The sequence below is a fragment of the Lolium perenne genome, chromosome 1, assembly GCF_019359855.2.
Source record: "Lolium perenne isolate Kyuss_39 chromosome 1, Kyuss_2.0, whole genome shotgun sequence".
NCBI classification, from domain to species: domain Eukaryota; kingdom Viridiplantae; phylum Streptophyta; class Magnoliopsida; order Poales; family Poaceae; genus Lolium; species Lolium perenne.
Genome location: NC_067244.2, coordinates 49,998,420 through 50,070,508, shown reverse-complemented (window position 1 = coordinate 50,070,508; position 72,089 = coordinate 49,998,420). Strand labels below are relative to the sequence as shown.

Genomic DNA, 72,089 nt, shown 5'->3' with positions numbered 1-72,089 from the left:
TATTCATTGTTTTATGATCTTACCTGCAAGTTGTATACACATGTCGCTGTCCGGAACCAATGGCCCCGAAGTGACAAAAATCGGGACAACCGGAGGGGATGGTAGTGATGTGAGGATCACATGTGTTCACGGAGTGTTAATGCTTTGCTCCGGTACTCTATTAAAAGGAGTACCTTAATATCCAGTAGATTCCCTTGAGGCCCGGCTGCCACCGGCTGGTAGGACAAAAGATGTTGTGCAAGTTTCTCATTGCGAGCACGTACGACTATATATGGAACACATGCCTATTGATTGCTTTGTACTTAGACACCGTTTTATTATTATCTGCAAATGCCCTACTATGATTGTTACATGAGTTTCTCTCATCCATGCAACGCCTGTTATCCGTCCCCGTGCCTACATTATTTTAATCCTGCTGTTTACTAAAATCACTACTGCTGTCTTTGTTACCCTGCTGCTGTTATTTCACTACTGCTACTGCTATAAAACTGTTACTACTGATAAACTCTTGCGAGCAAGTCTATTTCCAGGTGCAGCTGAATTGACAACTCCGCTGTTAAGGCTTTCAAGTATTCTTTGTCTCCCCTTGTGTCGAATCAATAAATTGGGTTTTACTACCCGCGAAGACTGCTGCGATCCCCTATGCTTGTGGGTTATCAAGACTGTTTTCTGGCGCCGTTGCCGGGGAGCATAGCTTTATTTGGAAGTTCACTTGGATTGATATTGTTCGCTGCAAATTCTCCATCATGGGTAAAACTCGCGATCCTAAAGTTGCCATATTACCATCCACTACAAGAAAAGGTACAACTCTGAGTACCTCTGCTACTCTTGATTCACCATCTGTGATAAGTCAACTTGTTTCACCGCCGCAAGCTTCACTTGCTGGTACTTCTGCTGAATCTGAAAATTCTCATAATATTGATAACGTTTCTGCTGTGCTTGATGATAGTGGTTCATTGGGATCCTTTCTAGATGCTACAATAGCTAGGTCTAGACAAATTGAAAATGCTGAAACTCCTAATGAAAATGCTACTACACCTGTTAATTCACCTAAACTTGATTATTCTAGTGATGACCTTGATGAAGATTATGTGGAGCTTAATGATGATTTTATTAATAGATGCAATGCTACTGCTGATGCAAGAAAAATTAAAAAGTTTCTCGCACAATATACTGTTAGACATAAGCTATCTCCTGATCCTGAATTTGCCACATCTCCTATATGCATTAAGGATAAAGATTATGATTTTTCTCATGATCTATCTCATATAGCTATTGTAGAGAAAACACCCTTTTGTGGTACTGAAAAAGAAAGTGCTGTTGAACACATGATTGAACTTTCTTCTATGAGTAGCTTGTTTTCTGATGATGTCAAGATGCGTACTTACTTTGTCGCTAAAATTTTTCCTTTCTCATTAAAGGATGATGCCAAAACTTGGTATAATAATTTGCCTCCTGGTTCTATTAAAAGTCCAACTGATTTGCGTGATGTTTTCTTTCGCAAGTACTTTCCTGCTAGTGCTCAACATATTGCTTTACAGAAAATTTATAGATTTGACCAGGGAGATGAAGAGAAATTGCCTGATCGAGGCGTGGGCAAGATTTTGTTCTCTTATCAGAGCTCGACCTAGACATGATTTAGAAAAGAATGATCTACTTGATATATTTTATAGTGGATTAACCATTGAATCTAGAGCATATTTGGATAGTTGTGCTGGTTGTGTTTTCAGGAAAAGAACTCCAGACGAAGCTGAAGAATTATTGGCTAAAATAAGCCGGAATCATGATGATTGGAATACACCTGAACCAACTCCAACGCCAATATTGAAGAAGAGGCGTTTAATTGAATTGAATGATGAAGATATGAGGGAAGCTAAGAAGTCTCTCAAGGAGAAAGGTATTAAATCCGAAGATGTGAAGAATCTACCTCCCATATAAGATATATGTGAGATAATTCTCCCTTCATCCATGACTGAGGTAAACTCCCTTCAACGCTTTACTAGGGAAGATATACCGTATTCGAAACCTCCTGATCAATGCTTAGATGAGTTTGATAATTATATTGTTAAGCAAGAAATTTTTAATATGAGAGTAGAGAATCATCTAATGGAAAATTCTCAAGCTATTAGCAATTTACATGATATTGTGGAGAGAACCTCCAATGATGTTAAGATGCTTGTTAAACATTTTCAAATGGTTCAAACTCAAATTGATCAACTCACTAAAGTTCAAAATGACTTGTTAAAAAATAATTCTAAAGAGAAACATGCTTATGAGGTAACAACTAGAGGTGGTGTCTCTACCCAGGATCCCCTATATCCTGAAGGGCATCCCAAAAGAATTGAACAAGATTCTCAACGCATTGAACCTAGTGCTCCTTCTAAGAAAAAGAAGAAGAAGAAACATAAAAATGTTGTAGAATCCTCTGAACCTGTTAATGATCCTAATAGTATTTCTATTTCCGATGCTGAAACAGAAAGTGGTAATGAACATAACAATGATAATGATAATGATAAGAATGATGCTTCTGATAAAGAAGAGGTTGAAGATGAACCTGGAAAACATGCTAAAAATAAAAAGTATACTAAAGAAGATTTTATTGCTAAGAAACATGGTAATGAAAGAGAACCTTGGGTGCAAAAGCAAATGCCTTTTCCTGCTAAGAAACTAAAATCAAAGGAAGAAGAACACTATAATAAATTTTGCAATTGGATGAAACCTTTATTCTTGCAAATCCCTTTGACTGATGCTATTAAATTGCCTCCTTATTCAAAGTATATGAAAGATATTGTCACTAACAAAAGGAAAATCCCCAATGAGGAAATTTCCACTATGCTTGCTAATTACTCTTTCAATGGCAAAGTTCCAAAGAAGTTGGGAGACCCAGGTATACCTACTATTCCTTGTTCTATTAAGAATAATTATGTTAAAACTGCTCTATGTGACTTGGGAGCCGGTGTTAGTGTTATGCCTTTTTCTCTTTATAAGAGACTTTACTTAGATAAGTTGATACCTACTGATATATCTTTGCAAATGGCTGATAAATCTACTGCTATTCCTGTTGGTATATGTGAGGATGTTCCTGTTCAAGTTACTAATAACTGCTTGATATTAACTGATTTTGTTGTGTTGGAAATGCCTGAAGATGATAATATGTCTATTATTCTTGGGAGACCTTTTCTTAACACTACAGGGGCTGTTATTGATTGCAATAAAGGAAAGGTTACTTTCAATGTTGATGATAAGGAGCATACCGTCTATTTCCCCAAGAGGATTGATAAAGTATGTGGAGTCAATACTATTTCTAACGTGAGAACTATCAAAATTGGAACTATCGATTGTCCTATATATGAGCCTAAAGAAGGATATCAAAGTCTTATGATTGGATCCATATCAATACAATTCAAGGTAACATGATTGATTTGAGGTTTATTTCTTCATATGCCATGTAAAATTTATTTGGTGGCAAGACTTGATCAACCTTGTTAACAAATACTTTTTATATGCATAGAGGAGGTAAACAACATCTCTTTCTTCCTCCACTTGTCTTACTTACTGTAGCACTCTTGATATGCAAAGTTCCTTAGTGAATTAGAGATTTCAAAAATTTTCCTGTCCAGTAATAATAAACTTAATGCCTAGAAATGTGCATTTTTCAAAGTTTTCAAAAATTCACAAAAATTATACCGTTGGTCCTATTTTTCGAAAATGCACCCGGGAGCACCTGGGGATGATCAGTGGGGCACCCCAGGGTGGCACCCCACAGGCCGGCGCGGCCAGCAAGGGGGGCGCGCCACCCTGGTGTGTGGGTCCCCCTTTGCCCCACTTTAGCATCTCTTCCTCCCAGACTCTTCTCTCTCCCGAAAAAATCGACACCAGCTTTCTCTCATTCGCGTTTTTGCTCAAGAGCTCAGGATTTTTCAATCTCTTTGCTCAGCCCAGATTTCTATCTGAAATTTGGCACATTTTCTCTCCGGTATGTGACTCCTCCGATTATCCAAGTAGAATTTTGTTTGGTTGAGTATATCTTGAATATTTTGCTGCTGTAGGTAACATGTTTAGTGAGCTTGCATGCTTGTTCTAAGTTGTATAAACTAGTTTTGATGCATGATTAGTACTCTAGCAAGTTCCTATAGTAGTTCCCCTTGATTATATGTCACCAAATCAAATTTTATAATGTTTGTTGAAAATTTCAGAAAATGGAGTGGAATAGATATCAACTAAACCAGCAAGAATTGGAGGTGCAACAAGTCATGAGAGTGAACCGCGAAGAGGGAGTGTACCCCTCTTACTACCCGTGCACAGATTTCATGAGAAGTGCAGGAATACTGGAAGATGTTCAGAATCTAATTTCTCATGCAGGGTTGAATGATTTTGTTGATGGAGAACCATGCCAATATGCAAAATTGACTATGTCTGTTGTGCAGGATTTTAAGTTCAATTGGTCGCAATCTAACCCCATGGTTCAGTATAAGATTTATAATAAAACTGTCAACTTGCCATTCAATGATTTTTGTACAGCAATTAGAGTACCACAATGGGGATCATGCGAGAAGATAAGGGGATCGCCGCGAGAGCTCTTAATCTTCTTCGAGATGATTTGTCATGGAAGGAGTTTCTCAGAGGATGGTGGTAAAATCACTAGCATTCAACTCCCAGCTATCCGCTACGTTGCTTATTTCATTACTAAATGCGTTCTTGCTAGAAAGAATGGTAGTAAACTATCTATCCAGGATTTAGCTTTTCTAGCTGCTGCACTGCAAGGTAGTAAGACTTATAATTTGGGGGCATTGATAGCTTATAGACTTGCTACCAACCGTGAGAAGGGCGGAATTTGTGGAGGTCTCATCGCCTCTCGTTTACTAGCTTTGCATGGTGTAGAACCTCACCATCTTGATATTCGACTTTCCGTAGAAAGACTTGACATAGTCTCCATGATTAAACATGAATTTGTTTCTGATTCGTCTAACTGGAGTAATGTAGGATAACGTTGCATAGAAAACAAAAATTTTCCTACCGCGAACACGCAATCCAAGCCAAGATGCAATCTAGAAGACGGTAGCAACGAGGGGGTATCGAGTCTCACCCTTGAAGAGATTCCAAAGCCTACAAGATGAGGCTCTTGTTGCTGCGGTAGACGTTCACTTGCCGCTTGCAAAAGCGCGTAGAAGATCTTGATCACGATCGCTCCGGCGCCACGAACGGGCAGCACCTCCGTACTCGGTCACACGTTCGGTTGTTGATGAAGACGACGTCCACCTCCCGTTCCAGCGGGCAGCGGAAGTAGTAGCTCCTCTTGAATCCGACAGCACGACGGCGTGGTGTCGGTGGTGGTGGAGAAATCCGGCGGAGCTTCGCTTAAGCGTGCGGGATGCGGTGGAGGAGAGAGGCCGCTAGGGTTTGGGAGAGGGGGGCGCCGGCCACTAAGGGGTGCGGCCACCTTGGTGGTTCTTGGGTGGCCGGCCCCCTCCCCTTGGCCCCTCATTATATAGGTGGAACCCCAAGTGTTGGTCTCCAAGTCTTCGAATAAGACCTGAACCAAAAACCTTCCATATGGTGGGGAAACCTACCCAAGCTAGGACTCCCACTAGAGGTGGGAGTTCCACCTCCCATATGGGGGGTGGCCGGCCCCCTAAGGGGGAGTCCACTTGGGACTCCACCCCCACTAGGGTTGGCCGGCCATGGAGGTGGAGTCCCTCGTGGACTCCACCTTCCTTGGTGGTTTCTTCCGGACTTTTCTAGAACCTTCCATAGAACCTTCCGCGTCATTTTAATTCACATAAAATGACATCCTATATATGAATCTTATTCTCCGGACCATTCCGGAACTCCTCGTGATGTCCGGGATCTCATCCGGACTCCGAACAAATATTCGAACTCCATTCCAAATTCAAGTTCTACCATTTCAACATCCAACTTTAAGTGTGTCACCCTACGGTTCGTGAACTATGCGGACATGGTTGAGTACTCACTCCGACCAATAACCAATAGCGGGATCTGGAGATCCATAATGGCTCCCACATATTCAACGATGACTTTAGTGATCGAATGAACCATTCACATACGATACCAATTCCCTTTGTCACGCGATATTTTACTTGTCCGAGGTTTGATCTTCGGTATCACTCTATACCTTGTTCAACCTCGTCTCCTGACAAGTACTCTTTACTCGTACCGTGGTATGTGGTCTCTTATGAACTCATTCATATGCTTGCAAGACATTAGATGACATTCCACCGAGAGGGCCCAGAGTATATCTATCCGTCATCGGGATGGACAAATCCCACTGTTGATCCATATGCCTCAACTCATACTTTCCGGATACTTAATCCCACCTTTATAACCACCCATTTACGCAGTGGCGTTTGGTGTAATCAAAGTACCTTTCCGGTATAAGTGATTTACATGATCTCATGGTCATAAGGACTAGGTAACTATGTATCGAAAGCTTATAGCAAATAACTTAATGACGAGATCTTATGCTACGCTTAATTGGGTGTGTCCATTACATCATTCATATAATGATATAACCTTGTTATTAATAACATCCAATGTTCATCATTATGAAACTAACCATCCATTAATCAACAAGCTAATTTAAGAGGCATACTAGGGACTTCTTGTTGTCTACATATCACACATGTACTAATGTTTCGGTTAATACAATTATAGCATGATATATAAACATTTATCATAAACATAAAGATATAAATAATAACCACTTTATTATTGCCTCTAGGGCATATCTCCTTGATCTCCCACTTGCACTAGAGTCAATAATCTAGATTACATTGTAATATACCTAACACCCATGGCATTCTGGTGTTGGTCATGCTTTGCCCTAGGGAGAGCTTTAGTCAACGGATCTGCTACATTCAGATCAGTGTGTACTTTGCAAATCTTTACTTCTCCATCTTTGATGTACTCGCGAATCGAGTGGTAACGCAGCTTTATATGCTTCAGCCTCTTGTGTGACCTTGGCTCTTGTGCATTGGCGATGGCACCCATGTTATCACAGTAAATGATTAATGGGTCCAATGCACTAGGAACCACACCGAGCTCTACAATGAACCTCTTCATCCATACCGCTTCTGATGAAGCCTCTGAAGCCACTATGTACTCTGATTCTGTTGAAGACTTCGCCACCGTGCAATCGTTTCGAGCTTGCCCATCGCAGCACCATTCAATATAAACACGTACCCAGACTGTGACTTAGAGTCATCAGGATCAGTGTTCCAACTTGCATCGGTGTAACCGTTTACAACGAGCTCTTGGTCACCTCCATAACAAAGAAACATATCCTTAGTTCTTTTCAAGTACTTCAGGATATTCTTGACCGCTGTCCAGTGTTCCATTCTGGATCACTTTTGATATCTGCTAGTCAAACTAACAGCATGTGCTATATCCAGTCTAGTACATAGCATGGCATACATGATAGATCCTATCGCCGAGGCATAGGGGATATTACTCATCCTTTCTCTTTCTTCTGCTAGTAGCCGGTCCTTGAGTCTTACTCAAGACCTTGCACTGTAACATAGGTAAAAACCCTTTCTTACTTTCGTCCATTCTAAACTTCTTTAGAATCTTGTCCAGGTATGTACTCTGTGATAGCCCTATTAGGCGTCTTGATCTATCTCTATAAATCTTGATGCCTAATATATACGATGCTTCACCAAGGTCTTTCATTGAAAAACTATTATTCAAATAACCTTTAATACTGCTTAATAGTTCTATATCATTCCCAATCAATAATATGTCATCTACATATAATATCAGGAATGCTACAGAGCTCCCACTCACTTTCTTGTAAATACAGGCCTCTCCATGACACTGTATAAACCCGAAGTCTTTGATCACCTTATCAAAGCGTCGGTTCCAACTTCTCGATGCTTGCTTCAGTCCATAGATTGAACGCTGAAGTTTGCATACTTTGTCAACATTTTTAGGATCGACAAAACCTTTGGGTTGTACCATATACAACTCTTCCTCAATGTCTCCATTAAGGAATGCCGTTTTGACATCCATCTGCCAAATCTCATAATCGAAAAATGCAGCTATTGCTAACAAAATCCTCACAGAGTTTAGCTTCGCTACAGGTGAGAAAGTCTCATCGTAATCAACTCCTTGAATTTGTCGGAAACCCTTTGCGACAAGTCGAGCTTTATAGACAGTAATATTACCATCAGCATCTGTTTTTCTCTTGAAGATCCATTTATTCTCGACAGCCTTTCGGCTATCAGGTAAGTCTACCAAAGTCCATACTTTGTTATCATACATGGATCCCATTTCGGATTTCATGGCTTCTTGCCATTTGTCGGAATCTGGGCTCATCATCGCTGTCACACCCCAACTTTTGGAACCATGTTTAGTTGTCCATAGTGCAAAAATCAGGGGGAACAAAAACTTTTTCTAAAAGCTAGTTTAGATGATTTGCCTTGATCTATTTGTTATAATGAATTGCCTTGATGAATTGTCTTGAAATTGCTGGTTGAGTTTTGTCTTGAGCTACCCCAGAGAACAACACCTCTAGTGGCAAAACAAACAACTCACAAAACACATGTGTGGCCTTGAAAAACTCTTTTCCTTTATTTACCAATGCATAAACCCTATGTACCTCAACACACAATTTCTATTCTACAGAAAATAGTGGAGCTATGGTCACTCTTGTATTACCTTAACCTCCTCTCTTTCAAATAATTGAACCTTTTGACCTAAAACCCAAGGATTTTGTCGAAAACCCTTCTTTTAATTTTGACTATGATTATCTTTGATCAAGGTATCACAAAAGAGTTTCTAAAAGACATAGTTTTATTTGGCACAGAGTATTTACCAAATGGCTTACCCTTACTTAGGTGACTTTGAAAATCTTGTGAAAGCCTTTGTATGTAGTTTTGGTTTCTTAAAGATATAAAATGGACTGATCCATATTTTCTATTTTCTCTATGGATCATTCACTCCCCAAAACCCTCCTTTTTCTTTTCTTCAAATACTTCAAGTAAGGTTCTTATTTTGACTTAAATCTAATAAATGCCATATTAACCACAATAAAATTTGAGGACTATTTGATCTGTGATCAAATACCCATGGCATTGTCTTGCCACTAACACATTTCAAGGATCCCTCCTTTAACCTCACCATCAATGCTTGATCTGGGTAGTTGATCAATTGTCCAACAAATGAATCATCTACCGAAAGCCATCCAACTCTACTCAAGAAAAATCTTTTTGGACCAACACCTTTCTTCAACACCATCCTTTTTCACTTTCCCCTCTCACCTTGTTTTGGAAAAAGAACTCAAATCTTGAATACTTGTTGCAATGCTTGCCATGCTCAAGTGATACTTAATCAACACCACCATGTACCCTCTCTTCTCTCTACCTTTTTGGGTTTTTAAATGTCAAGTAAGACCACCACCTTGCACCATATATATTGTTTTCCTCTATTTCTCCCTTCCCTCCAAAAGTATCCCTCTAACATGCATGTGGTGGCCGGGCCACTTTTCTTGGCAGCAGCCGGTGCACCACCTCCTGGCCTGACCCCAACCCACCAAAACCCTAGCCTGGGCTCTCCCTCCCTCTCCAAAAACGACCAGGCCGCAGGCCCAAAGGAACCCAACGTCCCCAAACCCTAAAACACAATGCACACACGCTCTGGATGCCCTCCCGCTCGACACCTGACTCTCCCGCTCGACCCTTTCTCTCTTCCCGCGCCTGCACCCTCCCAGATGACGTCACCCCCTCTACGTCATAGCTGACGCTCGCCCTCGCCCTCCGGTTGGCTGAAGCCACCGCCCACGCACCACCATCGCTCCTCGCTGGCCTATAAAAGCACCCCCGCCCCAGCCTTCCCCTCTCACTCCCACCACATCTCCTCCTCCACACACTCCTCTCCACCGTCCCAGCTCTCGCACAGAGCATCGTGGAGCTCTGCCCTCGCTGCTGCTCACCGGCGGGCGTGCCATGGCCATGGTCACCGCAAGGTGGCCGGTGAAGTCCGAGCTCACCCGGCCCCGTTTCCCCCTCCTTTTTCCTTCCCCGGCTGCTCACCATGCCCTGCTAGTCCTAACTCACGGCTCTGCGCTGCCTAGGTCCGCCGGAGCCGCCGTCATCATCGTCCGTCCGAGAGGTCTGCGGAGATGAGGCCGTCGGGGGAAGCTGCTGCAGACGAAGGGAGAGCTGCTGGGCGCGCCTTCCTCTGCCTCGACCCGCCAGCACCCGCCGGAGCTCCGCCGTCGGCCACCGTGCCCTGCAGGTAAGCCCGGCCGCCTGCCAGACTTTCCCGTCCGCCCGCGTCCCTGCGTGACTTCGTGGAGGACGAAGACGCGCCCAGGAGGCCGTCTGTGCACGTCCAAGCGCTGCATGGCCGATCGGCCACGTCGGCCCATGCATGCTGGGCCCGACAGTTGGCCCCTTTTTCCTTTTTTCTTTTTTTCCTCCCCCTCCACCTGGAAAACCCACCTGGGCCCCCTTCCTTTGTATTTTTTTCCCTCCCCAAATGGTATCACTACAGGGCCGGCCCACTTTTCAAAAACCGCACAGCCCAGTATTTTCCCGCCCGCGTTTAAAATTCGAATTGCTGAAACATTTTATTAAAACCAGTAGCACTGTTTTGAGTATAACTTGAGATCCACAAACCCAAATCGAGTGAAACAAATTGCATTAGTTCACAAATTCAAATATCTTTCCAATGCCACTAGTCCCATATTTTTAGGATTTTTGTACGATTTTTGGTAAATTAAACTTGTTCTATGTGTACTGCAGACTCTAACAAATTCCTAAAATTGTAGGATTAATATTTTTGGGTGAATCCAATTGGGTTAGTCTTGTTTTAGTACTGGCCATCTAGGAAAAATAATTTTAGTCTATGTTCATGCATATTAGGTACTGTTAGTAATGTGTATGTGTGACATGGATTGTTGAACCAAAACTTTTTGGTTTGTTTTAAAAACTTTAACCACCTCTTTGTATTAAAAAAATTGGTCAACCAATGTTTTATTCTTGCAAAACAAAAATTATGCAACGAAACATTAGTTATATTGTTTTACTTAAGTTTCCAAAATAGTTTGGCATATTGTTTAATTCATATTCTTGTGTAGTGTTTTATAAGCAAAATAAAATAGGAAGAATGATTTTATGTTTTTACAAAAATATTTGCAAATGAAATATAAATATTTTTTATGCCAAACCAATGCACTTGTCTTCTTTGTGATGTTATCTACCAGGGGATAATTAGTTTGTGCCATGGTAATAACAAGAGAGGCAATTGCTAAGTTGTAATGCTCTCATGCCTTCACTAGGTAAATAAATGGGGTTTTCTTAAAATAGAAATTATAAAATTGTTTTGTATTAACTTTAAGCCCTTAGTATGTTAGCCCTTAGTTGCATGTCAAATTCTGATTGTTGAATGTTGTTTTGATTGGTGCAATGTGTTGATTGTGTTTCTTTTATATTTTCCGGCGATAGATGCGAACAATTCCGGAGAAGAAGAAGAAGTGGATTGGACAAGGAGTTTATTTATATTGTTGGTATTCTTATTTGATGGAGTTGAAGAAGTCCAGGGACAAATAAGCCAACCAAGGCAAGCCATCTCTTGATCTCTGAATGTTGAATCACATATTGTGGTTATTTTGTTGTTATTCTTGTCTCTCGATCTATTTTGTGTGGTATCTACTTATGTTGATGGAGCGTGCTCACCATGAGCATGTTGGATTCTCTTTGACACCTCACCTACCATCCCCTTTAGGGAAATGGTGGTCATTATCATGATCTTGGTGTACCCTCTAAGTGTGAGGGGTATGCCCACTTGTCTTGTTTGTGTCGACCTCTTGACACCCTTTTTGCACCCCATAGTGGTATGGTGGTTAGCATCAGGCCCTTGTCGTATCTTACACCCCTTGTTGATGCCATGCATACTTACTCCCAAGTATGTGAACCCCATGTTGCTGTTATACATACTTACTCTCGAGTATGTTGAACCCCTTGTTGATCTTATGCATGCATACCCTGAGCATGTATGCCCCTTTGACCATCTATATTATCATCTTCTTAGCGGTATGATGATTAACATCTTGAACCTTGTTGGATCTTCCAACTTATGTTGTCCCTATACATGCTTATCCTAAGTATGTATGATCCCCTTAACACCTCATTTATCATCCCCTTAGTGGTATGATGGCTAGCATCATGTCATTGTGACTCTTAGTTCCTTCATAAAACTATAGGTGGGAAACCCCCCCTTGGAAAAATACCTTGTTGAAAAGAATTTTTGAAAACCTTGGGTGAGTTGGACTTACCCAAGCGTGTGTTTATGAAAGGAAAGGATCTTGGCAAAGATGGTTGGAAAGAAAATCTTGTTTTCGAAAACTTTGGCGCCTAAGTATTCACCCGTGACAATTAACCCGCGCAACCACATTACCCTGGGGTGGGACGGGGCTTAGCTCGTAGTTTGTTCTTCTTAACATGGGACACCGCACAACTATATAAGGGTAAGGTTACCCCTGAATCCGGATTGTCGTTGGTGGAGACAATAGTATAACGGGAGGCCTTCGGGGCTGACCCGTCCGGAAGACACTATGGGTCTCCTGGCTTGGCGGTGGAGCCACGCTCAAAGTGAGGTGAGCTACCACGGTGCCAGGGAGGTACATACTCCATAGGGTAGGATCCCGTGCTAAGACGAATAGGCGAAAGGCTATGTCCGAGTTTTTGTCATGGCATAGTTGATATGCAGGGATGATGCCCACATGATAAACTCGCGGATCTTGTGGGGAAAGTGTGCAAACTCTGCAGAGTCAAATCTATTCGAATAGCCGTGTCCGCGGTCATGGACGGTTGAAATGGCTGTTGCTTAGCCTGATGAGTTTTGTTTGAGAAAGTGGTTTACCAAAGGAAAAAGGAACTTGTTTTCGGAGTACCGGAAGGGTACTAGAATGGTTTGGTTGACCATATGGAGATGGTCGGAAAGGAAATAAACTGGGTTACTCCCATCCTAGTGTTTTATGTTGTAGAACTCTTTTGAAGTATCTTCTTTAACAAAGATATAGAGATGTCATAGAACCCTCTTAGTGTCCCCTTCAACTGCGATGTTGGGATGTTATATCCACAAGAGAAACCGATTCTCTTTCACATGCTATATCCACAAGAGAAACTATCCTTCCTCTCTTGTCTCTTTTAGTTAGCATTGTTAGCACCTTTCTTGATGGTTTGCGAGTACAATTCCAATGTACTCACGGCTTTGTCCCTGGCTATTTACTTGGCCAGACTTGGAGGAACTCGACAGATGAAGAAGGAGTTGACGACGTCTATGCGAGCTAGGAACGTCTTCCCAGTCAGTTGCCTGTAGGGTTATGGCAGATGACTTGGGTTCTACGCTGATTGAAGTGATTCCGCGACTCTGATGATTAGATTAGGCCCTTTGAGGCTATTATGTAAAGTTTGGTCATGTGACCTTATTGTAATTTTCTTATTCCATTTTGTAAAGGATGATGTAATTTGATATCAGTTCAGTTATGTGTTCACGGCACACTGATCATGGGATCGTGAACTGTATACATAACAGGGTAGTTCGGACAGTTAGTCCGGGGACCCCACAGAGCTGGTATCAGAGCTATCCTGACTGTAGGAGACCTTAGTTAGCATGGAAGTTAGTTAGGAAACAAGTACTTGGGAGAAACTATTTACGAAACAAATTCTTTCCTTAGTCAGAAGCATAGATTCTACTCCTCTTATTTCTTCAAAACTTCTACATTCTTATCTCTCCGCTTTATAAAAAGTTTTGAAAATTCTTACTCTATTGTCTCATCCACTTCAAACCTACATGTTGGATGATGTCCCCAACTCAGACCCGGAGACTCGAAGTCGAAGATGGATCAACCTTTTTGGAAGTCTCATGTATCTCCAACGACAACTATTGAAGATTGGATGCCTACTTATTCGTGCACGTAAAAGGATAATAAGATCATGTCTTTGGTTGTCACCAAAGTCTGTTAGGGAGCTGACCTTGTTCCTCTTTGGACCCGCACTTTTTGCAGTCATCAGGGATCAAGACCTCAGTATCTTGACTAGTAATTTTTAGGCCAGTCGCGAGAAGACCTCGACTTCGGGAGTACCTCAACAGCTACCCCTTCGAAGACCTCGCATCCCTGGGATGTTGAGACCAGAAGATCTACACAGTTTTCGCCTGCACTTCAACATCGACGACTCAACACCAGGCTGCTTCACCACCAACTGCTTCGAGAATCCTTGTTGAAGTCGATGTCAGCCAGATGAAGACATCAACATATGTGACCAGCCCCAAACATATAGGATGGATAGGACAAACTCAATCTCTTTGATTGAGCTACCCCACATATTAGGCATCCGTGGGTACTTAGAGTACCATGTTTGGTGTGATGATTGCTTGTAGTTCCCTAAGAGTGTTGCCTTGAGTGTTTTTATTTGTTTGTTGTGTGTCTTGGCTTTTCGGTCTGAAAAACACTCTTAGTATGATAACCCAGCATAGAAAGCCTCCCTAAGATGTTTTCACCCTCACCTACCTCGCCGATGTTTTGCTAACTGCTAGTTAGTTGGATAGGTTAACAAAAAACTCTAACTCTGAACCCGTCAACAGTGGTTTTTCTACCGTCAGTAAAAACTAACCCAAACCCCTATCTACACTGACCACCTCCAAGATCAGCTGAAGCATCTCTACTACGCCAAGAAAGCAGAAGCCCCTACCTTCAAGAGTAACTGCACCTCTACGAGAAGACATACTAACTTTGTCTAACCTTGGAGTATAATCGCGCTAACCTCGAGGATAACTTTTTGAAACTACCCTCTAACACACTGTCTAACAAGCTGAGGGAGCAATAGTGTCGAAGCCAAGCTGCATCACCTGGTTCATCTGTTCCTCATCAAGTGAAGCTCCTGAAGATACCTCAAGACTTAAGATTAGGTGTACTTTACCCGCTTATCTCTTAGCTGGTATAAGTCAGCACTAACACCCAAGCTGAAGATTGTCTCCGATGACCTTTGATGCTCCTTCTTATGGATACCAACCAGGTGTTTCATCAACTTACTAACTTGCCGCGCGTCCTGTGATTTATAAAACACCATGAGAGCCTATTGAAGCCGTGGTCTACATGTCTTCCCTGAAGATTCTTCAACTGGATACGGAAGATCGATGACTTCTTCAGAAGTCCCAGACAGAACTACAAGGCAGAAGCTCTGAGTTTTTCCGAAAGCTCGATGAAAAGTCTTAAGGGTGGAAGACTTCGTCTTCCACTGAAAATTGGAGCTAACCATAACATTTTCAACCCTTCTAAAACACCGTTGGGAACTCGTTGGGATGCGTTAACTCCCCTTGGAGCTGTGGACTGTACATCGCCCCCCTGAAGGTGTTTCAACTCAAGACAGGAGATCAATAACTTCTTCAAAAAGCGCCCGACAAGACCTGCGGCCGAAGCTTAGTGGTTTCGAACCCCCCCCCCTATGAACAATTTTAAGGGTGGAAGACTTCGTCTTCCACTAAAATTTAAAGTTAACTCTAAAAAGTTTTCAACCCTGCTAAAGCACCGTTGGAGTGCACTAACTCTCCTAGAATCATGAACCCCGCTAGGATCCTTAAGAAAACTACAGATCCAACACCTGCTTGGAGTAGTCAACCTCTTCACGAAGCTTGCTCTCGGCCAGAATCTACCGTGTCTCTCAGAAGCTGAAGTTGCAACCCTCTCAACAGCGGCACATCTACAGAAAAATGGAGTCTAACTTTAGTTAACTTTACAACCCCTCTAGTTCTACGCTTAGTAATCTCGGGACGAGATTATTTTAAGGGTGGAAGATCTGTCACACCCCAACTTTTGGAACCATGTTTAGTTGTCCATAGTGCAAAAATCAGGGGGAACAAAAACTTTTTCTAAAAGCTAGTTTAGATGATTTGCCTTGATCTATTTGTTATAATGAATTGCCTTGATGAATTGTCTTGAAATTGCTGGTTGAGTTTTGTCTTGAGCTACCCCAGAGAACAACACCTCTAGTGGCAAAACAAACAACTCACAAAACACATGTGTGGCCTTGGAAAACTCTTTTCCTTTATTTACCAATGCATAAACCCTATGTACCTCAACACACAATTTCTATTCTACAGAAAATAGTGGAGCTATGGTCACTCTTGTATTACCTTAACCTCCTCTCTTTCAAATAATTGAACCTTTTGACCTAAAACCCAAGGATTTTGTCGAAAACCCTTCTTTTAATTTTGACTATGATTATCTTTGATCATGGTATCACAAAAGAGTTTCTAAAAGACATAGTTTTATTTGGCACAGAGTATTTACCAAATGGCTTACCCTTACTTAGGTGACTTTGAAAATCTTGTGAAAGCCTTTGTATGTAGTTTTGGTTTCTTAAAGATATAAAATGGACTGATCCATATTTTCTATTTTCTCTATGGATCATTCACTCCCCAAAACCCTCCTTTTTCTTTTCTTCAAATACTTCAAGTAAGGTTCTTATTTTGACTTAAATCTAATAAATGCCATATTAACCACAATAAAATTTGAGGACTATTTGATCTGTGATCAAATACCCATGGCATTGTCTTGCCACTAACACATTTCAAGGATCCCTCCTTTAACCTCACCATCAATGCTTGATCTGGGTAGTTGATCAATTGTCCAACAAATGAATCATCTACCGAAAGCCATCCAACTCTACTCAAGAAAAATCTTTTTGGACCAACACCTTTCTTCAACACCATCCTTTTTCACTTTCCCCTCTCACCTTGTTTTGGAAAAAGAACTCAAATCTTGAATACTTGTTGCAATGCTTGCCATGCTCAAGTGATACTTAATCAACACCACCATGTACCCTCTCTTCTCTCTACCTTTTTGGGTTTTTAAATGTCAAGTAAGACCACCACCTTGCACCATATATATTGTTTTCCTCTATTTCTCCCTTCCCTCCAAAAGTATCCCTCTAACATGCATGTGGTGGTCGGGCCACTTTTCTTGGCAGCAGCCGGTGCACCACCTCCTGGCCTGACCCCAACCCACCAAAACCCTAGCCTGGGCTCTCCCCCCCTCTCCAAAAACGACCAGCCGCAGGCCCAAAGGAACCCAACGTCCCCAAACCCTAAAACACAATGCACACACGCTCTGGATGCCCTCCCGCTCGACACCTGACTCTCCCGCTCGACCCTTTCTCTCTTCCCGCGCCTGCACCCTCCCAGATGACGTCACCCCCTCTACGTCATAGCTGACGCTCGCCCTCGCCCTCCGGTTGGCTGAAGCCACCGCCCACGCACCACCATCGCTCCTCGCTGGCCTATAAAAGCACCCCCGCCCCAGTCGTCTCCTCTCACTCCCACCACATCTCCTCCTCCACACACTCCTCTCCACCGTCCCAGCTCTCGCACAGAGCATCGTGGAGCTCTGCCCTCGCTGCTGCTCACCGGCGGGCGTGCCACGGCCATGGTCACCGCAAGGTGGCCGGTGAAGTCCGAGCTCACCCGCCCCCGTTTCCCCCTCCTTTTTCCTTCCCCGGCTGCTCACCATGCCCTGCTAGTCCTAACTCACGGCTCTGCGCTGCCTAGGTCCGCCGGAGCCGCCGTCATCATCGTCCGTCCGGGAGGTCTGCGGAGATGAGGCCGTCGGGGGAAGCTGCTGCAGACGAAGGGAGAGCTGCTGGGCGCGCCTTCCTCTGCCTCGACCCGCCAGCACCCGCCGGAGCTCCGCCGTCGGCCGCCGTGCCCTGCAGGTAAGCCCGGCCGCCTCCCAGACTTTCCCGTCCGCCCGCGTCCCTGCGTGACTTCGTGGAGGACGAAGACGCGCCCAGGAGGCCGTCTGTCCACGTCCAAGCGCAGCATGGCCGATCGGCCACGTCGGCCCATGCATGCTGGGCCCGACAGTTGGCCCCTTTTTCCTTTTTCTTTTTTCCTCCCCCTCCACCTGGAAAACCCACCTGGGCCCCCTTCCTTTGTATTTTTTTCCCTCCCCAACCGGTATCACTACAGGGCCGGCCCACTTTTCAAAAACCGCACAGCCCAGTATTTTCCCGCCCGCGTTTAAAATTCGAATTGCTGAAACATTTTATTAAAACCAGTAGCACTGTTTTGAGTATAACTTGAGATCCACAAACCCAAATCGAGTGAAACAAATTGCATTAGTTCACAAATTCAAATATCTTTCCAATGCCACTGGTCCCATATTTTTAGGATTTTTGTACGATTTTTGGTAAATTAAACTTGTTCTATGTGTACTGCAGACTCTAACAAATTCCTAAAATTGTAGGATTAATATTTTTGGGTGAATCCAATTGGGTTAGTCTTGTTTTAGTACTGGCCATCTAGGAAAAATAATTTTAGTCTATGTTCATGCATATTAGGTACTGTTAGTAATGTGTATGTGTGACATGGATTGTTGAACCAAAACTTTTTGGTTTGTTTTAAAAACTTTAACCACCTCTTTGTATTAAAAAAATTGGTCAACCAATGTTTTATTCTTGCAAAACAAAAATTCTGCAACGAAACATTAGTTATATTGTTTTACTTAAGTTTCCAAAATAGTTTGGCATATTGTTTAATTCATATTCTTGTGTAGTGTTTTATAAGCAAAATAAAATAGGAAGAATGATTTTATGTTTTTACAAAAATGTTTGCAAATGAAATATAAATATTTTTTTATGCCAAACCAATGCACTTGTCTTCTTTGTGATGTTATCTACCAGGGGATAATTAGTTTGTGCCATGGTAATAACAAGAGAGGCAATTGCTAAGTTGTAATGCTCTCATGCCTTCACTAGGTAAATAAATGGGGTTTTCTTAAAATAGAAATTATAAAATTGTTTTGTATTGACTTTAAGCCCTTAGTATGTTAGCCCTTAGTTGCATGTCAAATTCTGATTGTTGAATGTTGTTTTGATTGGTGCAATGTGTTGATTGTGTTTCTTTTATATTTTCCGGCGATAGATGCGAACAATTCCGGAGAAGAAGAAGAAGTGGATTGGACAAGGAGTTTATTTATATTGTTGGTATTCTTATTTGATGGAGTTGAAGAAGTCCAGGGACAAATAAGCCAACCAAGGCAAGCCATCTCTTGATCTCTGAATGTTGAATCACATATTGTGGTTATTTTGTTGTTATTCTTGTCTCTCGATCTATTTTGTGTGGTATCTACTTATGTTGATGGAGCGTGCTCACCATGAGCATGTTGGATTCTCTTTGACACCTCACCTACCATCCCCTTTGGGGAAATGGTGGTTATTATCATGATCTTGGTGTACCCTCTAAGTGTGAGGGGTATGCCCACTTGTCTTGTTTGTGTCGACCTCTTGACACCCTTTTTGCACCCCATAGTGGTATGGTGGTTAGCATCAGGCCCTTGTCGTATCTTAAACCCCTTGTTGATGCCATGCATACTTACTCCCAAGTACGTGAACCCCATGTTGCTGTTATACATACTTACTCTCGAGTATGTTGAACCCCTTGTTGATCTTATGCATGCATACCCTGAGCATGTATGCCCCTTTGACCATCTATATTATCATCTTCTTAGCGGTATGATGATTAACATCTTGAACCTTGTTGGATCTTCCAACTTATGTTGTCCCTATACATGCTTATCCTAAGTATGTATGATCCCCTTAACACCTCATTTATCATCCCCTTAGTGGTATGATGGCTAGCATCATGTCATTGTGACTCTTAGTTCCTTCATAAAACTATAGGTGGGAAACCCCCCCTTGGAAAAATACCTTGTTGAAAAGAATTTTTGAAAACCTTGGGTGAGTTGGACTTACCCAAGCGTGTGTTTATGAAAGGAAAGGATCTTGGCAAAGATGGTTGGAAAGAAAATCTTGTTTTCGAAAACTTTGGCGCCTAAGTATTCACCCGTGACAATTAACCCGCACAACCACATTACCCTGGGGTGGGACGGGGCTTAGCTCGTAGTTTGTTCTTCTTAACATGGGACACCGCACAACTATATAAGGGTAAGGTTACCCCTGAATCCGGATTGTCGTTGGTGGAGACAATAGTATAACGGGAGGCCTTCGGGGCTGACCCGTCCGGAAGACACTATGGGTCTCCTGGCTTGGCGGTGGAGCCACGCTCAAAGTGAGGTGAGCTGCCACGGTGCCGGGGAGGTACATACTCCATAGGGTAGGATCCCGTGCTAAGACGAATAGGCGAAAGGCTATGTCCGAGTTTTTGTCATGGCATAGTTGATATGCAGGGATGATGCCCACATGATAAACTTGCGGATCTTGTGGGGAAAGTGTGCAAACTCTGCAGAGTCAAATCTATTCAAATAGCCGTGTCCGCGGTCATGGACGGTTGAAATGGCTGTTGCTTAGCCTGATGAGTTTTGTTTGAGAAAGTGGTTTACCAAAGGAAAAAGGAACTTGTTTTCGGAGTACCGGAAGGGTACTAGAATGGTTTGGTTGACCATATGGAGATGGTTGGAAAGGAAATAAACTGGGTTACTCCCATCCTAGTGTTTTATGTTGTAGAACTCTTTTGAAGTATCTTCTTTAACAAAGATATAGAGATGTCATAGAACCCTCTTAGTGTCTGACGAGGGTAAACAACTCTCTTGATAAGAGTAGCCCCCGAGCCTATGGGTAGGTGCTTGCACTTGGACATAGGCTCAAGTTGTACTACTCGATAAAGAACTTGGCGCAGGCCATATTTGTCGGGTCCAAGCCATTGCTATTTTTATTTGTTATCCATATCTATATTGTACAGGGATATTGGTAGTTGGGGCTGGTTCATCTGACGGATCAGGTACCAGTTAACTGCTCTAGTGGCAATCCGCAAAAACCTACTTCAAGATCACGTCCCTGGACATGATCTCGGGATACTGGTGTAAACATCGACAGGTGCCGCTTAAGGTCTTACCATTCTGTCGAGTCCCAGTCATGTTTATCGGGTACCTAACGCGTCCGTTAGGATTTTTCTTCGTATCTGTTGATACGGATAAAAGTAGCAGAGCGCAGTCTTCGGCGATGCCACGCCCAGCAGAACGGATCTGGGGTCTTACCTTCGCAAATTTGCGGCATTCAGAAATTGATCGCAACTTTGGCGTTCTGAGAATATATTGTCGAGTGCCTTATTCAGCTGATGCAATGACCCATTTTGCGGGTTCTTCTATTTTTCTCTCGGGCTTGATGAGACAGCCGAATATATTGGTTCTTCTATATTGTCGGGTACATCACCGATGCTCTTGCTCGGAAGAATATGACGAGTCAATGGACCCGAAGATTTGCCTGTCCTCTTTTCTCTCTCTCTTCTTTTTTTTTTTTTTTTTTTTTTTCTTTGATGATAATTTCGTCGAGTTCCTCCCTCAGGAAAATTTCTTCGGGTCCTCCTTGAGGACAATTCTTCGGGTCCTGCTTGAAGATAATTTTTCGGGACCTCCTTCAAGATAATTCTTCGTGACCTTGTTGAAGATAATTCTTCGGGACCTCCTTAAGGACAATTTCGTCGGGTTCTCTTTGAGTAAAATTTCGTCGGGTTCTCTTTTGAAGAAAATTCCATCGGGTGCTATTTTGATTTCGTCGGGTTCTGTCCTTTCTTGAAGACAATTTTGTCGAGTTCTCACTGTAGACAATTTCGTCGGGTTCTCTTTTATATACTTTGAAATTTGCTTTCTCCTGCACAAATGAACAAACTTTTTCTATCTTTTCCTTGACTCTCTTTTTCACATGCGGTGTCAGATGCTCAGATTCAATGATATGTAAAGTGAATATACGCCGCGCAGCCCCCGAGCATCAGGTGCGGCAAAAGTAAATGATAATCAACTTTGTGTAAGATAAAGGAACACTTAGCTTTATTGGGTACGATGGAGTCGACGCGCGATGAAATCTTCGACTGCATAGAGGAAGTCGAACCGAAGTAGAAACCACCAAATAGCGATAATAGATGCCGCCAAATTGTTGATGAAGAAATAGCCGAGCCTCCGAGCGCTGCTGGGGTGACGTTATGATTGTTACTTAGATGTTGTGTCGCAGCTTTGCGACCGAGGCGAAGTCATGGTCGAGCCCCGAGTGTTTAGCCATGATGTCGAAAGAATTTGACGGAGTTGCGACGTCATATATGGTGACGCCATTTAAGATGAAGCCATAGACAATAATATATGAAGATGAATCCCAGATGAAATATTTGAGATGAATCCATATTGAAGATTACGCCATTAAATATAGAGCATATATTGAAGATAAATCCATCTATATCACAGAGGATGAACCCATTGACCCGAAGAATCCAGTAATACCCATAGAAGATGAATTCGCTGATTATCATAGAAGATGAATCCATTGATCCGAAGAATCTAGTAATACAAGATGAATCCATTGACCCGAAGAAAAGAATTCCAATAACAACCATAGACGATATATCCATTGACGCCTCGTATAGTATTGTATAAGAAGAAACCAATGATATCCCGAAGAAAATACATCCAGCATGCCGAAGAAGATAAATCCTCTGATCCGAAAAATAAATTCACTGACCCAAGATATGTAAGGTAATATTGTATTTTAGAGGAGACCAATTATTATAATAAGATGAATCCGACGAAGATAAGTCCAGTAATCCAAAGAAGATAAATCTACTGAGCCAAAGGAGATATTTTTACTAAGTCGAACCAAATAAGTCCACTAAGCCAAAGAATATGCATCCAGAGCCGAAGAACATTAATCCGCTGAGTCCGGGAAAGTTATATTTACTAAGCCCTTCACTGATCCTGAAGTACATCACATGAGTAATATATATCTTGCGAAAAAAATCCTGATAAATTTTACTTCACAATATCCGAATAATCAAGTATATTTTTATGGTAACAATGTAATGGTGCAGCTTTCGATTGTTCGAGTGCGACGAAAATAAACGATAATCAACTTTGAAAAGGAAATACTTAGCTCTATTATTGGATGCGACGAAGTCGGTGTAGAAGTAGGTCATCCGGCAGATGGAGTCGATGAAGTGGACACAGCCGATGAAGTGTGCCGTTGTTGTCAAAACGTCGAAATTTTCTGGATTTACGATGAAATTGCTGCTTGATATCGACGAAATTGACTCTATCGAAGATGAACTTGAAGGATGTTGGCGATGAACTCGACGGATTCTTCCACGCAGTCGCGATCTCGACATAGCTGATAACGATGACTTCTTTTTCTTGACTTCGATCTTGCCGATGATGTTGACGATAAATCTGATGGATCCCGCCCAGATGACAAAATCCAGTCGTCGCAGATTCCCACAGACGGCGCCAATTGACGAGGGAATACCTCGGCAATGCCTACGTATTGTAGACTAGGGTTTTCGGGAAGAGCGACGATGGAGATTCCGGGGACGAGATTAGGCACACGACGTACCCAGCTTCGGGTCCCCTCGGTGGAGGATCCCTACGTGCTGCTAGCAATCCAGTATATGATCATATGTATATTTACAGGGTGTCGCCATAGGAGGATCTATGTTGTCTCTATTCTGTCTATCTGTTGTCCTCCCCCCTTATTTCGGGTGTCCTGGCTGGCTTTATATATACAACCAGCCTAGGGTTTTACAAGAGTCCTAGTCGACTACTTCTTCGGGTTGTCTCCATATTGGGCCGAGCCGAACCAGGTATAGTAATAATGGGTACCCGAAGGGTATGCCCATGTCAGTGTCCCCTTCAACTGCGATGTTGGGATGTTATATCCACAAGAGAAACCGATTCTCTTTCACATGCTATATCCACAAGAGAAACTATCCTTCCTCTCTTGTCTCTTTTAGTTAGCATTGTTAGCACCTTTCTTGATGGTTTGCGAGTACAATTCCAATGTACTCACGGCTTTGTCCCTGGCTATTTACTTGGCCAGACTTGGAGGAACTCGACAGATGAAGAAGGAGTTGACGACGTCTATGCGAGCTAGGAATGTCTTCCCAGTCAGTTGCCTGTAGGGTTATGGCAGATGACTTGGGTTCTACGCTGATTGAAGTGATTCCGCGACTCTGATGATTAGATTAGGCCCTTTGAGGCTATTATGTAAAGTTTGGTCATGTGACCTTATTGTAATTTTCTTATTCCATTTTGTAAAGGATGATGTAATTTGATATCAGTTCGGTTATGTGTTCACGGTGCACTGATCATGGGATCGTGAACTGTATACATAACAGGGTAGTTCGGACAGTTAGTCCGGGGACCCCACAATCGCTTCTTCATACGTCGCAGGGTCCTCATCATTGTTATCCACAATCATGACATTTAGACAAGGATCATACCAATCAGGAGTGGTACGTTCCCTTGTCGATCTGCGAGGTTCGGTAGTTTCCTCGTTCGAAGTTTCATGATCATTATCATTAGCTTCCTCTGTTGCCGGTGTAGGCGGTACAGGTACAACTTCCGGTACTGTGCTACTCTGATCAACGAGTATAGATTCATCAATCTCATCGAGTTCTACTTTTCTTCCAGTCACTTCTTTAGTGAGAAATTCTTTCTCAAGAAAGGTTCCGTTCTTAGCAACAAAGATTTTGCCTTCGGATTTGTGATAGAAAGTATACCCTATAGTTTCCTTAGGGTATCCTATGAAGATGCATTTCTCCGCTTTGGGTTCTAGCTTGTCCGGTTGTAACTTCTTTACATAGGCTTCGCAACCCCAAACTTTCAGAACGATGACTTAGGTTTCTTATTAAACCATAATTCATACGGTGTCGTTTCTACGGATTTTGATGGTGCTCTATTTAAAGTGAATGCGGCTGTCTCTAATGCATAACTCCAAAATGATAACGGCAAATCAGTAAGAGACATCATAGAATGAACCATATCTAAGAGAGTTCGATTACGACGTTCGGACACACCGTTACGTTGAGGTGTTCCCGGCGGTGCCAATTGTGAAAGTATTCCGCATTTCTTTAAATGCATGCCAAACTCATAACTCAGATATTCACCTCCACGATCAGATCGTAGAAATTTGATCTTCTTGTTACGTTGATTTTCTACTTCACTTTGGAATTCCTTAAACTTCTCGAAAGTTTCGGATTTATGTTTCATGAAATAGATATACCCATATCTACTCAGATCATCTGTGAAGGTTAGAACATAACGATAACCACCGCGCGATGCTACGCTCATTGGTCCGCACACATCGGTATGTATGATTTCCAATAAGTCAGTAGCTCGCTCCATCATACCAGAAAATGGAGTCTTAGTCATTTTTCCCATTAGACATGCTTCGCATCTATCAAGTGACTCAAAGTCAAGTGATTCAAGTAATCCATCAGTATGGAGTTTCTTCATGCGTTTCACTCCAATATGACCAAGACGATAGTGCCACATATAAGTAGAATTATCATTTAATTTAATTCGCTTAGCATCAATGTTATGTATATGCGTATCACTACTATCGAGATCTAACAGAAATAAGCCATTCTTTTGTGGTGCTCGACCATAAAAGATATTATTCATAAAAATAGAACAACCATTATTCTCAGACTTGAATGAAAACCGTCTTGCATTAAACAAGATCCAGATATAATTTTCATGCTCAACGCGGGTACAAAATAACAATTATTTAGGCTTAAAACTAATCCCGAAGGTAGATGTAGAGGAAGTGTGCCGACAGCGATCACATCGACTTTGGATCCATTTCCAACGCGCATCGTCACTTCATCTTTCAGTAGTCTTCGTTTATTCTTTAGTTCCTGTTTCGAGTTACAAATATGAGCAACCGAACTAGTATCAAATACCCAGGTACTAGAACGAGAACCAGTGAGATAAACATCTATAATATGTATATCAGATATACCTTCTTTCTTCTTCTTGATAAGGCCGCTCTTCAGATCAGCCAGATACTTGGAGCAATTACGCTTCCAGTGTTCCTTCTCCTTGCAGTAATAGCACTCAGCATCAGGCTTAGGGCCGTTCTTAGGTTTCATAGGAGGCGTGGCAGCTTTCTCGCCACCCTTCTTAAATTTTCCCTTAGACTTGCCCTGTTTCTTGAAACTGGTGGTCTTGTTGACCATCAACACTTGGTTCTCTTTCTTGATCTCAATCTCAGCAGCTTTTTGCATGCCAAAGAGTTCAGGTAACTCCTTGTTCATGTTCTGCATATTGTAGTTCATCACAAAGTTCTTGTAACTTGGTGGCAGTGATTGAAGGACACGATTAATCCCTAGTCTGTTAGGAATCACTATTCCCAAGTCACTGAGTTTCTTCGCATGCCCGGTCATGGCGAGCATGTGCTCACTAACGGAGCTGCCTTCTTCCATCATACAGCTGAAAAATTGTTTCGATGCTTCATAGCATTCCACGGCCGCATGAGTCTCGAATATAGCTTTCAGCTCATTCATCAACTCATGAGGATCGTGGTGCTCAAAATGTTTTTGAAGATCGGATTCCAGACTGCACAGGATGGCACACTGAACTTGAGAGTACCGAGTTTTCCGAGTCTCGTAAACAGCTTTTACTTCATCGGTTTCAGTTTCTGCAGGAGGGTCACCTAGCGGTGCATCAAGCACATATTGCAGATTTCCGCTAGAGAGGAAGATCCTCACATGACGGAACCAGTCGGTGAAGTTGCTACCGTTGCTCTTAAGTTTTTCTTTCTCTAGGAACTGGTTAAAGTTGATTGGGGACACCATCTCTACAACATATATTTGCAAAAGTTTAGACTAAGTTTATGACAAATTGAGTTCAAATTTTAATTCAACATAATTAAAAATCTAGATGAACTCCCACTCAAAACAATATCCCTCGCATTGTCTTAGTGATCACACGAACCAAATCCACCGCACCTATGTCCGATCATCACGAGACAAGGTGTGATTTCAATGGCGAACACTCAAAGTGTTCATCATATCAACCATATGATTCATGCTCTACCTTTCGGTATCACGTGTTCCGAGACCATGTCTGTACATGCTAGGCTCGTCAAGGCCACCTTAGTATCCGCATGTGCAAAACTGTCTTGCACCCGTTGTATGCACTTGTTGATTCTATCACACCCGATCATCACGAGATGCTTCGAAACGACAAGTCTTGGCAACGGTGCTACTAAGGATGAACACTTTATTATCTTGAGATTTTAGTGAGGGATCATCTTATAATGCTACCGTCGCGATCTAAGCAAAATAAGATGCATAAAAGGATTAACATCACATGCAGTTCATATGTGATATGATATGGCCCTTTTGTCTTTGCGCCTTTGATCTTCATCTCCAAAGCACGGACATGATCTCCATCATCTTCGGGCATGATCTCCATCATCGTCGGCGTAGCGTCAAGGTCAATGGCGCCGTCTTCATTATTGTCCTCCATGTAGCAACTATTACAACTACTTTGAAATACTACTCAACATGAAATTTAAAGACAACCATAAGGCTCCTGCCGGTTGCCACAATACAATAATGATCATCTCATACATATTCATCATCACATTATGGCCATATCACATCACCAAACCCTGCAAAAACAAGTTAGACGTCTCTAATTTGGTTTGCATATTTTACGTGGTTTAGGGTTTTCGAGAGAGATCTAATCTACCTACGAACATGAACCACAACGTTGATACTAATGTTTTCAATAGAAGAGTAAATTGAATCTTCACTATAGTAGGAGAGACAGACACCCGCAAAGCCTCTTATGCAATACAAGTTGCATGTCGAACGAGGAACAAGTCTCATGAACGCGGTCATGTAAAGTTAGTCCGAGCCGCTTCATCCCACTATGCCATAAAGATGCAAAGTACTCAAACTAAAGATAACAAGAGCATCAACGCCCACAAAACCATTGTGTTCTACTCGTGCAACCATCTATGCATAGACACGGCTCTGATACCACTGTAGGATAACGTTGCACAGAAAACAAAAATTTTCCTACCGCGAACACGCAATCCAAGCCAAGATGCAATCTAGAAGACGGTAGCAATGAGGGGGTATCGAGTCTCACCCTTGAAGAGATTCCAAAGCCTACAAGATGAGGCTCTTGTTGCTGCGGTAGACGTTCACTTGCCGCTTGCAAAAGCGCGTAGAAGATCTTGATCACGATCGCTCCGGCGCCACGAACGGGCAGCACCTCCGTACTCGGTCACACGTTCGGTTGTTGATGAAGAAGACGTCCACCTCCCGTTCCAGCGGGCAGCGGAAGTAGTAGCTCCTCTTGAATCCGACAGCACGACGGCGTGGTGTCGGTGGTGGTGGAGAAATTCGGCGGAGCTTCGCTTAAGCGTGCGGGATGCGGTGGAGGAGAGAGGCCGCTAGGGTTTGGGAGAGGGGGGCGCCGGCCACTAAGGGGTGCGGCCACCTTGGTGGTTCTTGGGTGGCCGGTCCCCTCCCCTTGGCCCCTCATTATATAGGTGGAACCCCAAGTGTTGGTCTCCAAGTCTTCGAATAAGACCCGAACCAAAAACCTTCCATATGGTGGGGAAACCTACCCAAGCTAGGACTCCCACTAGAGGTGGGAGTTCCACCTCCCATATGGGGGGGTGGCCGGCCCCCCAAGGGGGAGTCCACTTGGGACTCCACCCCCACTAGGGTTGGCCGGCCATGGAGGTGGAGTCCCTCGTGGACTCCACCTTCCTTGGTGGTTTCTTCCGGACTTTTCTAGAACCTTCTAGAACCTTCCATAGAACCTTCCGCGTCATTTTAATTCACATAAAATGACATCCTATATATGAATCTTATTCTCCGGACCATTCCGGAACTCCTCGTGATGTCCGGGATCTCATCCGGGACTCCGAACAAATATTCGAACTCCATTCCATATTCAAGTTCTACCATTTCAACATCCAACTTTAAGTGTGTCAACCTACGGTTCGTGAACTATGCGGACATGGTTGAGTACTCACTCTGACCAATAACCCATAGCGGGATCTGGAGATCCATAATGGCTCCCACATATTCAACGATGACTTTAGTGATTGTCGGGGGGAAGACCCCGGGTAGGGCAATGGACGCGGAGCAGCCGGCTGGCCACTGGCCGGCTCGCGGCAAAGGCCGGCTGAGGAGCAGCCGGCTGGCGCCGTGGCCGGCTGGTCCGGAAGCCGGCTGGCTCTAGGTCCTAGTCGGCCTGGCTACGGCCACCAATGATGTAGCTGGGCCGGCTTCTACAAGCCATATCCGACTGGGGGTTTGTACCTCAGACCGACTCGAGGCTGGCGAGTCTTGCACTGGAAGGAACCGGGTTGGTGATCCGGGTTCCCAAAGTCCACGCTGACTTCATCTTCCGTAAAGCGCGGGGCACTGTGGAGCAATAGTGCCACGCGCCGGACAGGCCATCATGGTCTACGTCGATCCGTACTGGCTACAGTGGCTGACGGCGACAGGGACACCTCCTCTCCATACCGCTGACCTTGGCAGCCGGATGGGTCAGGCCACGACGCCTCAACGGCTCCTGACGTCACCGCCTCGGGAAGGAGCGGAGGCCGAAGCCGGCCAAGCCGGCCAGTAGACTATAGGGTCTTATATGTAAAGTGCCGGTGCCTATATAAGCCGCACTACCCCCTCTCGTGCAGGGGATCGATCGATCATTCTCACTTCATTCCACCCTTAGCACTGCCCTGTGAGAGAGACCATCGTCTCCCTTAGCCTCCCAGGAGCAGCCGGACACAGCTCTAGGAGCACCATTGTATTGTGTGATCATCATATACACTCATAGCAGGAGTAGAGTTGTTACCTCCATCGGAGGGCCTCGAACCTGGGTACGTCGCCGTGTCGCTCGTCCCCATACCCGCATCCGGATACCGCCGTGAGATCTCTCAGGAACCACCTTCGATTAGCCACCCTATGGCATATGCCATGATGATACCACGACATTTGGCGCCCACCGTGGGGCCTTCAGCGTCCTCGGCCGGTGTCTTCATCCGGACGGGCCTCACCATCACCACCGGCGAGCGAGTCGCTTCAGGCTTGACCTGGAGATTCGGCTCCCTCGACTGCGTCAGCGACAACGCTGGCTGCTTCGCCGACCGGCCCTTCCCAGCCGGCGGCAGCGTCATCTCCTTCGGCGGCCACGACGTCTACGTCGCCACCGTCGCACCGCCGCGCTACCCGTGGCAGGTGCTGAGCTGCGCTAGCCCTCCTCCGCGAGCCGGCAGCAGCGCTCCCGCCAGCCCCGCCGTCGTGCAAGTCATGATGGCTGGCGAGGAGCTCCCCACCAAGAACCCGCGCACCCGTGGCCCCAACCTGGAGCGCAACGTCGACCCCAACGCCTCCGGCTTGGGCCCAAAGGCGCCACCACCACCGTCCCGGCTGGACGAAGTCCGGGCGAAACTAAGCACCCCGCTCACGCCTGGCGCCGACCCCACCACCATCGAGGCGGATTTGGAGGCGCACCGCCAGCTCCTCCTCAAGCAAACAGAAGAACTGGCTGCTGCTAAGCGCCAGATGGAGATCACCCAGCGCGAGTATAACCGCGCCCACGGCCTCACTCCAGGCGGCGACGAGCCCAGCCGAGCCGGCCAGATCCGCCGCAGGGGCCGCGACCTTGGCGCCGAGATCGCCCGCGACGGCGCTCCTTCGCCAGCTCCGTCCGCGGAGCTACCCGTCTACAACACCCCCGACAAGAACATGCGCGCGGCACAAGCCGCCGCAGAAGAGCTGAACCGCCTTGAAGGCGAAGAGTTACGCCGCCAGACCAAGCGGGTGACTGAGCTGCTCAACGCAGCCACCAGGCAGGCGGCCGACCCCAGGTATGTCAATGCCCCCAGAGCTTCTCACGCTCGTGGCGCTGCAGGCAACGACAGGGAAGGCGCCAGGGACACGGCCGAGTCCGCCTCCCCAGCACCAAGCCAGCACCGTGACTCCCGGGCCACGCACGCAAGCTCGGGACGGCCGAGCCACCAGCCGAGCGGCAGCAGCCGCAGCCGGCCTCCCCCAAGCCGGAACCAGGAGCAAGACTCCGAGCCCCGCCGCCAGCACCGGCCGGCTCCAGAAGCAGCCGGCACACGCCAGCCGGCACGTTCCCGGCTGGGCCCCCGCATCGAGCCCACCGACGCCAGAGACCGCCTCGATCGGCTGGTCGAATCCCGCATTGCGGAAGAAGAAGCGCCAGCCGGCCCAAAGTGCTTTGGGCCACGCATCATCAACGAGCCCATGATCGACGGCTTCCAGCTCCCGCGCGACACCCCCAAGTACGACGGCACTGCCAAGCCGGAGGACTGGCTGCAGGACTACTCCACCGCAGTCGGCATCGCCGAAGGCAACAAGCGCTGGGCTGTGTGCTACTCCCCCCTCATGCTGCTCGGCTCCGCCCGCACATGGCTCAACAACTTGCCAGCCGGCAGCATAAACGGCTGGCTGGACTTCGAGGCGGCCTTCATCAGCAACTTCACCGGCTGCTACCGCCGACCGGGTCGCCCCCAACAGCTGGAGATGTGCAAGCAGGGCCCGGACGAGACGGACCGCGCATACCTGACGCGCTGGTGCGAGATGCGTAACTCCTGCGAGGGTGTGCACGAGATCCAAGCCATCAGCTTCTTCATGGGCGGCTGCCGGCCCAACACCATGCTGTGGCACAAGCTGCGCCGCAGCGAGCCCAAGTCGATGGCCGCCTTGATGGCCATTGCCGACAAGTACGCGCTGGCTGAGGAAGCCGGCAAGGCGCCGGCTGACCCGGCACCGGTTCCCTCCAGGCGGGACCACCACAAGTCGGCTGAGCACAAGCCGGCAGACGGCGCCTCTCATGGCAGCCGGCGGGACAACTACCGCGGCAAGCGTCACAGCGACCAGCCGGACCGCCGGTATGGCTCCGCCCACGTAGCCGCCGTGGCAGACAACGCGGCAGGCGGCAGCCGCCGCCAGAAGCAAGACCGGCAGTGGAAGCCAAAGTACACCTTCGAGCAGATGCTCGACTCGCCGTGCAAGTACCACAGCGGCAAGAACCCCTCCAACCACACCACCCGCGACTGCCACTTCATGAAGCGGCTGACAAGCGGTGAACCTCTCCCGTCTCCACCCCCGCCTCCACCAGCCGGCGGGCCGGGTGGCCAAGCCGGCGCGGAGAACGCCAACCTTGAGCACCACGAGGCTAACCAAGTGCACCATGGCGGCCGATATCTGGCCGAAGATGCTACCTACATCATCTTCACCTCCGAGCCCGAGGACAAGACGAGCCAGCAGAGCCGTTCCCTCGAGGTCAACGCGGTCATACCGCCGGTCCCCCAGTACCTAAACTGGTCAGAGCAGGCCATCACCTTTGATCGCCGCGACACACCGGCTGTCCTGCCGAAGCCGGGCAGCTACGCCATGGTTCTCGACCCCACCATCGGCACAACCCGGCGCAGCGTGCGTTTTTTGCGCGTCCTCATCGACGGCGGCAGCAGCATCAACATCCTCTACCGCGACACCGCCCGCAAGCTGGGCATCCAGGAGGCCGAGTTGCGCCCCACCCCCACCGTCTTCCATGGCATCGTGCCAGGCCACTGCTGCCAGCCGATCGGCCGGATCATGCTGGAGGTGATGTTCGGGAAGCCGGACCACTTCCGCACCGAGAGAATCGAGTTCGAGGTGGTGGACCTCGTGAGTCCCTACCACGCGCTCCTAGGCAGGCCGGCCCTGACCAAGTTCATGGCGGTGCCCCACTACGGGTACCTGAAGATGAAGCTGCCTGGCCCCAAGGGGGTCATCACCATAGCCGGCGACTATCGCCGCTCCATGGACTGCGCCACGCAGAGCTCCAAGATGGCCCAGACGCTGGTCATCGCCACCGAGAAGCAGCTCATCCACGACGCCGTCGCCCTCGCCAAAGCCGCGTAGACAGACATGCCGGCTGCAGGCAACCCGGCTGGGACGACTCACTTCCAGCCGGCCGACAACACCAAGAAGATCCTGCTGGACCCGGCGCAGCCGGACAAGTACGTTACCATCGGTGCCGGCTTGAGCAAGAAATAGGAAAGCGAGCTCACCAGCTTCCTCCGTGAGAATCGGGACATCTTCACATGGACTCCAAGAGACATGCCGGGTGTGCCGAGGGAGCTGGCTGAGCACCACCTCCACGTCCGGCCTGAAGCCAAGCCGGTGAAGCAGCCTCTCAGGCGCTTCGCCGAAGAAAGAAGGAAGGCCATCGGTGAAGAAATCGCCCGGCTGCTGGCAGCCGGCTTCATCATGGAAGTGCTGCACCCGAACTGGTTGGCGAACCCGGTCCTGGTTTTGAAGAAGAACGGCTCCTGGCGCATGTGTATCGACTACACCATCCTGAGCAAGGCGTGCCCGAAGGATCCCTTCCCCCTGCCGCGCATAGATCAAGTTATAGACTCGACTGCCGGCTGTGAACTGTTGTCTTTCCTAGATGCCTATTCAGGCTACCACCAGATTCCTTTGAATCCGGCTGATCAAATAAAGACTTCGTTCATTACCCCGTATGGGCCTTACTGCTACACGACTATGCCATTCGGCTTGAAAAATGCAGGCGCCACCTACCAAAGGTGCATGCAGAAATGCTTGCAGGATCAAATCGGCAGAAACGTTCACGCATATGTGGATGATGTCGTTGTAAAGACCAAGGAGACGACTACCCTCCTTGATGACCTGAGAGAAACCTTCACCAATCTGAGAAGATTTCAGATGAAGCTCAACCCGGCCAAGTGCACATTCGACGTGCCGTCTGGCCAGCTCCTTGGCTACCTCGTCTCTCAGCGAGGGATCGAAGCCAACCCGGAGAAGATCAGTGCCCTGGAGAAGATGGAACTGCCGCAGTGCCTCAAGGACATCTAGAAGTTTGCTGGCTGCCTGGCTTCCTTGAGCCGCTTCGTCAGCCGGCTGGGGGAGAAGGCACTGCCCCTGTATCAATTGATGAAGAAAGCGGACAAGTTCGTCTGGTCACCGCAGGCGGATGAGGCTTTCCGTGACTTGAAGCGCGTGCTCTCAACCGCGCCAATCCTTGCAACGCCGGCTTCAATGGAGCCGATGCTATTGTACATCGCAGCCACCAATCGAGTGGTTAGCGTTGTCCTGGTGGTGGAGCGCAAAGAAGACGGCAGGGAGCAGCTGGTCCAGCGCCCAGTCTACTACCTTAGCAAAGTGCTCTCCCAGTCGAAGCAAAACTACCCCCACTACCAGAAGGTCACCTACGGCGTCTACATGGCGGCCAAGAAGCTCAAGCACTACTTCCAAGAGCACCCCATCAAGGTGGTTGCCACAGCACCCTTGGCAGAAATCATCGGCAGCAAGGATGCCAACAGACGGGTTGCCAAGTGGGCCCTGGAGCTAGCCGCCCACACCATCATCTACGAGCCACGCACAGCCATCAAGTCGCAGATCCTCGCGGACTTCTTCGTCGACTGGGCTGAGATGCAGTACCTGCCGCCTGTGCCGGATTCCACACACTGGAAGATGCACTTTGACGGCTTGAAGATGCGCAACGGCTTGGGAGCCGGCATCGTCCTCACCTCTCCCAAGGGAGACCGGCTGGACTACGTCCTGCAGATCCACTTCGCCGCATCCAACAACGTGGCGGAATATGAAGCGCTCATTCATGGGCTGAAGCTGGCCAAGGAGATTGGCGTGCGTCGCATACTTTGCTTCGGCGACTCCGACTTGGTTATACAGCAAGCATCTGGCGACTGGGACGCGAAGGACGCCAACATGGCCTCGTACCGCTTCCACGTCCAGCAGCTATCCGGCTTCTTCGACGGCTGCGAATTCCACCATGTGCCACGAGCAAACAACGAGGCGGCTGACGCCTTGTCCAAGATTGGCTCAACCCGGCAAGCCATTCCGCCGGGCATCGCCTTGGCGGTTCTCAAGAAGCCGTCCATCATACCGTCACCGGACTCGGATTCAATATTCGTGCCGGCTGACCCGGGGGCTGCTCAGCCGAACCCGGGGGCTTCATCGCCCAAGTCGGGGGCTCCAAAGCCAAACCCGCCGGCTACCATGCCGAACCCGGGGACTTCTCAGTCCAACCCGGGGGCTTCATCGCCAAACTCAGGGGCTAGCAAGCCGAACCCGCCGGCTAGCAAGCCGAACCCGGCGACCATGCAGTCGAATCCGGAAGCTCCCACGCAGGAGGCCCTGTTGGTCAGCGTATTCGAGATAAGATGCGTACCTTCATGGGCACAAGAATTCCTCTCCTACCTCACCGACGGTGTGCTGCCTGATGATAGAGTCCAGGCCAGGCAGATTGAGAGAAGGGCCCAGACCTATACCATCATCAACCACCAGCTGTACAAACGCAGCGTAAGTGGGGTGTTCCAGCGGTGCGTCGAGCCGGCTGAAGGGATTGAACTCCTACGGGAAATCCATCAAGGAGAGTGCGGACATCACGCCTCATCCAGAGCCATAGTGGCCAAAGCTTTCCGGCATGGTTTTTACTGGCCGACTGCGCTCAGAGACGCAGAAGAGTTGGTGAAGAAGTGCAACGGCTGTCAGCGCTTCGCAAAGAAGAGACACCAGCCGGCTTCCGCCTTGAAAACCATCCCCATCACATGGCCGTTTGCCGTATGGGGCTTGGATATGGTGGGTCCGTTCAAAACAGCGCGAGGCGGCATGACACACCTCTTGGTGATGATTGACAAATTCACCAAGTGGATCGAAGCCAAGCCAATCAAGAAGCTGGACGGCTCCACAGCCGTCACATTCCTCAAGGAAATCATTGTGAGATTCGGCTACCCACACAGCATCATCACCGACAACGGCAGTAACTTCTCCCAAGGCATCTTCTCTCGCTATTGCGGGGAAATGGGGATCCGGATGGCCCTAGCCTCTGTGGCGCACCCAGAGTCCAACAGACAAGTGGAGAAGGCTAACGGCTTGGTCCTAGCCGGCATCCGGCCCCGGCTGGTGGAGCCGCTCGAGCGAGCAGCCGGCTGCTGGATCGAAGAGTTGCCCAATGTGCTGTGGAGCCTGCGCACAACGACAAACCGCTCAGTCGGCTTCACGCCATTTTTCCTCGTATACGGGGCCGAAGCCGTCTTGCCGACTGATATCGAGCACGATGCGCCAAGGATCAAGCTGTACACTGAAGCCGAAGCCAAAAAAGCTCGCGAAGATGGAGTCGACCTGGTCGAAGAGGCCCGGCTGCTGGCCGCGTCCAGATCTACCATCTACCAGCAAAGCCTCCGACGCTATCACAGCCGGAAGGTCCAGCCCTTAGCATTCCGAGAAGGAGACCTAGTGCTCCGGCTGATCCAGCGGACAGCCGGACAGCCGGACAGCATAAACTGTCATCCCCATGGGAGGGTCCCTTCATCGTGAGCAAGGCAGTAGGCAATGATTCCTACTATCTCATAGATGCCTAGGAGGCTAAGAAAAACAAGCCGGACAAGGCTGACGAGGAGACTAAACGTCCCTGGAATGTCAACTTACTCCGCCCATTTTACACATGAGAGCAGGAATGTATGTATCCCTTGTATCCCTTTTGTAAGCTATGAAAAAGCACGCGCCAAGAGCGCCGTTTCTGACAAGTTTTTCACGTACCCTACTTTGTTTCGCCAATTGGCTTGAACCCTCTCACGCGGTCGGCTCAGTAACGTGATCCGGTTTCCGACAGCCGACTTCCGATCCAGCTACAGACCGCAACCCGGCTGTCCGGCTGGCGGGAGTAAGGCCTAGGGAGCCGGCACGCGAAAAACGACTAAGGGAAAGAGTAAAAGCGAGTTGACTTGCAACTTTTCATAAAAGTGCCGGATTGCCGAATTCAGCTCGTTCGACTGAAATACTGTCGGCCTCACCCAGCGGCCCGCTCTTGATCCGGCGACGGATCGCATGTCGAACGTACGACCGGCAAGAGCACAGCCAAAGAGTGGGGCGGATGGGAAAAAGCGAACGAGTCGAAAGAAAGCAACTCGGCACACAGATGATTAACAAACACATTAAAGTGTGACATAATAAATGGACGATAATATTCATACATATGCACCCGGCATCCCGGGGATTTAATAAATTGTCTTGGCAAAAGCAGCAACAGAAACAGGTAAAACTAAGCAGCGGCTGGAGAAGGACCAGCCGGAGGAGCGTCAGCGGAGCCGGCTGCCGGGTCATCTTCGGGCGCCTCCTCCGCCTCCTCATCGTCCATCTCGTAATCATCATCAGATGGAGGGTTCGGATCAGCGACGAAAAGGCCCTTGTCGACGAAGTCGGCGATGGCGCTGGCTCGGGCAAGCCGGGCGGTCTTGTGTTCGGCCGGGAGCTTGTCCTCCACGCCGGCTCGCCGGTACTCGAGCTGCCCCAGGTCCACCTCGTTGTACCAGGAGAGGACAAAGGACAGCGCCATGTCGGCACCAGCGCGCGTGGCCGACTCCTTCCAGTCGAGGAAGCGATCCAGCGCCCGCTCCATCAAGGAGGTGAGATGGGAGATATCTTGCGGCACCGCCTCCTCAGGCCACAGCATCGGAACCAGCTCCTCAGCCGCCTTCCGGAGCTCCCAGCCGAGTTTGGTGATAGGCTCAACGCGGGCAGCCATGGACGCCATGTAGTCCTCCATGGTGAAGTACTCAGAGCTGCCCTCGCCAGTCGTCCGCCTCCGGGCGTCGCGTGCAACGCCAACGGCTGCTAGCGCCGCATCCTGCGTCTCCGGGAAGGCCGCTGCAAGAAGAAGCAAGTCAGAAATCACCGAAGCCGAAATAAGGTGAAAAATGCAAATTTTCGAAGTCCTAAGACAAAAGGAAAAGCCTGGCGGCAGCCGGCAAGAACCGACTGCCCCCAGCCCGAAGATGAAGATAGCGAAGAAATCAGAAGTTTCTGCCGCCGGCTGCCAACGAAAGCCGGCAGCCGACAGCCGAAAGCTGGCAAAGGGAAAGGAACACAGAGATGCACTCACCCGACAAGCCGCGATCAAGCGCGCCAATCTCGTCCGTCCAGCGCTTGGCGGTAGCCGTCAGCTCCGTGGACTTGGTGGTGACCTCCTCCTGCAGCGCAAGCCGCTGCTTCTCCACCTCAGTCAGCCGCCGGCTCAGATCCTCCACCTTCTCCTTCTCTGCCGTCCTAAGGGAGGCAAGCTCGGTGAGGTGGTTCTGCTCAAAGCAGGCGCAGCCGCGTCAGCTCCTGCTCTGCCACCTTGAGCTTAGCGGCTGCAGAGCGGCCCGCCTCCTCGCTCTCGGCGCATTGGGCGCGAGCAGCCCGGAGATCCGCCTCCAGCCGCGGAACCTTGGTGGCTTCAACTGCAAGGCAGCCGGAAAGAAACGTCAGCCAACGAAGACTAAAAAGAAAGAAGACATCGAGTCGGAAGAAACAAGATCTTACCCTTGACGGTCGCAAGCTCGCGAGCCAAGTCGGCCCGGTCCAGCTTGGCCTTGTGATAGTGGGTCACGGCACGGTTGTACAGAGTGGTGCGCCGATCCGCCACAGCCTAAGGAAAAAAAGAAAATCAGTATGCTAGGCGAAACCCGGACCGGCTCCAAGCAGCCGGCCCATGCCTCGGAGGGCTACCAGGATGACAACCAAATCAAAAAACAGATGAAGCTTACCTTGCTGGCTTCCTCCACCTTGGCGAGGTTGGCCGCGGCCTCGGCAGCCCTAGCCTTGAGGTTGGCCTGCAGGCTGGAGAAGAACATCTCCACCGATGCTTGGCCGGGGTTCCCCTCCCGGCTGGTCACCTCGTAGGAGTCGACGCGGAGCCACGCCTGCTCCATAGTGCCAGCCGAGCCAAGGCTGGAGTCGGAGGCGGATGGCACATGCAGAAGCATGGCACCCTTGGCCACGTGCAGGCCCTGCTGCGGCGCCGATGGGGCTCCCGTCCTCACCAGCGCGCGCGAGTCGGCGCCCTCCGCGCGCGCCGGCTCATCCCTTGCCGGCTCCTGCCTGGCCGGCTCCTCTGTCGTCGGCCCCGGCGGTGGCGACGCTCGGGCGCAGCAGATGGCCCAACGGCGCAGCCGTATCCGGCGCTCGAGGTGCCCCCTCCGGGCTCTCATCCAGCACCACCACGCTTGGCCCGGCTCCGGCTCCGGTCGCAGCGGCGCAGCCCGCCGGCTCCGGCTCCGATCGCGGACGGTGCAGCTCTGCCGGCTCGGCTCCGGTTGAAGGCGGCATGCCCCGGCCGGCCCCAGCAGCTGGGTCCGAGAAAGCGAGTCCGGCGCGGGAACATGTCATCCAGCGTTGGCTGCCGCGTCGGCTCGGCCCGCGTGCCACGATCAGGCGCTGAGGCCAGCGGCACGGCGAAGGAAGGCGCCCCTGCGGGAGGCGGAGTACCCGCAGGCGGCGGCGGCGTAGGTGCGCGCGATGAAGGCTGTGGCGTTGGCTCCCTCCTTTGGCGCAGAGGCGGCGACGCGACGCGCGGAGCCTGCCGGGAGCCGCCGCCCTGGGCAAACTTGATGGGGGCCCTAGCCGGACAAACAAGGAGAAGATAAGCATAAAGAGAAAGGAAACAAAAGGAATCAAACAAGAGAGAGAAAAAGAAAACTCACCCGGCCTGCTCCGGAACCTTCTTCGGCTGCTGCCGGCGGAGCTTCTTCGCCTTCGCCTCCAAGGCGGCAGTAGAGCGGGGCTCGCTGGCCCGCTTCTTCCCCTTGTGCGCTGAAGTCACCGTGGTGCTTGGCGGCCTCGCGCGCAGGGGCACGGCCGGGATCGGCCCCGTGGCGGACGTCGCCGGCTCCTCGTCCTCCTGCTGCTCCGGTGAAGGGGGCGGATTGTGCTCCCCCTGGCCGCCTAGGTCAGGCGCCTGCAGCAGGTCGTCGTCGCCAGCCTGGTCGCCGGCTTGGTCAGCCGGATCGACGTGATCCGGCGTCCACCTCCTCGTCGCCAGGTCGCCGTCCTCGACGTTCTGGCGCTCAAAGAGCTAGAAAAACAGAAAACATGAGCAAACAACAAGCCGGAAATCGGCAGAAGCAAAAGGAAGTCGGCCTCGCAGCCGCAAGCCGGAAGCCCGCGAAAACGCAAAGCTTACCCGCTCGGGTTGGTGGTCCCTGTCGTGGGGCGCCAGCCCGTAGTTCCAGTCGTCCGGCATGTTCGCCTTGGTGATGTTATTCACCCGGCTGGCCACCTGGGCCTTGGAGAGCAGCGCCTTGGACGTCCGGTTCGGGTCGAACCGGCCGGACATGTGCCCGATTTTGTGGGTGCGCCTCTGGAGCGGCAGCACCCGGCGCTCGGCGATGGTGCAGAGGAGGTCCTCGGCGGTCAGCCCGTTCGAGACGGCCGCCCCCAGGAAGTCCCAGAGCTGATTCACTTCAGCGTCTAGGTCCGCCGTGCGGGCGTTGTAGCTCCAGTTGATCCGGCCGACTGGAGGAGCCGGGTTGAACTCCGACAAGTTGATCCGGTCGACGAGCTGCCCCTCGTTGCGCACGTAGAAGAACGACATCTGCCAATTCTTCACCGAGTCAATGGTGGGGATTTTGGGGAAAGGCGTACCGGGCCGAGTGTAGATCGAGGCGGCGCCGCAAGCCCGCAGGCGGCCCTCAGTAGTTTGCGCCTTCAGATAGAACAGCCGGCTCCAGAAGTCGATGTCCGGCCACAAGCCGGCGTAGGCCTCCATGAATGCCACATAGCAGCTGAGGAGGACGCAGGCGTTGGCCGGCAGGTGGTGCGGCTGCAGGCCAAAATTGTCGAGGAATTGGCGGAAGAAGGTTGACGCCGGCAGGCCCAGCCCGCGGTCCAGATGCGCGCCGAAGACGACGCGCTCGCCGGGCTCCGGTTCGGGCTCCGTCTCCTCGCCGGGCACCCGCGTGACCACTGATGGCGTGTAACTCACACGTTCGTTGGGAACCCCAAGAGGAAGGTATGATGCGCACAGCAGCAAGTTTTCCCTCAGAAAGAAACCAAGGTTTATCGAACCAGGAGGAGCCAAGAAGCACGTTGAAGGTTGATGGCAGCGGGATGTAGTGCGGCGCAACACCAGGGATTCCGGCGCCAACGTGGAACCTGCACAACACAACCAAAGTACTTTTCCCCAACGAAACAGTGAGGTTGTCAATCTCACCGGCTTGCTGTAACAAAGGATTAACCGTATTGTGTGGAAGATGATTGTTTGCAGAAAACAGTAGAACAAATATTGCAGTAGATTGTATTTCAGTAAAGAGAATTGGACCGGGGTCCACAGTTCACTAGAGGTGTCTCTCCCATAAGATAAACAGCATGTTGGGTGAACAAATTACAGTTGGGCAATTGACAAATAAAGAGGGCATGACCATGCACATACATATCATGATGAGTATAGTGAGATTTAATTGGGCATTACGACAAAGTACATAGACCGCCATCCAACTGCATCTATGCCTAAAAAGTCCACCTTCAGGTTATCATCCGAACCCCTTCCAGTATTAAGTTGCAAGCAACAGACAATTGCATTAAGTATGGTGCGTAATGTAATCAACAACTACATCCTTAGACATAGCATCAATGTTTTATCCCTAGTGGCAACAGCACAACACAACCTTAGAACTTTCTCACATCGTCCTGTGTCAATGCAGGCATGAACCCACTATCGAGCATAAGTACTCCCTCTTGGAGTTACAAGCATCTACTTGGCCAGAGCATCTACTAGTAACGGAAAGCATGCAAGATCATAAACAACACATAGATATAACTTTGATAATCAACATAACAAGTATTCTCTATTCATCGGATCCCAACAAACGCAACATATAGAATTACAGATAGATGATCTTGATCATGTTAGGCAGCTCACAAGATCCGACAATGATAGCACAATGGGGAGAAGACAACCATCTAGCTACTGCTATGGACCCATAGTCCAGGGGTAGACTACTCACACATCACACCGGAGGCGACCATGGCGGCGTAGAGTCCTCCGGGAGATGATTCCCCTCTCCGGCAGGGTGCCGGAGGCGATCTCCTGGATCCCCCGAGATGGGATCGGCGTTGGCGGCGTCTCCGGGAAGGTTTTCCGTATCGTGGCTCTCGCATCGGGGGTTTCGTCACGGAGGCTTTAAGTAGGCGGAAGGGTAGGTCAAGAGGCGGCACGGGGGCCCAAACCATAGGCCGGCGCGGCCAGGGGTGGGGCCGCGCCGCCTAGGGTTTGGCCACCCCGTGGCCCTCTTCGCTTCGTCTTCGGACTTCTGGAAGCTTCGTGGAAAAATAGGCCCCCGGGCTTTGATTTCGTCCAATTCCGAGAATATTTCCTTACTAGGATTTCTGAAACCAAAAACAGCAGAAAACAGAATCGGCACTTCGGCATCTTGTTAATAGGTTAGTTCCGTAAAATGCACGAATATGACATAAAGTGTGCATAAAACATGTAGATAACATCAATAATGTGGCATGGAACATAAGAAATTATCGATACGTCTGAGACGTATCAGCATCCCCAAGCTTAGTTCTGCTCATCCTGAGCAGGTAAAACGATAACACAGATAATTTCTGGAGTGACATGCCATCATAATCTTGATCATACTATTTGTAAAGCATATGTAGTGAATGCAGCGATCAAAACAATGTATATGACATGAGTAAACAAGTGAATCATAAAGCAAAGACTTTTCATGAATAGCACTTCAAGACAAGCATCAATAAGTCTTGCATAAGAGTTAACTCATAAAGCAATAATTCAAAGTAAAGGCATTGAAGCAACACAAAAGAAGATTAAGTTTCAGCGGTTGCTTTCAACTTGTAACATGTATATCTCATGGATATTGTCAACATAGAGTAATATAATAAGTGCAATAAGCAAGTATGTAGGAATCAATGCACAGTTCACACAAGTGTTTGCTTCTTGAGGTGGAGAGAAATAGGTGAACTGACTCAACATTGAAAGTAAAAGAATGGTCCTCCATAGAGGAAAAGCATCGATTGCTATATTTGTGCTAGAGCTTTGATTTTGAAAACATGAAACAATTTTGTCAATGGTAGTAATAAAGCATATGCATCATGTAAATTATATCTTATAAGTTGCAAGCCTCATGCATAGTGTACTAATAGTGCCCGCACCTTGTCCTAATTAGCTTGGACTACCGGATCATCACAATGCACATGTTTTTACCAAGTGTCACAAAGGGGTACCTCTATGCCGCCTGTACAAAGGTCTAAGGAGAAAGCTCGCATTGGATTTCTCGCTATTGATTATTCTTCAACTTAGACATCCATACCGGGACAACATAGACAACGAGATAATGGACTCCTCTTTTATGCATAAGCATGTAACAACAATTAATAATTTTCTCATTTGAGATTGAGGATATATGTCCAAAACTGAAACTTCCACCATGGATCATGGCTTTAGTTAGCGGCCCAATGCTCTTCTCTAACAATATGCATGCTTAATCATAAGGTGGTAGATCGCTCTTACTTCAGACAAGACGAACATGCATAGCAACTCACATGAAATTCAACAAAGAGTAGTTGATGGCGTCCCCAGTGAACATGGTTATCGCACAACAAGCAACTTAATAAGAGATAAAGTGCATAATTACATATTCAATACCACAATAGTTTTTAAGCTATTTGTCCCATGAGCTATATATTGCAAAGGTGAATGATGGAATTTTAAAGGTAGCACTCAAGCAATTTACTTTGGAATGGCGGAAAATACCATGTAGTAGGTAGGTATGGTGGACACAAATGGCATAGTGGTTGGCTCAAGTATTTTGGATGCATGAGAAGTATTCCCTCTCGATACAAGGTTTAGGCTAGCAAGGCTTATTTGAAACAAACACAAGGATGAACCGGTGCAGCAAAACTCACATAAAAGACATATTGAAAACATTATAAGACTCTACACCGTCTTCCTTGTTGTTCAAACTCAATACTAGAAATTATCTAGACCTTAGAGAAACCAAATATGCAAACCAAATTTTAGCATGCTCTATGTATTTCTTCATTAATGGGTGCAAAGCATATGATGCAAGAGCTTAATCATGAGCACAACAATTGCCAAGTATCACATTACCCAAGACATTTATAGCAATTACTACATGTATCATTTTCCAATTCCAACCATATAACAATTTAACGAAGGAGAAACTTCGCCATGAATACTATGAGTAGAAACCAAGGACATACTTGTCCATATGCTACAGCGGAGCGTGTCTCTCTCCCATAAAGTGAATGCTAGGATCCATTTTATTCAAACAAAACAAAAAACAAAAACAAACCGACGCTCCAAGAAAAAGCACATAAGATGTGATGGAATAAAAATATAGTTTCAGGGGAGGAACCTGATAATGTTGTCGATGAAGAAGGGGATGCCTTGGGCATCCCCAAGCTTAGACGCTTGAGTCTTCTTAATATATGCAGGGTGAACCACCGGGGCATCCCCAAGCTTAGAGCTTTCACTCTCCTTGATCATGTTGCATCATACTCCTCTCTTGATCCTTGAAAACTTCCTCCACACCAAACTCAAAACAACTCATTAGAGGGTTAGTGCACAATATAAATTGACATATTCAGAGGTGACACAATCATTCTTAACACTTCTGGACATTGCATAATGCTACTGGACATTAGTGGATCAAAGAAATTCATCCAACATAGCAAAAGAGGCAATGCGAAATAAAAGGCAGAATCTGTCAAAACAGAACAGTTCGTATTGACGAATTTTAAAATGGCTCCAGACTTGCTCAAATGAAAATGCTCAAATTGAATGAAAGTTGCGTACATAACTGAGGATCATGCACGTAAATTGGCTTAATTTTCTGAGCTACCTACAGGGAGGTGGACCCAGATTTGTGACAGCAAAGAAATCTGGAACTGCGCAGTAATCCAAATCTAGTACTTACTTTTCTATCAACGGCTTAACTTGGCACAACAAAACACAAAACTAAGATAAGGAGAGGTTGCTACAGTAGTAAACAACTTCCAAGACACAAAACAAAAACAAAGTACTGTAGGTAAAAACATGGGTTGTCTCCCATAAGCGCTTTTCTTTAACGCCTTTCAGCTAGGCGCAGAAAGTGTGTATCAAGTATTATCAAGAGACGAAGTGTCAACATCATAATTTGTTCTCATAATGGAATCAAAAGGTACCTTCATTCTCTTTCTAGGGAAGTGTTCCATACCTTTCTTGAGAGGAAATTGATATTTTATATTACCTTCCTTCATATCAATGATAGCACCAACAGTTCGAAGAAAAGGTCTTCCCAATATAATGGGACAAGATGCATTGCATTCAATATCCAAGACAAAAAAATCAACGGGAACAAGGTTATTGTTAACGGTAATGTGAACATTATCAACTTTCCCCAAAGGTTTCTTTGTAGAATGATCAGCAAGGTTAACATCCAAATAACAATTTTTCAGCGTTGGCAAGTCAAGCATATTATAAATTTTCTTAGGCATAACAGAAATACTTGCACCAAGATCACATAAAGCATTACAATCAAAATCTTTAACCTTCATCTTAATGATGGGCTCCCAACCATCCTCTAGCTTTTTAGGAATAGAGGCTTCGCGCTCTAGTTTCTCTTCTCTAGCTTTTATGAGAGCATTTGTAATATGATGTGTAAAAGCCAAATTTATAGCACTAGCATTAGGACTTTTAGCAAGTTTTTGCAAGAACTTTATAACTTCAGAGATGTGGCAATCATCAAAATTCAAACCATTATAATCTAAAGCAATGGGATCATCATCCCCAATGTTGGAAAAAATTTCAGCAGCTTTATCACAGGCAGTTTCAGCAGTTTTAGCAGTTTCAGGCAGTTTCTCGCGCTTTGCATTAGAAGTGGAAACATTGCTAACACCAATTCTTTTATTAGTATTAGTAGGAGGTGCAGCAACATGTGTAGCATTAACATTACTAGTGGTGGTAATAGTCCAAACTTTAGCTACATTCTTCTCTTTAGCTAGTTTTTCATTTTCTTCTCTATCCCACCTAGCACGCAGTTCAGCCATTAATCTTATATTCTCATTAATTCTAATTTGAATGGCATTTGCTGTAGTAACAATTTTATTATGATGATTCTCATTAGGCAAAACTTTCGATTTCAAAAGATCAACATCAACAGCAAGACTATCGACTTTAGAAGCAAGTATATCAATTTTCCCAAGCTTTTCTTCAACAGATTTGTTAAAAGCAGTTTGTGTACTAATAAATTCTTTAAGCATGGCTTCAAGTCCAGGGGGTGTGTTCCTATTATTGTTGTAAGAATTCCCATAAGAATTACCATAGCCGTTGCCATTATTATAAGGATATGGCCTATAGTTGTTACTAGAATTGTTCCGGTAAGCATTGTTGTTGAAATTATTATTTTTAATGAAGTTCACATCAACATGTTCTTCTTGTGCAACCAATGAAGCTAACAGAACATTATTAGGATCAATATTAGTCCTATCATTCACAAGCATAGACATAATAGCATCAATCTTATCACTCAAGGAAGAGGTTTCTTCGACAGAATTTACCTTCTTACCTTGTGGAGCTCTTTCCGTGTGCCATTCAGAGTAGTTGATCATCATATTATCAAGAAGCTTTGTTGCTTCACCAAGAGTGATGGACATAAAGGTACCTCCAGCAGCTGAATCCAATAAATTCCGTGAAGAAAAATTTAGTCCTGCATAGAAGGTTTGGATGATCATCCAAGTAGTCAGTCCATGGGTTGGGCAATTTTTAACCAGAGATTTCATTCTTTCCCAAGCTTGAGCAACATGTTCAGTATCTAATTGTTTAAAATTCATTATGCTACTCCTCAAAGATATAATTTTAGCAGGGGGATAATATCTACCAATAAAAGTATCCTTGCATTTAGTCCATGAATCAATACTATTCTTAGGCAGAGATAGCAACCAATCTTTAGCTCTTCCTCTTAATGAGAAAGGGAACAATTTTAGTTTAATGATATCACCATCTACATCTTTATATTTTTGCATTTCACATAGTTCAACAAAATTATTAAGATGGGCAGCAGCATCATCAGAACTAACACCAGAAAATTGCTCTCGCATAACAAGATTCAGTAAAGTAGGTTTAATTTCAAAGAATTCTGCTGTAGTAGCAGGTGGAGCAATAGGTGTGCATAAGAAATCATTATTATTTGTGGTTGTGAAGTCACACAACTTAGTATTTTCAGCGTTGGCCATTTTAGCAACAGTAAATAAAGCAAACTAGATAAAGTAAATGCAAGTAAACTAATTTTTTTGTGTTTTTGATATAGTAAACAAGATAGCAAGTAAAGTAAAACTAGCAACTAATTTTTTTGTATTTTGATTTAGTGCAGCAAACAAAGTAGTAAATAAAACTAAGCAAGACAAAAACAAAGTAAAGAGATTGAGAAGTGGAGACTCCCCTTGCAGCGTGTCTTGATCTCCCCAGCAACGGCGCCAGAAAAAGAGCTTGATGGCGTGTAACTCACACGTTCGTTGGGAACCCCAAGAGGAAGGTATGATGCGCACAGCAGCAAGTTTTCCCTCAGAAAGAAACCAAGGTTTATCGAACCAGGAGGAGCCAAGAAGCACGTTGAACCAGAGATTCTGGCGCCAACGTGGAACCTGCACAACACAACCAAAGTACTTTGCCCCAACGAAACAGTGAGGTTGTCAATCTCACCGGCTTGCTGTAACAAAGGATTAACCGTATTGTGTGGAAGATGATTGTTTGCAGAAAACAGTAGAACAAATATTGCAGTAGATTGTATTTCAGTAAAGAGAATTGCACCGGGGTCCACAGTTCACTAGAGGTGTCTCTCCCATAAGATAAACAGCATGTTGGGTGAACAAATTACAGTTGGGCAATTGACAAATAAAGAGGGCATGACCATGCACATACATATCATGATGAGTATAGTGAGATTTAATTGGGCATTACGACAAAGTACATAGACCGCCATCCAACTGCATTTATGCCTAAAAAGTCCACCTTCAGGTTATCATCCGAACCCCTTCCAGTATTAAGTTGCAAGCAACAGACAATTGCATTAAGTATGGTGCGTAATGTAATCAACAACTACATCCTTAGACATAGCATCAATGTTTTATCCCTAGTGGCAACAGCACAACACAACCTTAGAACTTTCTGTCACTGTCCCAGGTGTCAATGCAGGCATGAACCCACTATCGAGCATAAGTACTCCCTCTTGGAGTTACAAGCATCTACTTGGCCAGAGCATCTACTAGTAACGGAAAGCATGCAAGATCATAAACAACACATAGATATAACTTTGATAATCAACATAACAAGTATTCTCTATTCATCGGATCCCAACAAACGCAACATATAGAATTACAGATAGATGATCTTGATCATGTTAGGCAGCTCACAAGATCCGACAATGATAGCACAATGGGGAGAAGACAACCATCTAGCTACTGCTATGGACCCATAGTCCAGGGGTAGACTACTCACACATCACTCCGGAGGCGACCATGGCGGCGTAGAGTCCTCCGGGAGATGATTCCCCTCTCCGGCAGGGTGCCGGAGTCGATCTCCTGGATCCCCCGAGATGGGATCGGCGTTGGCGGCGTCTCTGGAAGGTTTTCCGTATCGTGGCTCTCGGTACTGGGGGTTTCGTCACGGAGGCTTTAAGTAGGCGGAAGGGTAGGTCAAGAGGCGGCACGGGGGGCCCAAACCATAGGCCGGCGCGGCCAGGGGTGGGGCCGCGCCGCCCTAGGGTTTGGCCACCCCGTGGCCCCTCTTCGTTTCGTCTTCGGACTTCTGGAAGCTTCGTGGAAAAATAGGCCCCTGGGCTTTGATTTCGTCCAATTCCGAGAATATTTCCTTACTAGGATTTCTGAAACCAAAAACAGCAGAAAACAGCAACTGGCACTTCGGCATCTTGTTAATAGGTTAGTTCCAAAAAATGCACGAATATGACATAAAGTGTGCATAAAACATGTAGATAACATCAATAATGTGGCATGGAACATAAGAAATTTTCGATACGTCGGAGACGTATCAACCACCGACCGCGGGATCCGGCGGAGGCGCACCAGCCGCTCGATGTCGTCCTCCCGCATGTATGAGCCCCTCCATGATCCGCTGGCGGAGGCCATTGTCGAGGAAGAAGAAGAAGATGACCAAGAGAGGCGAAAGGGCGAAGAAGAGCCTTGCGACGGCGGCGGCGACGACGGCGGCTGAGGACGCTCCGTTGAAACGCGGGGCCCCGTGGTGCCGGCTCGACGGAGTAGCGGCGGAGGATCGGCGGAGAGTCGTTCACCGGAGTTCGCCAGCGGGAGGCGTTCGCCGGAGCAGCGACGGGCTCGAGCACGAAGAAGAGAAGGAATGGAGCAGGAGCGCGAGGAGGAAGAAAGGGGCAAGTAGCCGCCTCGATGCCTCCCCCGCGGCATTTATAGCCTCCTGCCACGGGCGGTTGGCCTCCAAGTGGCGAACGTGGGCCACGTCCCCAGATTTATTGCGCCGTAACTCCGCCCACGACCACAGCGGTTACCGAAAACGGCCACACCACGTCCCCCACTACCGCACCGGATCCGGAGGAGACATTGATGTGACCAGATGAAACGACGGCCAGAGCCCAGGCATCAGACCGGTCAAGTCGGGTGCAGAACCCGAGGCGGCGGAGACTCCGGCGCGCCGCAAGCCGGAGCCGGACAGTAAGTTCAACGCGAACCAAAAGTTATCCAGCAAGGCGGAGACACCACCAAAACTTGCGAGAAAGCAAAAGCTGCATAAGTGTAAAAAGTGGCCGGCTAGAAGCAGCCGGCCGAAGCGAGCCGGATGAGGGCGCAGCCGGCTGAATGGAAATTCTCAGTCGGCCCCTCCAAGTGCCGTCAAGTATATTCAAGAAGCCAGGAAAACCTGCCTAGGTCCTTCTAAACGCAGGACCTTGCCAGCTTCGGGGGCTAATGTCGGGGGGAAGACCCCGGGTAGGGCAATGGACGCGGAGCAGCCGGCTGGCCACTGGCCGGCTCGCGGCAAAGGCCGGCTGAGGAGCAGCCGGCTGGCGCCGTGGCCGGCTGGTCCGGAAGCCGGCTGGCTCTAGGTCCTAGTCGGCCTGGCTACGGCCACCAATGCTGTAGCTGGGCCGGCTTCTACAAGCCATATCCGACTGGGGGTTTGTACCTCAGACCGACTCGAGGCTGGCGAGTCTTGCACTGAAAGGAACCGGGTTGGTGATCCGGGTTCCCAAAGTCCACGCTGACTTCATCTTCCGTAAAGCGCGGGGCACTGTGGAGCAATAGTGCCACGCGCCGGACAGGCCATCATGGTCTACGTCGATCCGTACTGGCTACAGTGGCTGACGGCGACAGGGACACCTCCTCTCCATACCACTGACCTTGGCAGCCGGATGGGACAGGCCACGACGCCTCAACGGCTCCTGACGTCACCGCCTCGGGAAGGAGCGGAGGCCGAAGCCGGCCAAGCCGGCCAGTAGACTATATGGTCTTATATGTAAAGTGCCGGTGCCTATATAAGCCGCACTACCCCCTCTCGTGCAGGGGATCGATCGATCATTCTCACTTCATTCCACCCTTAGCGCTGCCCTGTGAGAGAGACCATCGTCTCCCTTAGCCTCCCAGGAGCAGCCGAACACAGCTCTAGGAGCACCATTGTATTGTGTGATCATCATATACACTCATAGCAGGAGTAGAGGTGTTACCTCCATCGGAGGGCCTCGAACCTGGGTACGTTGCCGTGTCGCTCGTCCCCATACCCGCATCCGGATACCGCCGTGAGATCTCTCAGGAACCACCTTCGATTAGCCACCCTATGGCATATGCCATGACGATACCACGACAGTGATCGAATGAACCATTCTCATACGATACCAATTCCCTTTGTCACGCGATATTTTACTTGTCCGAGGTTTGATCTTCGGTATCACTCTATACCTTGTTCAACCTCGTCTCCTGACAAGTACTCTTTACTCGTACCGTGGTATGTGGTCTCTTATGAACTCATTCATATGCTTGCAAGACATTAGACGACATTCCACCGAGAGGGCCCAGAGTATATCTATCCGTCATCGGGATGGACAAATCCCACTGTTGATCCATATGCCTCAACTCATACTTTCCGGATACTTAATCCCACCTTTATAACCACCCATTTACGCAGTGGCGTTTGGTGTAATCAAAGTACCTTTCCGGTATAAGTGATTTACATGATCTCATGGTCATAAGGACTAGGTAACTATGTATCGAAAGCTTATAGCAAATAACTTAATGACGAGATCTTATGCTACGCTTAATTGGGTGTGTCCATTACATCATTCATATAATGATATAACCTTGTTATTAATAACATCCAATGTTCATGATTATGAAACTAATCATCCATTAATCAACAAGCTAGTTTAAGAGGCATACTAGGGACTTCTTGTTGTCTACATATCACACATGTACTAATGTTTCGGTTAATACAATTATAGCATGATATATAAACATTTATCATAAACATAAAGATATAAATAATAACCACTTTATTATTGCCTCTAGGGCATATCTCCTTCAGTCTCCCACTTGCACTAGAGTCAATAATCTAGATTACATTGTAATATACCTAACACCCATGGCATTCTGGTGTTGGTCATGCTTTGCCCTAGGGAGAGCTTTAGTCAACGGATCTGCTACATTCAGATCATTGTGTACTTTGCAAATCTTTACTTCTCCATCTTCGATGTACTCGCGAATCGAGTGGTAACGCAGCTTGATATGCTTCAGCCTCTTGTGTGACCTTGGCTCTTGTGCATTGGCGATGGCACCCATGTTATCACAGTAAATGATTAATGGGTCCAATGCACTAGGAACCACACCGAGCTCTACAATGAACCTCTTCATCCATACCGCTTCTGATGAAGCCTCTGAAGCCGCTATGTACTCTGATTCTGTTGAAGACTTCGCCACCGTGCACTGCTTCGAGCTTGCCCAGCTTACTGCAGCACCATTCAATATAAACACGTACCCAGGACTATGACTTAGAGTCATCGGGATCGTTGTTCCAACTTGCATCGGTGTAACCGTTTACAACGAGCTCTTGGTCACCTCCATAACAAAGAAACATATCCTTAGTTCTTTTCAAGTACTTCAGATATTCTTGACCGCTGTCCAGTTGTTCCATTCCTGGATCACTTTGATATCTCGCTAGTCAAACTAACGGCATGTGCTATATCCGGTCTAGTACATAGCATGGCATACATGATAGATCCTATCGCCGAGGCATAGGGGATATTACTCATCCTTTCTCTTTCTTCTCTGTAGCCGGTCCTTGAGTCTTACTCAAGACCTTGCACAGTAACATAGGTAAAAACCCTTTCTTACTTTCGTCCATTCTAAACTTCTTTAGAATCTTGTCCAGGTATGTACTCTGTGATAGCCCTATTAGGCGTCTTGATCTATCTCTATAAATCTTGATGCCTAATATATACGATGCATCACCAAGGTCTTTCATTGAAAAACTATTATTCAAATAACCTTTAATACTGCTTAATAGTTCTATATCATTCCCAATCAATAATATGTCATCTACATATAATATCAGGAATGCTACAGAGCTCCCACTCACTTTCTTGTAAATACAGGCCTCTCCATGACACTGTATAAACCCGAAGTCTTTGATCACCTTATCAAAGCGTCGGTTCCAACTTCTCGATGCTTGCTTCAGTCCATAGATTGAACGCTGAAGTTTGCATACTTTGTCAGCATTTTTAGGATCGACAAAACCTTTTGGTTGTACCATATACAACTCTTCCTCAATGTCTCCATTAAGGAATGCCGTTTTGACATCCATCTGCCAAATCTCATAATCGAAAAATGCAGCTATTGCTAACAAAATCCTCACAGATTTTAGCTTCGCTACAGGTGAGAAAGTCTCATCGTAGTCAACTCCTTGAATTTGTCGGAAACCCTTTGCGACAAGTCGAGCTTTATAGACAGTAATATTACCATCAGCATCTGTTTTTCTCTTGAAGATCCATTTATTCTCGACAGCCTTTCGGCTATCAGGTAAGTCTACCAAAGTCCATACTTTGTTATCATACATGGATCCCATTTCGGATTTCATGGCTTCTTGCCATTTGTTGGAATCTGGGCTCATCATCGCTTCTTCATACGTCGTAGGGTCCTCATCATTGTTATCCACAATCATGACATTTAGACAAGGATCATACCAATCAGGAGTGGTACGTTCCCTTGTCGATCTGCGAGGTTCAGTAGTTTCCTCGTTCGAAGTTTCATGATCATTATCATTAGCTTCCTCTGTTGCTGGTGTAGGCGGTACAGGTACAACTTCCGGTACTGCGCTACTCTGATCAACGAGTATAGATTCATCAATCTCATCGAGTTCTACTTTTCTTCCAGTCACTTCTTTAGTGAGAAATTCTTTCTCAAGAAAGGTTCCGTTCTTAGCAACAAAGATTTTGCCTTCGGATTTGTGATAGAAAGTATACCCTATAGTTTCCTTAGGGTATCCTATGAAGATGCATTTCTCCGCTTTGGGTTCTAGCTTGTCCGGTTGTAACTTCTTTACATAGGCTTCGCAACCCCAAACTTTCAGGAACGACAGCTTAGGTTTCTTATTAAACCATAATTCATACGGTGTCATTTCTACGGATTTTGATGGTGCTCTATTTAAAGTGAATGCGGCTGTCTCTAATGCATAACTCCAAAATGATAACGGCAAATCAGTAAGAGACATCATAGAACGAACCATATCTAAGAGAGTTCGATTACGACGTTTGGACACATCATTACGTTGAGGTGTTCCCGGCGGTGTCAATTGTGAAAGTATTCCGCATTTCTTTAAATGCATGCCAAACTCATAACTCAGATATTCATCTCCACGATCAGATCGTAGAAATTTGATCTTCTTGTTACGTTGATTTTCTACTTCACTTTGGAATTCCTTAAACTTCTCGAAAGTTTCGGATTTATGTTTCATGAAATAGATATACCCATATCTACTCAGATCATCTGTGAAGGTTAGAACATAATGATAACCACCGCGCGATGCTACGCTCATTGGTCCGAACACATCGGTATGTATGATTTCCAATAAGTCAGTAGCTCGCTCCATCATACCAGAAAATGGTGTCTTAGTCATTTTTCCCATTAGACATGCTTCGCATCTATCAAGTGACTCAAAGTCAAGTGATTCAAGTAATCCATCAGTATGGAGTTTCTTCATGCGTTTCACTCCAATATGACCAAGACGACAGTGCCACATATCTCTACTATTAAGAGCAAACTGGTGAATGTCTGGTGTCACATTTCCAGGATGGACAATAATACCCTCCCACATCTTTATCCTACCAAGATGATTTATCTCAACGCAATTTTGAAAAAAAAAACCTGCGCGCAGAACAAAGAAAACGCAACTAACAAAACAACTCCTTATCCTACCAAGATGAAACCACTGATTCAGGGAAGATGGAGCACGGGCCGGACAGCATCTCCGCCTTCCTCCGCCCGCCGGGGCCCTTGCCTGTCCTGGCGAAGAAGACGACGTATCTCCGCTCTGGTCATCCACATGGATCATGGGCCGGGCGGGGAGATGGTAATTGACCTCCAATCGCCATGCCCGTCCACTTCCCCTTTTCGCTCGATTCCGTCAGTTATGACTCGATTCCTTCAAGGAGCAGGAGGATGGCGGTGAGCCGGTGAGGCGGAGCTCCTGGACTCACCGAGATCGTGGGAGGATGCTTAGAGGCATCGGGGAAGCGCCGGATTGAGGGAACCGACGGTGGCCCTGTTCAGCCCGATGTGAAGACGATTCGCTCTATTTCGTCAGTCCCGGCTAGATTCCATAAATAAGTAGGAGGATGATGTCGAGGCGGAGCTCCTGGACACGGCGGCCTGCCCCGAGAGGTTGAGCAGCGAGGGACCTCGTGATGGTACATCGGTGGACTGCAAGGGAGCTGGAGCTTGGAGGTGGTGCTGAGCAGAGGAAGACGGTTGTATTGGTGCTGAGTTGCTCGCGTGAAGAGGAGTTTGGGATGCTCGTCCGTGTAGAGAAGATGGACAAAGCAAAGAGATATTTAAATTTCTAGATTGGTATGATCTGTGTTAACTGAATATATAGTTAGATACTAGCTGAATTTGTGTTCACCAAATTGGTGTTTGTGTTAATTGAACGTCAACTAAATTGGCTTATGTGTTAACTAAAATAATGCTAATTTACACCGATCTGTAGCTGATGCAAACTGAAGTTTGTTGCTATTGCTAACTAAATGGTTGGACATGGGCGGCGGCTGGACGGAACATGAAGGGTGCGTCGACGGAGGAGGAGCGGTTGAAGACCTCTAGCGAGTCAGGCTGCAGATGCTACTTGGTCCACCGAGGTTCGTCATGGCTTCCGCCACCTTCACTTACATGCCCACTGGCCACTACCACCATTAGCTAGGTACTACGACTCCACTATTCTGTCCGGCTAGCAATTCTATATATTAAAGAATTTTTTGCCTTTTTTCATCAAGCATAGTAAGTACTACTGCCGGTCAAGGATTATTTGGAAGATAACTATAACAAACTTTCTGAGAATTTGGTCCATCGATCATATAAGAAATTCAAAATAGGACAAAGATTTTAGTGTCTACTGGAAGTATTTAAATTGATGAAAGTTCTGCATGCTTTCATAAAATGCAATAGGGATAGTGATGGTTTATGGTCAGACTAATACATGCAATATATCAAAGCTCAAGTTGCCCAGATCAAGTACTTCTATGGCAAGATGCCAACATTTTCTATTTGTGTGCTATTATATTTAAAAAAGGGTGATCATACACCCTTCCAACAAATGATGTTAGAGGTAACATTTTTAGAAACAATTGGAGGTTACTTTCATGCTACCATACTACGTGTCTTGGTCTTTTTTTTCTTCATAACTGTGCAAGGCTTCTTATGGTAATCCATGATAGTGTTTAGGTGGAAGTCATGGTCAACATGAATGAGCGACAGCGAGAGCGATGAGAAAGAGGTGGTACCGTCCTAGGAGCTTTGCGACAAGGACAAAATCATGGCCTTCTTCAACAACCTGCTGAGCGAGTGGTGCCAACAGGTTGATAAGATGCATGTTCGGCCAAGGGAAAGGCCGTCGTGACCACGTGTGCTCTTCAAGGTCCACAAGAAAAAGGTATGAACCATCTTCTACACTTGGACTTCTCTTCTTGTTCTTAAGATTTGAATCAATCGGTGCTTAGGTTGCAACTTTTACTAAAGGAAAAAAACATGATGCATCTACCCGTGTTAATGCTAATCTTTACTATTAAGGTGAAACCTGTGAATGGCTGGTGTCACACCCGAAAAAATACAAACAAATGCCACCGCACTAACTAACAATCAATAGTTCAGTTTTGTTGTTGAAAGGGCGTGATACTTGGCGTAACTATCCTGATTAACATGAATCAAATCTGAAATTATTCTCAAGAAAAATAAACAAACAAACTCAAGAGTAATACCGAAGGCATGGGCACGCAAGCGTGGGTGATGCGATATTACATGTCATTCCTAGGCAAGTTCTTGGCGGAGTACCTGCTAGACTTCCTGGAGATAGTGTTAGAGGATGAGGCCCTGGAGTCCCGCGGAGCTCCCTCATGGATCTAATGGAGTCAAACAAGAGCGTGATGTTGGCGAGCAGGGCCGATGAAGTTCTGCTCTGCCTTAAGAAATAATTTCCAGGCATGCCTCCATTTCCCACTATGCTATCGTGAGAAATCTTTACTGCAAGATGGTGAAATTCTTATCCCAAACTTCCGAATCAAACATAGCATGCATATTCGTGTAAGCATGTGGGAAGCACTTTAGTGTACAATGAAATTGAATTTACCACTTAGTTTGTTGTTTCTACTTAAAGAATCGGGGGCTTCCCTAAAATAGGAATATATCTGAATCATGTTTTATAACTTGAGTTTTCTTGCATGCAAAGGGAAATCTTTGTGATCTGATTTTCTTTCTGAATAATCAAGTACGCCTTCTGTGCACTCAGATTATGTGCTTCATTTCGAAACATGCAAAACCCTTATTTGAGTTCATTGGTTTTACATCATTTCGGCTTGTACATTTTTTTCAATAGCTAATATTAGAACTCAACATTCCCAAATTGGTATTAATTCAAAGATACCCAATTCTCTGCGAGAATAATCTTTCTTGTATATTATTCCCAGAGGAGTCTTTGATTATTAGAAATAGTTTGAGATTGATCAATTTTAAGTTTTAAACAGTATTGTTTACTATATTTCTTCAATTCCACTTTCTTGTTCCCTCCACCTTTTGATGTCTAATGAAATAAATGAATAATTAAATATCACTAATTATTTTTACAAATAGGATAACACTAGCACTAAATACGCTCCTCAATTATTTGTCCTAACTTGAATCTATACATAATTTGTGCTTAAAATGTAAATTCTCCAGAGATATCTCTCTTCGTATTTAAGTTCATACAAAGGAGAGTTTGAATCGAGAAAAGAGTTTGGTGGAAAGGAGAATACTAGGGAAGAGATCATCGGGAGCAGAAAGACAACAAAGATGTGAGATTTGCATTAGCTCATGAGTTCCAATCAAGTCGATTTATCATTTAAATGATAGAACTGAAATATTAAGTTATACATGCATGGTCATTTCACCGGGAAAGGGGTGGCTAATTGGATTTTTCTATACCAATTTTCTCGGGATCAAGAACAAACCCAAGCTCCTACCTTCACCAAATGAAGGTAGTGAAGACTATTGTGTTTTTGTTGTTGCATCGGCGGAGATGAGCCTCTCGATGGATGTCGGTATAATCGTCGTCTAGGTGAATGGGAAGAAGGTTGTTGTTCGGGCAACGCCGCGGGCGTGAAACCGAAGTAGTGCTGTAGGGAACATTTAAGATATCCGACGGAGGAGACGCAAAGGCGGAGTGGGGCGACATGCTTCGAAGCTACTTGGACTCCTTCAGTACGTCTGTACGTCTTTGGTGCCTCCGTCTAGCGGTACTTCACAAAATCAGATGTTGCGGTCCAGATACGGTTGTGGGGACGTGACATGTGACATGGATTGAAAAAAGGTTGTGATGCAACAAAATTTGTGGAGAATTGATTATGGACTTAGTATTTGTGGTTTTAGTTAACATGTACGATGAATTAAGATGGGAGTTATTATCCTTTTCTGATGGGTGGGAGGGGGTGGGAGGGAGTAAATTGATTCTAGGGCGTGCCGCTGAAGGTCGGTGACTAAATGAAGAAACAATTCCCATACTTGTTTTGTACCCTCTCGCTGTATTGACGACAAAAAAACAAGTGATTGTTGAGATTGTACAAAATAGCTCTAATAGTTTGACAATCTACTCTGTAATTTAAGGGCCAACTTAGCATGATGGTGTGCTTTGAAGTTCAGATTTCTAGACACATAAGCTTTGCTGGCTTCAAACTGGTTTCTCTAAATGATCCTTGCAGCAGCTTTCACCAAAATATCATTGTCGGAAAGAAAGCGGAGATTTTGGAGATAGAGCGCTTACAAGATTATTATTGATTATTATTGCTAGCTAGAAATCAAGGCCTAAAGCCTAGAATGCAGCTTTTGCCGGTGGTGAGTTTCACCAAACTTTCTCACCGCTAATTGAGTCACTGATTTCATTTTAATAGTAAAGATAATGAAATTTACGATCTTATAATTGGATCTATTAATTCCATTCTTATAATTTTTTATTCTACCAATTAGATAAGTCTTTTGAGCCGTGGCGAAGCACGGGCATTCAACTAGTAAGTAGAATTATCATTTAATTTAATTCGCTTAGCATCAATGTTATGTATATGCGTATCACTACTATCGAGATCTAACAGAAATAAGCCATTCTTTTGTGGTGCTCGACCATAAAAGATATTATTCATAAAAATAGAACAACCATTATTCTCAGACTTGAATGAATAACCGTCTTGCATTAAACAAGATCCATATATAATGTTCATGCTCAACGTGGGTACAAAATAAAAAGGGCACTCCTTCATGGTATGAGATTGTTGGCAGGCACCCGAGGATTCGGTTAGCCATGGTTTATGAAAGAAAGGTTGGAAGGAGTGCCGCATAAACATAAAAATAATTCATGGGAGCCGCTCTTGGAAGTCCGGTTGGCGAGGTAGTTGGTGTACCCATTACCATTCGTTGACAACAACAAACACCTCTCAAAATAATTTTACTCCTGTTTTAAAAATGAAAAGCTCTAGCGCATGTTAATTCCTGCTTCCCTCTGCGAAGGGTCAATCTTTTATTTTTATGTTGTGTCTCCATTCTTTCTTTGAGCACTATCTTGAGAGCACAACTGTCATTCTTAGTATAATATGCTTGTCTCAAAATATGATTGATTGTGGTATAACTTTGATGCTTTTATCTTTGACAATCACTACTTCTAGTCTTTCTATGAACTTCAGAGGTGCCTGAGCATTTATGTTTTGCTGATCAAATATGGGCAAGCGAGATACCACTTTATCATACTCTCTTATGAACATTGCAATCCTGCTTATAGACATGATTCATGATGCTTATTATTAATGGTTGGTACCTCTCCATGATTGACATAGCTGTTAGATGATCTTATTTGCATGCATCTCATTATGAACTGCCTAAGTGTTAGCCATATTATGAGAATATATACATCATATGAACAAATGTGTTCGTGAAAGTTCTTTTATCGCTCAGTTGTTAACTGAATTGCTTGAGGACAAGCAATAAGCTAAGCTTGGGGGGAGTTGATACGTCCAAAACGTATCTACTTTCCCGAACACTTTTGCTATTGGTTTGCCTCTAATTTGTGTATTTTGGATGCAACTAACACGGACTAACGCTGTTTTCAGCAGAACTGTTCTGGTGTCTCGTTTTTGTGCAGAAATCCAACTTTCAGGAAAATCCTCGGAATTTATGCAGAAGGTCCTATTTTCCCAGAATATTGGAAGAGCCAGAAGGGCAAGCCAGGTGGGGGCCCGAGGGCCCCACACACTAGGCCGGCGCGGCCCAGGAGGGGCCCGCGCGGCCCTAGTGTGTGGCGGCCTCGGTCGGCCCCCGACGCCCTCCTTCGGACTACTTATTGCCTTCGACCTAAAAACGCACGGGAAGAAGTCGAGTCGCGTAAACCCTCCGAACGCCGCCACATCGCGAAACTCCGTCTCGGGAGCCGGAAGTCTCTCGTTTCCGCACTCCGCCGGGACGGGGAATTGGAGGAGATCATCGCCATCATCACCACCGATGCCTCTTCATCAACCAGCCATGTTTCCCCCATCCATGTGTGAGTAATTCCCCCGCTGTAGGCCGAAGGGGATGGTAGGGATTGGATGAGATTGGTCATGTAATAGCATAAGATTGTTAGGGCATAGTGCCTAGTGTCCGTAATTGGTACTTTGATGATATTGTTGCAACTTGTTATGCTTAATGCTTGTCACTAGGGCCCGAGTGCCATGATCTCAGATCTGAACGTGTTATTGTTTCATCATGATATTCATTGTTTTATGATCTTACCTGCAAGTTGTATACACATGTCGCTGTCCGGAACCAATGGCCCCGAAGTGACAAAAATCGGGACAACCGGAGGGGATGGTAGTGATGTGAGGATCACATGTGTTCACGGAGTGTTAATGCTTTGCTCCGGTACTCTATTAAAAGGAGTACCTTAATATCCAGTAGATTCCCTTGAGGCCCGGCTGCCACCGGCTGGTAGGATAAAAGATGTTGTGCAAGTTTCTCATTGCGAGCACGTACGACTATATATGGAACACATGCCTATTGATTGCTTTGTACTTAGACACCGTTTTATTATTATCTGCAAATGCCCTGCTATGATTGTTACATGAGTTTCTCTCATCCATGCAACGCCCGTTATCCGTCCCCGTGCCTACAGTATTTTAATCCTGCTGTTTACCAAAATCACTACTGCTGTCTTTGTTACCCCGTCTCGTTATTTCACTATTGCTACTGCTATAAAACTGTTACTACTGATAAACTCTTGCGAGCAAGTCTGTTTCCAGGTGCAACTGAATTGACAACTCCGCTGTTAAGGCTTTCAAGTATTCTTTGTCTCCCCTTGTGTCGAATCAATAAATTGGGTTTTACTACCCGCGAAGACTGCTGCGATCCCCTATACTTGTGGGTTATCAGGCACCGACGTAGTAGTCCACCTTGCCATCGAGTGTCTTCATGGGCCTCCAGTTGGGCCGTACAAGATAGGGCAATAACAGTTACCCAAAGGGTAATGCCCACGTCAGTAGCCCCCGAGTGTCTAGCCGAAGAAATTTCGGGTAGATACTAAAGCATGCCTCCACCGAACGTTCTTCTCTCTTGATAATTCTTGTCCTCCTTGTAATAGCATCATCTCCTTCTATCAGGTGCGCGTCCAGTGCTCCCGATGGGAGTAGCCCCCGAGTCTAGGTATGGATGCTTGCAATCCGTGCGTAGACTCAAGTTGTGCCACTCGAATGTCTTCTTCTGCCGAAGCTTTCTGCAGGTCTTCATAGGTCATCCAATACATTTGCATCAGGGCTTCAATTTTTCAAGTAAGGTTTAATGCGTAAAGGATATCGAATAACGTGCCTAGCCTTGCTGGTTAACTGCCGATGACAAAACAACGCTACTCTACACAGAATCAAGTCCCTGGGCATGATCCTGGAGTGCAAAAAAGTTTGTCGGGTGCGCAAACAGCGCTCTCGATGGGAGTAGCCCCTGAGTCTGGGCACGGGTGCTTGCAACCGGGTGCAGACTCGAGCCAAACGATTCGATCTTTCTTCGAGTCTAAATTTATTGGGTGCGCGTCCAGGCTCCCGATGGGAGTAGCCCCCGAGTCTAGGTGTGGACTTTTTGCAACCGGGTGCAGACTCGAGCCAAACGATTCGATCTTTCTTCGAGTCTAAATTTATCGGGTGCGCGTCCAACGCTCCCGATGGGAGTATCCCCCGAGTCTAGGTGCGGATGTTTTGCAACCGTGCATAGACTCAAGTTGAACCACTCGATGATTTTAATATTTCCTCAGATGCTTCAATCAGAGTCGACACCTTTCATGACATCACTGATGACGTCACTACTGCTGTGGTTTGATTAACGTGACCTGACGGGCCCACCTACTCCTGCGCGGTCAGTTTTAGGAAATGGCCAGTGCTTGTGCATTGACCGAGGCGCCTCCTCGATTTCCGCACATCATGGGAATAATGGGCCACCGGTTTCGTTTTCTTTAGAGCGACACGTGTACGACTGGATCTCTGTCCACCTCCCATGATGGCTTTGAAGTTATGGCCACGATTTCCCATCAGCTCATGCTATAAATAAGGGCCTTCCCATTATTTTTACTTTTCACGCTTCCACACTGCTCATCTTCTTCCTCAGCCTTTCCTCTCACCTCTGTTCCTTCTTTCAAGAGCTCCAGATGCCATGGGCAAGAAGAAGGGTACCAGCGCATCAGGCACAAGCAAGATCAGCCGTGATTGGAGTGCCTCCACCATTTCCAATCGCGAGGTGAACAAGCTGCGCACCCTCGGCCTCATCTCTTCATCCGACAATGACATTCATCTCCTAGGTCCATCTTCTCGCCCAAAGCCCCCTAAAGGCTTCACTGTTATGTTTTTCGCCTTCCTATTTCATGGGCTTTCTCTTCCTGCCCACGAATTTCTTCGTTCCCTTCTCTTTTTCTATGGGATCCAGCTCTAGCAGCTGACCCCAAATTCCATTCTTCATCTCTCCATTTTCATCACTGTATGCGAGGCTTTCCTCGGCATTGATCCCCATTGGGGTTTATGGAGGAAAATCTTCTATGTCAAGCGCCATAATGACAATAATGGCCCTCCTGTTGTTGGTGGCGTTGGCTTTGTCATTAGAAAGGAGGTTGATTACTTCAACTTCCCGATGAAAGAACCCGTCCAGGGCTGGCGCCATAAATGGTTCTACCTGCGAGATGTCCTAGCATCTGGGCGGCGCTCCAACCTTCCTCCATTTGAAGACGTTCTGGTGGCTCACACTACAAGAAAAGTTGCCATGGCCGATGAAGTTGAAGTCGCGCCGTGGTTGCTGGTGCACCATGGCCGACGATTTTGGGTCTCTCCGTGGTGCATGTCAAAACTTTTTTTTTTCTCGTTTTTGAGGCCACCTAGCCCGACGAAAGCGTCCAAAATGTCTCCTATGGTGGACCAGGACGTGGTGCATCGCGAATTCTCGGGTTCGCCGGCCGAGTCAATGCAAATCCGCACCGCCCAGGGATGTAGGGCCCAGATGGCAGCCTCTCTAGCATTGTTTTTTTTCTCGATCGCGCCATCTCGTTCAACGCTCTCCGATCGAGCCATTTATGATGCAGGATCATGGGTCCCGCATGTCATCCTCTATGAACCAAAATTCTTTCTATTCTTGGATTTTTGACCCCCTGATTTTTGGCTACTTCCTTTTTCTTTTGATCCCGTGCCGCCTTGGAAACGTTGAAACCGCTGCTGCTAAATGGAACCCGCATGTCATCCTCTATGTGCAATCAACTTTCTTTTCTTGGATTTTTTTGGCACCCCATATTTGGTCACTTGCCTTTTTCTTTCGGTCCCATGCCGCCTCTCAAACGGTGATACCGCTGCTGCTAAGTGGGACCCGCATGTCATCCTCTACGTGCAATCAACTTTCTTTTCTTGGAGTTTTTTTGGCACCTCATATTTGGTCACTTGCCTTTTTCTTTCGATCCCGTGCCACCTCTCAAACGGTGATACCGCTGCTGCTAAATGGGACCCGCTGATACGTCTCCGATGTATCGATAATTTCTTATGTTCCATGCCACATTATTGATAATATCTACATGTTTTATGCATACTTTATGTCATATTTATGCATTTTCCGGCACTAACCTATTAACGAGATGCCGAAGAGCCAGTTGCTGTTTTCTGCTGTTTTTGGTTTCAGAAATCCTAGTAAGGAAATATTCTCGGAATTGGACGAAATCAACGCCCAGGGGCCTATTTTCACACGAAGCTTCCAGAAGATCGAAGGGAAGACGAAGTGGGGCCACGGGGCGCCGCCACACTAGGGCGGCGCGGCCCAGGGGGGGCCCGCGCGGCCCTAGCGTGTGGGGCCCCCGTGTGGCCCCCTGACCTGCCCTTCCGCCTACATATAGTCTTCATCGCGAAACCCCAGCATCGAGAGCCACGATACGGAAAACCTTCCGCAGACGCCGTCGCCGCCAATCCCATCTCTGGGATTCAGGAGATCGCCTCCGGCACCGTGCCGGAGAGGGGAATCATCTCCCGGAGGACTCTACACCGCCATGGTCGCCTCCGGAGTGATGAGTGAGTAGTTCACCCCTGGACTATGGGTCCATAGCAGTAGCTAGATGGTTGTCTTCTCCTCATTATGCTTCATTGTCGGGTCTTGTGAGCTGCCTAACATGATCAATATCATCTATCTGTAATGCTATATGTTGTGTTTGTTGGGATCCGATGGATAGAGAATACTATGTTATGTTGATTATCAATCTATTACCTATGTGTTGTTTATGATCTTGCATGCTCTCCGTTATTAGTAGAGGCTCTGGCCAAGTTTTTACTCTTAACTCCAAGAGGGAGTATTTATGCTCGATAGTGGGTTCATGCCTCCATTAAATCTGGGACAAAGGATGTAAAGTTCTAAGGTTGTGGATGTGCTGTTGCCACTAGGGATAAAACATTGATGCTATGTCCGAGGATGTAGTTATTGATTACATTACGCACCATACTTAATGCAATTGCCTGTTGTTTGCAACTTAATACTGGAAGGGGTTCGGATGATAACCTGAAGGTGGACTTTTTAGGCATAGATGCATGCTGGATAGCGGTCTATTTACTTTGTCGTAATGCCCAACTAAATCTCACAATATTCATCATATCATGTATGTGCATTGTCATGCCCTCTCTATTTGTCAATTTCCCAACTGTAATTTATTCACCCAACATGCTATTTATCTTATGGGAGAGACACCACTAGTGAACTGTGGACCCCGGTCCATTCTTAACATCAATACAATCTACTGCAATACTTGTTCTACTGTTTTCTGCAAACAATCATCATCCACACTATACATCTAATCCTTTGTTACAGCAAGCCGGTGAGATTGACAACCTCACTGTTTCGTTGGGGCAAAGTACTTTGGTTGTGTTGTGCAGGTTCCACGTTGGCGCCGGAATCCCTGGTGTTGCGCCGCACTACATCTCGCCGCCATCAACCTTCAACGTGCTTCTTGACTCCTACTGGTTCGATAAACCTTGGTTTCTAACTGAGGGAAACTTACTGCTGTACGCATCACACCTTCCACTTGGGGTTCCCAACGGTCGCGTGCTGTACGCGTGTCAAGCTAAATTTCTGGCGCCGTTGTCGGGGAGATCAAGACACGCTGCAAGGGGAGTCTCCACATCCCAATCTCTTTACTTTGTTTTTGTCCTGATTTATTTTATTTACTACTTTGTTTGCTGCATTATATCAAAATACAAAAAAATAGTTGCTAGCTTTACTTTATTTACTGTCTTGTTTACAATCTCTATATTAAAAACACAAAAAAATTAGTTACTTGCATTTACTTTATCTAGTTTGCTTTATTTACTATTGCTAAAATGGGTACTCCTGAAAATACTAAGTTGTGTGACTTCACAACCACAAATAATAATGATTTCTTATGCACACCTATTGCTCCACCTGCTACTACAGCAGAATTCTTTGAAATTAAACCTTCTTTACTAAATCTTGTTATGCGAGAGCAATTTTCTGGTGTTAGTTATGATGATGCTGCTGCCCATCTCAATAACTTTGTTGAATTATGTGAAATGCAAAAGTATAAGGATGTAGATGGTGACATTATAAAATTAAAATTGTTTCCTTTCTCATTAAGAGGAAGAGCTAAAGATTGGTTGCTATCTCTACCTAAGAATAGTATTGATTCATGGACTAAATGCAAGGATGCTTTTATTGGTAGATATTATCCCCCTGCTAAAATTATATCTTTGAGGAGTAGCATAATGAATTTTAAACAATTGGATACTAAGCATGTTGCACAAGCATGGGAAAGAATGAAATCTTTGGTTAAAAATTGCCCAACCCATGGACTGACTACTTGGATGATCATCCAAACCTTTTATGCAGGACTGAATTTTTCTTCACGGAACCTATTGGATTCAGCTGCTGAAGGTACCTTTATGTCCATCACTCTTGGTGAAGCAACAAAGCTTCTTGATAATATGATGATTAATTACTCTGAATGGCACACGGAAAGAGCTCCACAAGGTAAGAAGGTAAATTCTGTCGAAGAAACCTCTTCCTTGAGTGATAAGATTGATGCTATTATGTCTATGCTTGTGAATGATAGGACAAATATTGATCCTAATAATGTTCCGTTAGCTTCATTGGTTGCTCAAGAAGAACATGTTGATGTGAACTACATTAAAAATAACAATTTCAACAACAATGCTTATCGGAACAATTCTAGTAACAACTATAGGCCATATCCTTATAATAATGGCAACGGCTATGGTAATTCTTATGGGAATTCTTACAACAATAATAGGAACACACCCCCTGGACTTGAAGCTATGCTTAAAGAATTTATTAGTACACAAACTGCTTTTAACAAATCTGTTGAAGAAAAGCTTGGGAAAATTGATATACTTGCTTCTAAAGTCGATAGTCTCGCTGCTGATGTTGATCTTTTGAAATCAAAAGTTATGCCTCATGAAAATCATAATAATAAAATTGTTACTACAGCAAATGCCATCCAAGTTAGAATTAATGAGAATATAAGATTGATGGCCGAATTGCGTGCCAGGTGGGAAAGAGAAGAAAATGCTAAAGAAGATAATATATCTAAAGTTTGGACTATTACCACCACTAGCAATGCTAATGCTACACATGTTGCTGCACCTCCTACTAATAATGGTAAAATAATTGGTGTTGGCAATGTTTCCACTTCTAATGCAAAGCGCGAAAAACTGCCTGAAACTGCTAAACCTGCTGAAACTGCTTGTGATAAAACTGCTGAAATTTTTTCCAACATTGGGGATGATGATCCCATTGCTTTAGATCATAATGGTTTGGATTTTGATGATTGCCATATCTCTGAAGTTATAAAGTTCTTACAAAAACTTGCTAAAAGTCCTAATGCTAGTGCTATAAATTTGGCTTTCACAAAACATATTACAAATGCTCTCATAAAAGCTAGAGAAGAGAAACTAGAACGCGAAACTTATATTTCTAGAAAGCTAGAGGATGGTTCGGAGCCCATCATCAAGATGAAGGTCAATGACTTTGATTGTAATGCTTTATGTGATCTTGGTGCAAGTATTTCCGTTATGCCTAAGAAAATTTATAATATGCTTGACTTGCCACCATTGAAAAATTGTTATTTGGATGTTAATCTTGCTGATAATTCTACAAAGAAACCTTTGAGGAGAGTTGATAATGTTCGCATTACCGTTAACAATAACCTTGTCCCCGTTGATTTTGTTGTCTTCGATATTGAATGCAATGCATCTTGTCCCATTATATTGGGAAGACCTTTTCTTCGAACTGTTGGTGCTATCATTGATATGAAGGAAGGTAATATTAAATATCAATTTCCTCTCAAGAAAGGTATGGAACACTTCCCTAGAAAGAGAATGAAGTTACCTTTTGATTCTATTATTAGAACAAATTATGATGTTGACACTTCGTCTCTTGATAATACTTGATATACACTTTCTGCGCCTAGCTGAAAGGCGTTAAAGAAAAGCGCTTATGGGAGAGAACCCATGTTTTTACTACAGTACTTTTATTTTATATTTGAGTCTTGGAAGTTGTTACTACTGTAGCAACCTCTCCTTATCTTAGTTTTGTGCATTGTTGTGCCAAGTAAAGTCGTTGATAGTAAGGTTCATACTAGATTTGGATTACTGCGCAGAAACAGATTTTTTTGCTGTCACGAATCTGGGACTAATTCTCTGTAGGCAACTCAGAAAATTATGCCAATTTACGTGAGTGATCCTCAGATATGTACGCAACTTTCATTCAATTTGAGCATTTTCATTTGAGCAAGTCTGGTGCCTCAATAAAATTCTTCTTTACGAACTGTTCTGTTTTGACAGATTCTGCCTTTTATTTCGCATTGCCTGTTTTGGTATGCTTGATGGATTTTTCGATCCATTAACTTTCAGTAGCTTTGTGCAATGTCCAGAAGTGTTAAGAATGATTGTGTCACCTCTGAACATGTAAATTTTAATTGTGCACTAACCCTCTAATGAGTTGTTTTGAGTTTGGTGTGGAGGAAGTTTTCAAGGATCAAGAGAGGGAGATGATACAACATGATCAAGGAGAGTGAAAGGTCTAAGCTTGGGGATGCCCCGGTGGTTCACCCCTGCATATATCAAGAAGACTCAAGCGTCTAAGCTTGGGGATGCCCAAGGCATCCCCTTCTTCATCGACAACATTATCAGGTTCCTCTAGTGAAACTATATTTTTATTCCATCACATCTTATGTACTTTGCTTGGAGCGTCGGTTTGTTTTTGTTTTTGTTTTTTTTGAATAAAATGGATCCTAGCATTCTTTGTGTGGGAGAGTGTCAACACCCGGATTTTTAAGTCCAGATGCCTATTATGCCATTCATCGCAATCCCAGGAATATTGTTTTTGCGAGACATAATAGATTGATATCACAACACATCATTCATTACATACCATAATCGTCTTACAAATAAAGGATCACATGATCCAGTCTCACTACAATAATAGAAGTTCTATTTATTCATTACATAACACATAGCGGAAGCGAAAGTAGCGTAGTAGTAGTCCATCTATTCCACAGGCAACTGTTGACGTCAGGAGTGATCCTAGTTGTCGTAGACGTCCTGCTGTCCTTCTTCCGGGTTCTGGTACTCGTCTTCATAGTCTGGCCATTTGAATAGCCAGGGACACAGCCATGAGTACTTTAAAGTACTCGCAAACTAATACTAAGGTAAATACTATCAACTATAGTAAGGGGGTTCTAAGCTCTAGTTTTATTTGCATAAAGCCAGTTTTATTTCATAAGCACTTTAATAATCAAAAACCTTCATTTGCTCAACTAACTCAAGTGGGAACATTAGTGCCATTCCCACAACTCAGTTGTGATTCAAATTCAAAGTCACCTTTCAATTCAAATCACAAGTCACCATTCATATTTTTAGAAAAGTTCTGATGACGGAACAGTATGGCCTTTCCAACTGTCCATAACCGAGGACGCGGCTATTCGAATAGGTTTAACTCTGCAGAGGTTGTACACTTGTGCCACAACAATTCCAATAGTTCGTCAGGGGTAACTAGCCCTGATTTATCGTACGCAGTACGTGAACTACCAATCCTAACCTTTCATTTACATACTCTAGTATAGGCACCTCTCCCCATGAGCTTGGCCTCCCAGTGAAGACACGCGGTCAGCCTGGGAACTGCACAGGGCTTGGGCCGGACATTCACCTCATTTCACGTCATTTCACATTATTCCTTTTGTAGAGGCAGCGTCCAGCATAACCCCGATGACGCTTGTTCAGAGGGAACCCATACTAAAATACATAAGTTTCCAGCTAAGCCTTACCTAGATTCAGGTATTGTGGGGGTACTTGTAAAATTGGAATGGTATCGCATCCGAACCCAACAATCAGTTTTTGGTAAAATTCACCAAGTCATTCACCAGTTATATTCACCTTCAAAATCTCTCAATAGAATGACTCATCATTCCAAGGTTTTCAAAGTCATTTCAATTCACAAGTTCCCAACTAGAGTAGTCACTTTTAATATTGAGCACTAGCCACTAGTTATGAGGGGTGCTAAGTATCTTGGAGCTTGCTAGGCTAAGTGTGATGTTCTTGTACTACTCTATAACTAAACCAAGTGAATCATAAATCAAAAAGTAACTTTGCTAAATAAAATCAAGTAAAGCTTGTAAAGTAAAAACTTGGGATAGGTTCATAAAGTAAAATGTAATGGTGCCTTGCTCTTGTAGAGCTTTGCACTTTGCAAGAATATAAACTTGCAACCAAAATAGTTTGCATTAGTCTAGCTTGCATTGGTAATAGCTTGCCTTGGTTGGTGATGGGATCAAAGTTCTCTTGCTCTTCCTCTTGGTAGAAGACCTCTTCCTCTTGATAGTCCCCGGTACTAGCGTCTATAAACGAATACGAGGATACAATCACCAAACAACACTTAAGTAGTCTTAATTAGCCTTATTGGCTCACACAAAGGATCTAGCATCACTACTTAACATTTATTCTCAAATTATGCTAGGGTTTCTTTATTTAACATTAGGAAAATAATTTCCTCTTATTGAACATTGAAGTTAGGGTTTCTCTTTGGTTTGAAGGAATAATTTCCTCTCATTGAATTCTTCTTAAGATTTAATCTTTTCAAATAACCAGGGGTGATCACATGTTGACCAAGGTCAACACTTCACACTTATCATTTGAGAAAAATGATTTAAATGAGATTCATCATCTCATGTGATTTAAATAACTATTGCAAATGAAATACTATTATGATTTAATTTCTACAAGTGAGCAAGTATGAGCCTAAGTAAATAAAGGTCAACACATTACTTCATATCACTTGAGAAAGGATTTAAATGAGTTGCTACACCTCATAGATTTAAATTCTAAAATTTGGATATAGTTTAAATGGACTAGTATTGACTACATAGCCAATATTTTGCTTCTAGCCCATGATCATGTACAAAACCCATAGCATCTTTTTACATAAACAATTAGAGTTTGTGAAATGTGAATTATGAGAGGTGGAATCACCTCAAAATTCAAAAGGGTTGATTTTTAATAATTATTCTAAGTCAGAAAAGTCTATGTCTTGTTTATTTTGCTACTTTAATTCTACAACAGCTATTGGTTTGAATCCAGTGGCATTGGATAGATAATTTCACAGGCTTTCCAACCATATGAAATTCACTAAAAATGGCCAAGTAGATTTGGAGATATTTGATTTCTAGCAAAGCATCTGATAGCAATTTAAATGAAAAAGAATTAAACAAAATTTGAATTCAAACGGGGGCGGGAAGAAGTTGGGCCGGCCCAGCTGCTGCCCGGGCCGTGCGTGCATGGCGCATGCACGTGGCCCGCGCGCGGGACGCACAGATCGTCGGATGACGATCCGACGGCGCTGGGCCGTCGTCTTCCTCCCGATGCTGCAAGCTTGCGGGGGCCATATCTCTCACCTCGGAGCTCGGATTGAGGCGTGGTTAGGTGCGTTGGAAAGGTATTTTCAAGGGCTACAACTTTGGTGTAGGGCTCGATGGATATGGTGATGAAAATCTGGGCGGTTTTTGAGGGATGCCGCCGGTGGCCGTGGCGAGCTCTTGGCTCCGGTGTGAGGCAAGGAGGGAGAGAGGGAGGCTCTAGGAGGGAGAGAGGGAGGCTGTGAGGTGGTGTGGTGCTGTCCCAAGTGAGGAGGGGGGTTTATATAGGCTTGAGAGAAGGAGGGGGACAAGTGGTGGCATGGTGAGGTCTACATCAATGGCATGGGCTTGGCATGGTCCTCTTTGCATCATTTTCTTGGTCTATGAGTGCTGCATGCTTGGTTGAGGTGTGATGATGGTATTTGACATAGGGTGCAAGGTGTGAGAGGGCTAGAGGTGTGCACCATTGATTAAAGTGAAAAGCATATGTGGTACATGCAAATGAGTGGCATGCTTGAGCATGGTGAATCATGGCCAAGGTGGTGTCACTTCATGATGTGCTTTTCAGAGTACCATGGTGTACTAACAAGGATGGAAAGAGAGGGAGAGAGAAAAAGTGAGAAAGTGATGATTAAAGTGAATTGTACCCCATTTTCACTTTATGTGTACTTTTCATCTCCAAAGCAATGACCTCCCTTGTGTGTAACTTTGGACAAATGGCTGCATGGTTGTGTTCTAAATGATGTTGGGCAACAATGTGTGGCATTGGTTTGAAATTTGGAGAGGTTTTGCAAAGTTTCAAATTTGAGGTTGATCTTCACTTTGCTTCACATACACTAATTGTCACATTCATACTGGTCAACCTAGTCAACTCTAGCCATGGTGGTCAACATGAAAGTTACTCACCTTGACCTGGTCTTGGATGACATGGCTTTGGTTGACCAAGTTTAGTTTGAAGAAAAGTCAAAACCAGGGGGTAAAGTGGTGAAGATTTTATAAAGTGACCAAACGACCATTATCACATGTATGTTGATTTTGAGATTTGCTTTGATTTGATTTTGGTTTCTTTGATGCAATTGTGTTTGTTTATCATATATAAACATTCTACAAGCAAGAGATCAAGCAATGGTGGCCTTTGGTGAAGATTTGCAAAATTGGTCTTATGTGTATGTGAGTGAAATTGGGATTATCTCACTATTTGATTTCTCTCCATTTGATTTGACTTTTCTTGACTCTAATGTGGTTCTTATTAGTTTAGAAACATTTTAAGACCATTGAAACTATTTCAAATGGTCTTGTTCAAAGATTTGTA

General features: G+C 45.8%; 1 long non-coding RNA gene across 4 annotated transcripts; it reads left to right on the top strand.

The window, feature by feature from the left end:
- The first annotated feature begins 53,884 nt into the window (after nucleotides 1-53,884).
- Nucleotides 53,885-56,892, top strand: LOC127349273 (uncharacterized). 4 transcript variants are annotated; one of them, XR_011754211.1, is made up of 4 exons: nucleotides 53,885-54,705; nucleotides 54,845-54,992; nucleotides 55,569-55,783; nucleotides 56,162-56,890. It is a non-coding gene; the product is annotated as an uncharacterized lncRNA (long non-coding RNA). The 4 variants fall into 4 exon arrangements; XR_011754212.1 differs by having other exon boundaries at nucleotides 53,885-54,208; nucleotides 54,294-54,705; nucleotides 55,569-56,875; XR_011754210.1 differs by having other exon boundaries at nucleotides 55,576-56,892.
- The last annotated feature ends 15,197 nt before the right edge of the window (nucleotides 56,893-72,089 follow it).